This window comes from Triticum aestivum, chromosome 5A (assembly GCF_018294505.1).
Source record: "Triticum aestivum cultivar Chinese Spring chromosome 5A, IWGSC CS RefSeq v2.1, whole genome shotgun sequence".
Lineage (NCBI taxonomy): Eukaryota > Viridiplantae > Streptophyta > Magnoliopsida > Poales > Poaceae > Triticum > Triticum aestivum.
Window position 1 is genome coordinate 576548310 of NC_057806.1, and position 72089 is coordinate 576620398.

General features: G+C 45.2%; 2 protein-coding genes across 6 annotated transcripts; both read right to left on the reverse strand.

The window, feature by feature from the left end:
- Nucleotides 1–21319: 21319 nt before the first annotated feature.
- LOC123104933 (organic cation/carnitine transporter 7) lies at nt 21320–25673 on the reverse strand. Of its 2 annotated transcripts, XM_044526879.1 has the most exons (6): nt 25436–25672; nt 24502–24926; nt 24170–24407; nt 22900–23431; nt 22606–22808; nt 21320–21656 (listed from the first exon to the last, which is right to left on the reverse strand). In XM_044526879.1, the coding sequence occupies exons 2-6, from the start codon at nt 24756–24758 to the stop codon at nt 21447–21449; spliced, it is 1440 nt and encodes a 479-aa protein (XP_044382814.1). In that variant the 5' UTR covers nt 24759–24926; nt 25436–25672; the 3' UTR covers nt 21320–21446. The 2 variants fall into 2 exon arrangements, with proteins under 2 accessions (XP_044382814.1, XP_044382813.1); XM_044526878.1 differs by having other exon boundaries at nt 24502–25673.
- A 1903-nt stretch (nt 25674–27576) lies between these two features.
- On the reverse strand, nt 27577–32263 carry LOC123104934 (organic cation/carnitine transporter 7). 4 transcript variants are annotated; one of them, XR_006450607.1, is made up of 7 exons: nt 31993–32263; nt 30506–30849; nt 30003–30240; nt 29391–29922; nt 29105–29307; nt 28460–28750; nt 27577–28073 (listed from the first exon to the last, which is right to left on the reverse strand). XR_006450607.1 is itself a non-coding variant. In XM_044526880.1 (6 exons), exons 2-6 carry the CDS (start codon nt 30760–30762, stop codon nt 27864–27866), a joined length of 1440 nt encoding a protein of 479 aa, XP_044382815.1. In that variant the 5' UTR covers nt 30763–30849; nt 31993–32263; the 3' UTR covers nt 27577–27863. The 4 variants fall into 4 exon arrangements, 3 of the variants coding, with proteins under 3 accessions (XP_044382815.1, XP_044382816.1, XP_044382817.1); XM_044526880.1 differs by lacking the exon at nt 28460–28750; XM_044526881.1 differs by having other exon boundaries at nt 27577–28750.
- Between the last annotated feature and the right edge of the window lie 39826 nt (nt 32264–72089).

Genomic DNA, 72089 nt, shown 5'->3' on the forward strand with positions numbered 1-72089 from the left:
GAATTATTATAAGGATGTTCTGAAGGGTGCCTGCCTTGTGGCGGATTAATGTTCTAGGGATGTAATTTTTGAATGAAACTTGCTCGTTTTGTCCTGTGTGCTGAAAACTTGTTCATATGCGCTAAGCAATGCTGTTGGAATTTAAAATATTACCTTCTGTGCGGCTGTTTATCAATTCTGTGCCCCCGTGCCGCTAGTGCTGGGGTGTTCGGGGATAAACCTGAGCGCTCTTTTTCCCATGTTTGGGTCCTTCGAGGGAGGCGCTCAGCCCAACGAACAAGGCAATCGGACTATAATGCGTGAACACTCACTTAGCCATAGAATTCTATAATTTTAAATTTCGGCGAAGCCCCTGGTATTCGGAAGACCGAGTTCGGGGCGCTATCCACACCTTGGCCGGACAGAGCCGGCTCCTCGCTCTAAGCGGCATAAGTCTTTAGGGACTCGAAAAACCTCTCGAACAGCGACCAGCTCTCGCTTCATCATGACAGTCAGTTTTAGCTTTCTCCACTGAGGTGCTCGACCCAGCTCAACTGGGGCACAATCGCAGTGGTTCTCCTAGTGCTACCTTAGCCGATATAGCGGAACGTAAGGCACCAAAACATAGGAGCCGGGCAAACCCAACTATTGACCCAAGACATGATTCGGAGCCGATGCATATAATGCTATAAGTTCGGGGTGCCGCACTTGTTAAAGTGTTCGGACTTCTCACACCATATTGAGGGGTACTAAAGCCCCTGGCGTATTTTGGTCGTACCAAAGTGTACGGATGCAACATGTCGTTAAGGAACATATATTAAAAAAGAGTAATGCAAAAATAGACAAAAGCTATGCATTGTTTATTAAAGAGGGCTGCGATCAAAGCAGAACGATACAAATAATGCGATAAGCAAAAGGTTGGACTATTTAACGTGTCCCTTCCAGGGGTGAGCTGCGGAATAGTATGCGAAACAGGTATACTGCTCGTGATAGAGACCACCTGGGAGTTCCGTAATGCGGCGTGGCTTGTCTGCTTCCCTGGTTCTTGCATCGTTTGTGCGGCAAGTGAACTGCCGAACAGGCCTTCCGAAGAGTGGAGTCCTGAAAGTAAGAGAAAATTAAAAAATCGGCAGCCCCTGGTGCGGTTTAAGCCGTGTTTCGGGCGTGCCGTGATGGTGCCCCTCCCCCTGTACCCATGGTATTTCTAGAGCGTAGTTATGTACGCGAAGTACTGGTGTCGCATTTTTGCGAGGGCTGGGGTTGGGGCCACATTGCTATGCCTGCTCGGATCGTGCCAGGCGGTCTTGTTGTAGGTTACTCCGGGCACGCTTGACGGTGTCCGGTCGTTTAATGGCCGGACTGGAGAACTGCCTCGAGAGGCTGCTTTGTACTTCCGCTGCAAGGGCCGCCGTGTGCTCCTCCGTTTGGAGGGAGCGTTCGGTGTTTCCATTGACCGTAATTACTCCTCGAGGGCCTGGCATCTTGAGCTTAAGGTATGCATAGTGCGGTACCGCATTGAACTTGGCGAATGCGGTTCGCCCGAGCAGTGCGTGATAGCCACTGCGGAATGGGACTATGTCGAAGATTAACTCCTCGCTTCGGAAATTATCCGGAGATCCAAAGACCACTTCAAGTGTGACTGAGCCTGTACAGTTGGCCTCTACACCTAGTATTATGCCTTTAAAGGTCGTTTTGGTGGGTTTAATCCTCGAGGGATCTATGCCCATTTTCCGCACTGTATCCTGGTAAAGCAGGTTCAGGCTGCTACCACCGTCCATAAGGACTCTAGTGAGATGAAATCCGTCAATAATTGGGTCTAGAACCAATGCGGTGAATCCGCCATGACGGATGCTAGTGGGATGGTCCCTTCGATCAAAGGTGATCGGGCAGGAGGACCATGGGTTGAACTTTGGGGCGACTGGCTCTACCGCGTATACGTCCCTTAACGCGCGCTTCCGCTCCCTTTTGGGGACGTGGGTTGCGTATATCATGTTCACTGTCCGCACTTGTGGGGGAAACCCTTCTGTCCACTATTGTTCGGCGGCCGAGGCTCCTCGTCGTCATCACTATGCAGCCCTTGCCTGCCTGCTTGAACACCCAACAATCCCTGTTGGTGTGATTGGCCGGCTTTTCGGGGGTGCCATGTATCTGGCACAAGCGGTCGAGTATTCGGTCCAAACTAGACGGGCCCCTAGGATTCCTTTTGAATGGCTTTTTCCGCTGACCGGATTTAGAGCCTCTGAATCCGGCATTAACTACCGTATCCTCAGCATTGTCGCCGTTAATGCGGCGCTTCTGCTTGTTGCGACGTGACCTACCACTACTGTCCCTGGTATCCGAATTACCAGGGTTCTTGGTCATATTGTTGCTACGAGCAAGCCAGCTGTCTTCTCCCGTGCAAAAGCGGGTCATGAGTGTCGTGAGTGCTGCCATAGACTTCGGCTTTTCCTGTCCAAGGTGCCGGGCAAGCCACTTGTCACGGATATTGTGCTTGAAGGCTGCTAGGGCCTCAGCGTCCGGATAGTCAACTATTTGATTTTTCTTTGTTAGGAACCGTGTCCAGAATTGCCTGGCCGATTCCTCTGGCTGCTGAATTACGTGACTTAGGTCATCGGCATCTCGAGGTCGCACATAAGTGCCCTGGAAATTGTCGAGGAATGCGGCTTCCAGGTCCTCCCAACAACTGATTGATCCTGTTGGCAAGCTGTTAAGCCAATGCTGAGCTGGTCCTTTAAGCTTGAGTGGGGGTATTTGATGGCGTGGAAATCATCACCGCGGGCCATGTGGATATGAAGGAGATAATCCTCGATCCATACCGCAGGATCTGTTGTGCCATCATATGATTCGATATTTACGGGTTTGAAACCCTCGGGGATTTGATGATCCATTATTTCGTCTGTGAAGCATAGTGGGTGTGCGGCGCCTCTGTACTGGGCTATATCACGACGTAGCTCCAATGAGCTTTGTCTACTGTGTTCGGCCCTGCCGAATTTGTGGCCGGCGTGACGGTTACCGTCTCGAGCCATGGGGCGCCCACGCGATCCGTAGATCGATCTTGTTTGCCTTGCCTTGTCCTCCAACATATCTCGTAAGTCCGGCGCATATTCCCGTGCCTTGGTACGGGGTGCGGCTTGAGTGGAGGGCCGAGAGGCCTCTCTGTCGCGGCCACGAGGTGGCCGGTCGGCCGCATCAAGTGCTTCCTCCTCTAATCGGGGTAGCAACCTGCACTTTGGGTAGCTCTTGGAGGGGCGTTCGAGTTTATGCTCTTCGGCCGCAAGGACTTCAGTCCATCTGTCGACTAGCAAATCTTGATCAGCTCTAAGCTGTTGTTGTTTTTTCTTGAGGCTTCTTGCCGTGGCCATAAGCCTGCGTTGAAAATGCTCTTGCTCGACGGGATCCTCTGGCACAACGAATTCGTCGTCGTCGAGGCTTGCCTCGTCTTCGGAGGGAGGCATATAATTATCATCCTCGACCTCTCTGTTTGCCGCTCTCTCATGAGGGCTGGTTTCTCCATCCTCCTGTGCTAAATCTTGCTGGAGGGGGTTTTCTTCGGCACTTTCCGGAGTATTTTATCTCCTGTGTTGGAATCACCGTATTTGTTTTGGCGGGATTTTGAGCGGCGCCGCTGACGCCGGCGCTTAGGCTGTTTCTTGGAGGGGTCATCCTCCGCTGTTCCATTGCCATCTCCTTCTTTTGGGGTGTCCACCATGTATATGTCATATGACTAGGTGGCTTTCCAGGGCCTGATAGGCGCTGGTTCTTCATCGTCTCCTTCATCGGCGTCCATACCATCGATGTCTTCGGAGTCGAAGTCGAGCATGTCGGTTAAGTCGTCGACAGTGGCTACAAAGTGGGTGGTGGGTGGGCTTTGAATTTCTTCATCGTCCGAATCCCAACCTTGCTGACCGTAGTCCGGCAAGGGCTCTCCTGATAAAGAGAGAGACTTCAGTGTCTTCAGAATATCGCCGAAAGGCGGGTGCTGAAAGATGTCCGCGGCAGTAAACTCCGTAATCGGCGCCCAATCGGATTCGATCAGCAGGGGCGCGGAGGGTTCGGAGTCCGGAGAGGAGTTCGTCTCCTTGGAGTCACGAGTCTCGCAGAGTGTGGGGCTAGTGATCGGCTCGATCGCCGTTGGGATCACAGCCCCCGAGGCGGCGTCCAACCACCCATCCTCGATCGGCGCAGTTGGCTCCGAATTAAGGGTCGAAGCCGATGCGGGTGCGGCCTCCAAGGCACTGTTCGGCGGTAGAGCTAGATTATGCTCATCGTGCCAGTGCGGCGCCCTCGGCAGTGGCTCGAATCCGTCGAAGATCAAGTCCCCGCGGATGTCAGCCGTGTAGTTCAAACTTCCAAATCTGACCTGACGGCCAGGGGCATAGCTTTCGATCTGCTCCAGATGGCCAAGTGAATTGGCCCGCAGTGCGAAGCCGCCGAAGACGAAGATCTGTCCGGGGAGGAAGGTCTCACCCTGGACTGCATCGCCATTGATGACCGTAGGAGCCATCAAGCCTGACGGCGACGACACAGAGGAACTCTCAATGAAAGCACCAATGTCGGTGTCAAAACCGGCGGATCTCGGGTAGGGGGTCCCGAACTGTGCGTCTAGGCCGGATGGTAACAGGAGGCAAGGGACACGAAGTTTTACCCAGGTTCGGGCCCTCTCGATGGAGGTAAAACCCTACGTCCTGCTTGATTAATATTGATGATATGGGTAGTACAAGAGTAGATCTACCACGAGATCGGAGAGGCTAAACCCTAGAAGCTAGCCTATGGTATGATTGTTGTTGTGTATGTTGTCCTATGGACTAAAACCCTCCGGTTTATATAGACACCGGAGAGGGTTAGGGTTACACAAAGTCAGTTACAATGGTAGGAGATCTGCATATCCGTATCGCCAAGCTTGCCTTCCACGCCAAGGAAAGTCCCTTCCGGACACGGGACGAAGTCTTCAATCTTGTATCTTCATAGTCCAGGAGTCCGGCTGAAGGTATAGTCCGCCCATCCGGGCACCCCCTAATCCAGGACTCCCTCAGCAACCTTGTCCTTCTTCAGACTAGTCACTTCACGGTTAGCTTCATTGAGGCAAGATTTCAGTTTGTTCACCTCCCCTTCTAGCGTTTCGACTGAAGCAAGCTTCTGGTCTACGAGAGCAGTTTTATCCTGGGCTGCTTTTGCGCGGCGGCGAGGCCCGAGTCCTTCTTCTCCAGAGCCAATTTCATTTTCTCTGCAAAAGAAGCAATCGAATCAAACAAGAGATCAAAGGAATATATTGAAAGTCAGTCGACAGCCAGTTACCTTCCATACCAGCAGCTTCATCTTGAGCTTTCTTCAGATTCTGCTGGGCCAATTCCAAGTCGAGGTTGAGTTGCCTCTGCTTCTCCTCAAGTTCAGCAAACTTGGAAATAAGAGTACAAGACTTCTGCAGAAGGCAAAAGACGGGTCAGTCGATAAGATCAAAGGTTGTTTACTTCCGAGTGAATAAAACCTAAAGAAGTTCGCTTAGACCCCAGCCGACTGCACACAGTCGACTGTGGTCTCGGGGACTACACCCAGTGGGTGCACTTGGCGTGCCCCCGCTGATTAAGACCCAACCCGACTGGTCCGCCCGGACCAAGTCAAAAAAAAGTTGTTCAGACCATAGTTGACTGCGGTCTCGGGGACTACACCCAGTGGGTGCACTTGGCGTGCCCCCACCGGTTCAGATCCTACTCGACTGGTCCGCCTGAGTTGAGTGTAAGAAAAGAAAAAGAAAGGAAGGTAGGGCTCAGACCCTAGTCGACTGCCAGCAGTCGATCGCGGTCTCGGCGACAACACCCAGTGGGTGCACTTAGCGTGCCCCCACCGGTTCAGATCCCACTCGCCCAGACTAAGTGGAAGAACGCAACTACCAAAGACAACAAAACACCCAGTGGGTGCTCTGATTCGACACAAACAACAACAGATTGTGTAGAAGAAAAATTTTCGGGTAGCATATCCTCATAGAACAAGAGCAGTCGGAAAGTCTACTCACCTGGACATTGGCCCAAAGAGCAGCGCTGGCATCATAGGCAGCCTGGCTATTCTCATGCACCGTCTTCACCCGCTCCATCATCACGTCAGCCTGTCAGATGGCTTCCGCAGCCGCTTCCGACTTGTTGTCCGAGACGGGGTAGCTGGTGAAAAAGAGAGCAGACGACCCAGGTGTGGCAGCTTGGAGCTCCGTGGCGTGGAGTTGGACAACTGAAGGAATCACATGTGCAGTCGACGGTGCGGGGTGCTCACTTGACAAGGGTGCGGCGAAGGTTACAGAGGCCCTGCCCGCGTCTTCAGGTTGATGGACGGGTGGTGTTGTCGTTGGCCCTTGCCGAGACATCTTGCCAGCTGCTACCTTCTTGCTCTTCCTGGGCTTAAGAGCCACATCTTCATCGTCATCTGGAAGATCGATGACGTTGGGTGGAGCTGCAAGACAGATCATTCGACCCCAAGTGAACCACTAGAATGCAATCGACCAAGGAATCAAGAACAAGATCATAAGAGCTTCTTCCTGGGTTAGAGGTAACCACGTCTTCCATCTCCTCGTCTTGGTACTGGAGAGAAGAGGTTCCTGACGTAGCAGCACTGCAAAGACCCGCATCCAGTCAGTTACGTCCTGTTACTCGAATCGGCGAAAAGAACAATTCAGATGATTACCCGGAGATAGTAGGGACGGTCACCTTGATCATGGGCAAAGCCTTTGTCAGTTTGGAGGAGGTGGCTTTTGGTGCTTTCGGCGCTGGAGGCGGCACAACTTTGGGCTGCTTCGGAGCCTTCTCAATCGGCGTTGGATAAGACGTCCTGGGACGCTTCGAAGACTGCCCAATTGGCGCAGCCACCAGACTCGGAGCGCTCGCCGGGTCGTGAGAGTGTCTGGATCTCCTCTCCCTGCGAGGAGGCGAGTCGACCTCTTCATCATCAGTCGATTCATCGCTCTCCTCGTCCTCCTCGGCATCCGAGTACCCTTCGCCGCTCTCGCCCCCGCTCATTCCTTCCTCGACGTCTTGCTCTTGCACTCCATTGGGCATTGAGTACATGTCGATGAGGGCCTGAAAAGACAGCGATCAAAAGAAATTCAGTCGACCATCAACAAGATGTCACGCAGTGAATCGGAAAGATACTTGATAAAACAGAATCATACCTGCTCTGGCTGACGCGAGTGGTCGAATGGAATCACCCTCCTAGACCCTCGAGGGTTGTCTTTGTTGCTGGTGATCCCCATCAGCCACTTCTCCAAGGTGTCCTCGCTGACGTCCTCCGGGTGGATCTGAGTGGAATCCTCGAGCCCAGAGTACATCCACATCGGATGATCATGTGCCTGAAGCGGTTGGATGCGTTGACCGAGAAAGACCTCCAGCAGATCCATCCCGGTCACCCCGTCGCGGACAAGCTGGACGACCCGCTCGACCAGCACCTTGACCTGCGCCTTCTCTTCTGGAACCACCTTCAGGGAGCGGGCTTCTCCACTCGAGCCAAAGAAAAGGGAGGAAGTCCAGTCGACTGACCCGGGGTCGGCTGGTCCTTGCAGTAAAACCAAGTCGACTGCCAGCCCCGGACCGAGTCGGGAAGGATCATTGCTGGGAAGGTGCTCTTGCTCCTCATCTGGATCCCTAGGCCCCCACACATCTGGATCACTTGCGTCCTCTAATCACTCGGATTGGCCTTTTTGACCGACTGGGAGCGGCAGGTGAAGATGTGTTTGAAAAGACCCCAGTGCGGCCGACAGCCCAAGAAATTTTCACACATCGATACGAAAGCAGTCAGATAGACTATGGTGTTTGGAGTGAAATGGTGGAGCTGAGCCCCAAAGAAGTTCAAAAAGGCCTGGAAGAAAGGATGGGGAGGCAGTGAGAATCCACGATCTATGTGGGTGGCGAGGAGAACGCACTCACCCTCCCCTGGCTACGGCTCGGTCTCGTTCCCCGGAAGCCGTGCCGACTTGTGGGGGATCAGTCCCCCCACCACCAGGTTGTCGAGGTTGTCCTGGCCGATCGTCGAGTGGATCTAGTCGCCCTGGATCCAGTCCGGCGGCAGGCCGGATCTCGACGAGGATCTGCCCTAGCTGGTCCGCTTGCCCTTCGCCTTCGCGATCGCCTTCTTCGCGCGCTCCAGCGCCACCGTCTTCTCCTTCCCCATGGCGAAAGATCGAGTTCGAGCGAGGGTCTGGCGACGAGAGCAGAAGCGAGTGTGGCGGAGAGGTCGAAGGAAGAAGAAAAGAGAATGGGAGCGCACGGGGCAGAGGCCTGGTCCGGTGCCTTTTATAAGGTCGTTCCCCGAGTGACTGACTGGTGGACCCAAACGATCTAAACAAATCCAGCAACAGTCACGCACGCAGTACGTGGCAAAAAAGGTGGCGCAGAGATCGAGGAGACTTGCCTAATCCGTCCCGATTACCACGGTCTCGCCCATCTGGCGTGCTTCCCAAAATTCGAATCCCGCGAAATCCGCAGAGAGCAGAGCAACTTGCCAGACTGAAGACAAACGCCCTCTACATTATCATTCGGAATTCTACCATGAAAGTTCACTTGACAAAAACCAAGAATGGACCAAGGCGACTGAAAAAGGAGTCGACGTTGTTTTCTCAACTCATTGTTCCAGAACAAGATATACTCATAGCACAAAGAATGAGTCGGAAGTGTTCCCAACTCCTTCCTCACTCAAACCCTGATCCATTCGGGGGTTAATGATGAAGCTATGTACCTAGGGTAGGGTCATGGATCTGTCCAACATACCCTCCCCAAGGACATCTCTACAAAGAATCAGAAGCAGCCGAAGAGAAACCATCATCCACTCGACTATGAAGATGTGTTCACTCGACCACGTTGGAGGCACTCGACCACCAGAAGATGAGAAGCCCTTCACTTGACAAGATATTGAAGAAGTTCAATATGGATCGGTCCAAGAAGGGGTTCTTGCCTGTATTGCAAGGTATGAGATTGAGCACGGCTCAATGCCCGACCACGGTAGAAGATAGAGAAAAGATGAGATTCGTCCCCTATGCCTCGGCCATAGGGTCTATTATGTATGCCATGCTGTGTACCAGACCTGATGTAAACCTTGCCGTGAGTTTGGTAGGAAGGTACCAAAGTAATCCCGGCATGGAACACTGGATAGCAGTCAAGAATATCCTGAAGTACCTAAAAAGGACTAAGGATATGTTTCTCGTTTATGGAGGTGACGAAGAGCTCGTCATAAAGGGTTACGTCGATGCTAGCTTCGACACAGATCTGGATGACTCTAAGTCATAAACCAGATATGTGTATATTTTGAATTGTGGGGCAGTCAGCTGGTGTAGTTGCAAGCAAAGCATCATGGCGGGATCTACATGTGAAGCGGAGTACATGGCAGCCTCGGAGGCAGCACAAGAAGCAATCTGGATGAAGCAGTTCATTACCGACCTAGGAGTTATTCCCAAAGCGTTGGGCCCGATGACTCTCTTCTGTGACAACACTGGAGCTATTGCCCTTGCCAAGGAGCCCAGGATTCACAGGAAGACCAGGCATATCAAGCGTCGCTTCAACTCCATTTGTGAAAATGTTCAAAATGGAGACATCGATATTTGTAAAGTGCATACGGACCTGAATGTCGCAGATCCGTTGACTAAACCTCTTCCTCGAGCAAAACATGATCAACACCAGAACTCTATGAGTGTTCGATTCATCACAATGTAACTAGATTATTGACTCTAGTGCAAGTGGGAGACTGTTGGAAATATGCCCTACAGGCAATAATAAAATGGTTATTATTATATTTCCTTGTTCATGATAATTGTCTATTGTTCATGCTATAATTGTGTTATCTGGAAATCGTAATACATATGTGAATACATAGACCATAACATGTCCCTAGTGAGCCTCTAGTTGACTAGCTCGTTGATCAATAGATGGTTACGGTTTCCTGACCATGGACATTGGATGTCATCGATAACGGGATCACATCATTAGGAGAATGATGTGATGGACAAGACCCAATCCTAAGCATAGCTCAAGATCGTGTAGTTCATCTGCTAAAGCTTTTCTAATGTCAAGTATCTTTTCCTTAGACCATGAGATTGTGCAACTCCCGGATACTGTAGGAATACTTTGGGTGTGCCAAACGTCACAACATAACTGGGTGACTTAAAGGTGCACTACGGGTATCTCAGAAAGTGTCTGTTGGGTTGGCACGAATCAAGACTGGGATTTGTCACTCCGTATGACGAAGAGGTATCTCTGGGCCCACTCGGTAAGACATCATCGTAATGAGCTCAATGTGACTAAGGGTTAGTCACGGGATGATGTGTTACGCAACGAGTAAAGTGACTTGCCGGTAACGAGATTGAACGAGGTATTGGGATACCGACGATCAAATCTCGGGCAAGTAACGTACCGATTGACAAAGGGAATTGTATACGGGATTGCTTGAATCCTCGACATCGTGGTTCATCCGATGAGATCATCGTGGAACATGTGGGAGCCAACATGGGTATCCAGATCCTGTTGTTGGTTATTGGCCGGAGAGTTGTCTCGGTCATGTCTGCATGGTTCCCGAACCCGTAGGGTCTATACACTTAAGGTTTGATGACGCTAGGGTTATTAGGAAGATTTGTATGTGATTACTAAATGTTGTTTGGAGTCCCGGATGAGATCCCGGACGTCACGAGGAGTTCCGGAATAGTCCGGAGGTGAATATTTATATATGGGAAGTCATCTTACGGTCACCGGAAATATTTGGGCGTATACCGGTATTGTGCCGGGACCATCGGAGGGGTTCCGGGGGTCCACCGGGAGGGTCCACCTGCCCCGGAGGGCCTTATGGGCTGTAGGTGGAAGGGAATCAGCCCCTAGTGGGCTGGGCGCCATTCCCCCTAGGGCCCATGCGCCTAGGGTTTGGGGGGAACCCTAAAGGGGGGCGCCCCCTTGCTTGGGGGGCAAGCCCCCTCCCCCTTGGCCGCCGCCCCCCTCTAGATCTCATCTAGAGGGGTCGGCCCCCTTCACCCTTCTCCCTATAAATAGAGGGGCGAGGGAAGGGCTGCAGCACCACATCCAAGGCGCAGCCCCTCCCCTCCCCAACACTTCTCCTCCTCCGCGTGAGCTTGGCGAAGCCCTGCCGAAGAACTGCCACTCCATCACCACCACGCCGTCGTGCTGCTGTTGGAGCCTTCTTCCTCAACATCTCCCTCCTCCTTGCTGGATCAAGACGCGAGAGACGTCACCGGGCTGCACATGTGTTGAACACGGAGGCACCGTTGTTCGGTGCTTAGATTGGATTCGGCCGCGATCTGAATCTCTACGTGTACAACTCCTCCAACCACGTTCTTGCAATGCTTCCGACCCGCGATCTTCAAGGGTATGAAGATGCACTCCCCTCTCGTTGCTAGTTACTCCATAGATTGATCTTGGTGATGCGTAGAAATTTTTTAATTTGCAATGATCCCCAACACCGTCCTGGTCTCCGGTCGGCCCAATGGCGGTTGAGGTATGCGTGGGGCCGGGCTATGCCGACGCAGAACGCAAAGCAAATAGGAAGGAAATCGCAAAATCTCAAAGCAAATATTACAAACACATTGTCCTCACACATTGTCTTCACGGTATCAAATGAAAAGTCTAAACGCCTCCCCGAGGCCTAATGCATGTTGCAGGAATGAAACAGGAGGGTAGCTGCAGGTCACCCCCGGACGCCGCCATCACCTGCGGAAGGCGCTACCTCGTGAGCGACGTTGTCTTCACCTTCACCACCAGCTGCAGGATCGGTGACATCTCCAGACAAAGGAGCGGAGACAAAGCCGCGGAATTTTTTCAGCAAGGCCTCCACCTGACCTTGCACGGTTGCGGCGGCAGCCTCGTATTGGTCTTCAGCCACAGGCTCCAGTAGCTCGTCAAGGCAAGCGTTGGGGGCGCAAAGGTGCAGGTGGCTGAAGACGCGAGTCAATATAGCTAAAGACAGGACGCGAGCTTCCGCCTCCGCCATAGGACCAACGCCATCAACGACTTCCTCAAGCGCTTGCACCAAGAGAGGAAGCAGCCGGGCGGGGCCGTCCTCGTCGGCGGCCAGCGACTTCTCCAGGCCATGCTCGTAGAGCGTCTTCAGTGCCTTGCGGGACCTCTTCTCGAGATCGGCAAAGGCCGCACGGTCTTCGGTCAGGACTCGCGCCTTGGCATCGAGATCGGCCTCCCTCGCCTTCGCCTTCCGCTCCAGCTCTTCCAACCGGTTGCGCTCGGCGGCCTGCGTCCGCCCCAACTCCGCCATCTCAGCATCACAGTTCTTGATGGAGTCCTCCCGGGCCTTCATTTCCTCCTCCTTTGCTTGGTGGCAGCGTGCTTCTTCGGCGTGCTTACCGCGCAGGCCCTGCAGCTCATCCTCCAGCACCTGGCAGCGGTCGCGGGTGGCCTTAGCGTCTTTCAATGCCATCTCACGATCGGATGCGCGTTGGTGGCACTCTGCTTCTCCTTCTCAGAAGCCGCAGTGGCCTAGCCCAGCGCCGCGCGAACCGCCAAGTCGGAATGGAACCAGCCTGAGGCCAGCTCCAGGCACCCGGCCACAAGGCATGGGTCTATGCCCAGGAGATTCGCCTGCAGCCGGGTCATCTCCGAGAGAGCATGTTCCAGAGTAGCAGCAGGAGCAGAAGAACCTGGGAGTGGAGGTGCAACAGTGGGAGGAGGCGACATCGTCACCAGGGCCTGGGAAACCACGACTTCTGGAGCAGCTGGAACCTCATCGGCCGCGCCAGGCGCCGGCACTTCCGGAGCTAGCAGGGCCATGGTGGCTGGTTCCACATGGCAATGCTCCTCTTGGCCCCGTGAGGACGACCGGGCTGGGGAGATGCGGGCGCTGCTACCCCCTTTCTTTGAGGAAGGAGGCATGGACGCCACATCCTCCTTCCTTTTCTTCGCAGGAGACGTCGGCCTGATCAACCAAGGGCCAACATCAGGAAATGATGAGTACAAACAGGGACAAGGCGAAACTTGAGACACTTACTGATCCACCGCGACATACTTCCGCTTAGGAAGCCTGAAGCCTGATAGCATCGGGACGGAGGCGGCATCGCGAGGCACCAACGATGACCTACCCCTCGTCGGGATGGGGGGCTGCTTCCTCTCCCTTTGGCGGGTGTCGGCCTCGGCATTGTCAGGAAGGGCGAGGAGAATCTCGGCCTTGCTCAGAGGGGAAGTCTCCCCCACCTCTTTCAGAGTCTTCTCCGGGTCCTCCTCCTCTTCCCCCTCCCCGCGCGGCTCGCCAGAAGACACCTCCATCGGTTTTGGTGCCGCGGGGGCTCCCAGGAGCGCCGACGGCACCAACCCACGAACGTCAAAGGTCGGCCTGGAGGCGACAAATTCCTCCCGATCCCTGCGTTGGAACAGGGGGACGAAGATGCTTGGTGGGTACTCCTAGTTGTCCCCAACTATGAGGCGCAGAACAGCGGCCAATTCATTGTCAGGCAGGGCCCCTAGCCTCAGGCGGGTCTTATTTCCCTCTTTTTCAAGCTCCACAGGGGGCGTGCATGCGCCTGGAGTGGGGTGATGTCTACTACACAACCTTCTTCTTGTAGACGTTGTTGGGCCTCCAAGTGCAGAGGTTTGTAGGACAGTAGCAAATTTCCCTCAAGTGGATGACCTAAGGTTTATCAATCCGTAGGAGGCGTAGGATGAAGATGGTCTCTCTCAAGCAACCCTGCAACCAAATAACAAAAAGTCTCTTGTGTCCCCAACACACCCAATACAATGGTAAATTGTATAGGTGCACTAGTTCGGCAAAGAGATGGTGATACAAGTGGTATATGGATAGTAGATAATAGTTTTTGTAATCTGAAAATATAAAAACAGCAAGGTAACTAATGATAAAAGTGAGCGTAAACGGTATTGCAATGCGTGGAAATAAGGCCTAGGGTTCATACTTTCACTAGTGTAAGTCCTCTCAACAATACTAACGTAATTGGATCATAAAACTATCCCTCAACATGCAACAAAGAGTCACTCCAAAGTCACTAATAGCAGAGAACGAACGAAGAGATTATGGTAGGGTACGAAACCACCTCAAAGTTATTCGTTCCAATCAATCCGTTGGGCTATTCCTATAAGTGTCACAAACAGCCCTAGAGTTCGTACTAGAATAACACCTTAAGACACAAATCAACCAAAACCCTAATGTCACCTAGATACTCCAATGTCACCTCAAGTATCCGTGGGCATGATTATACGATATGCATCACACAATCTCAGATTCTTCTATTCAACCAACACAAAGGACCTCCAAGAGTGCCCCAAAGTTCCTACCGGAGAATCACGACGAAAACGTGTGCCAATCCCTATGCATAGGTTCATGGGTGGAACCCGCAAGTTGATCACCAAAACATACATCAAGTGTATCACGCGATATCACATCGTCACCACAGATATCCACGGCAAGACATACATCAAGTGTTCTCAAATCTTTAAAGACTCAATCCGATATGATAACTTCAAAGGGGGAACTCAATTCATTACAAGAGAGTAGATGGGGGAGAATACATCATAGGATCCAAATATAATAGCAAAGCTCGCGATACATCAAGATCGTATCACCTCAAGAACACGAGGCAGAGAGATCAAACACATAGCTACTGGTACATACCCTCAGCCCCGAGGGAGAACTACTCCCTCCTCATCATGGAGAGCACCGGAATGATGAAGATGGCCACCGGAGAGGGATTGCCCCCTCCGGCAGGGTGCCGGAACTGGTCCAGATTGGTTTTCAGTGGCTACGGAGGCTTCTGGCGGCGAAACTCCCGATCTATTGTGCTCTCGGATGTTTTTAGGGTATATGGAGATATATAGGCGGAAGAAGTACGTCAGGGGGGCCACGAGGGGCTCACGAGGGTGGAGGGCGCGCCCAGGGGGTGGGCGCGCGCCCTGCCTCATGACCTCCTCGCAGATCCCCCGACGTGCACTCCAAGTCTTCTGGGCTTCTTTCCTTCCAAAAATGAGTTCCGTGAAGTTTTAGGTCAATTGGACTCCGTTTGATTTTCCTTTTCTTCGAAACCCTAAAACAGGGTAAAAAAACAGAAACTGGCACTAGGCTCTGGGTTAATAGGTTAGTCCCAAAAATGATATAAAAGTGTATAATAAATCCCATAAACATTCAAAACAATCATCAAGCATCAAACTTCTCTTAGTATTCAACACACTCATAAGAGAATTTTATTATTCTTGAATACCTAGCATATTAGGATTTTAAGCAAATTACCATGCTATTTAAGACTCTCAAAATAATCTAAGTGAAGCATGAGAGTTCATCTATTTCTTCAAAAGAAAACTACCACCATGCTCTAAAAGATATAAGTGAAGCACTAGAGCAAATGACAAACTACTTTGAAAGATATAAGTGAAGATCAATGAGTAGTCGAATAATTGTGCAACTATGTGAAGACTCTCCCATTCAATAATTTTAGACCTTGATACTTTATTCAAACAGCAAGCAAAACTAAATAAAATGACATCTAAGAATAGCAAACATCATGTGAAGAAGCAAAAACTTATGATCAACCGATACTAACCGATAGTTTGTTGAAGAAGAAAGGTGGGATGCCAACCGGGGCATCCCAAGCTTAGATGCTTGATACTTCTTGAAATATTATCTTGGGGTGCCTTGGGCATCCCCAAGCTTGAGATTTTGTGTCTCCTTAGTTCCTCTCATATCACAGTCTCACTAAATCTCAAAAGCTTCATCCACACAAAACTCAACAAGGACTCGTGAGATAAGTTAGTATAAACCATTGCAAAAACCTTATCATAATCTACTGTAGCAAATCACTAAAATTATTATTCAACATTGCATACTAAATGCCTCTGCATATTTAATAGTCCTATCCTCAAATAGAATCATTAAAGAAGCAAACCTACGCAAACAATGCAAACATAACAGCAATCTGCCTAAACTGGATAGTCTGTAAAGAATGCTGCAACATCCATACTTACCTAGCATAAAAAATTATGAAAGAAAATTTCCACTGTAGTAAATTTATCAGAGCTTAACATGCAAAGGGTTTCAATATTTTATCACATTCTGACTTTTCTAGGGAATTATTGCAACAGCGGTAAACTTTCTGTTTTCAAACAGCAACATGTATACTTGTAACATAGGCATAGTAAAGGCTATCAATGCCACTTTTATTGAAATAAAAGATGCGAAACATTGTTCTAAATAACAGAAAGCAAATCCTAACAAAATAAATTGACGCTTCAAGCAAAACACATATCATGTGGCGAATAAAAATATAGCTCCAAGTAAAGTTACCGATGAACGAAGACGGAAGAGGGGATGCCTTCCGGGGCATCCCCAAGCTTAGGCTCTTGGTTGTCCTTGAATATTACCTTGGGGTGCCTTGGGCATCCCCAAGCTTAGGCTCTTGCCACTCCTTATTCCATAGTCCATCGAATCTTTACCCAAAACTTGAAAACTTCACAACACAAAACTTAACAGAAAACTCGTAAGCTCCGTTAGTATAAGAAAATAAATCACCACTTCAATGTACTGTAATGAACTCATTATTTATTTATATTGGTGTTAAACCTACTGTATTCCAACTTCTCTATGGTTTATAAACTATTTTACTAGCCATAGATTCATCAAAATAAGTAAACAACACATGAAAAACAGAATCTGTCAAAAACAGAACAGTCTGTAGTAATCTGGATCAAACGTATACTTCTGGAACTCATAAAATTCTCAAATAAATTTCTGAACCTGAGGAATTTATCTATTAATAATCTGCAAAAATAATTAACTAAATATCACTCTCAAAATAAAAATGGCAGCAATTCTCGTGAGCGCTAAAGTTTCTGTTTTTTACAGCATGATCAACAAGACTTTCCCCAAGTCTTCCCAAAGGTTCTACTTGGCACAAACACTAATTAAAAGCATAAAACCACATCCAAACAGAGGCTAGATGAATTATTTATCACTAAACAGGAACAAGAAGCAAGGAACAAAAATTAAATTGGGTTGCCTCCCAACAAGCGCTATCGTTTAATGCCCCTAGCTAGGCATGATGATTTCAATGATGCTCACATAAAGGATAAGAATTGAAACATAAAGAGGGCATCATGAAGAATATGAATAGCACATTTAAGTCCAACCCACTTCCTATGCGTAGGTATTTTGTGAGCAAACAACTTGTGGGAACAAGAATCAACTTGCATGGGAAGGTAAAACAAGCATAACTTCAAAACTTTAAGCACATAGAGAGGAAACTTGATATTATTGCAATTCCTACAAGCATATATTCCTCCCTCATAATATTTTTCAGTAGCATCATGAATTAATTCAACAATATAACCAGCACCTAAAGCATTCTTTTCATGATCTACAAGCATAGAAAATTTACTACTCTCCACATAAGCAAAATTCTCCTCATGAATGATAATGGGAGCAAACTCAACAAAATAACTATCATGTGATTGAAAATTAAGATCAAGATGACAAGTTTCATGGTTATCATTCTTTAAATCATACGTGTCATCACAATAATCATCATAGATAGGAGGCATGCTTTCATCATAATAAATTTGCTCACCAAAGCTTGGGGGACAAAAAATATCATCTTCATCAAACATAGCTTCCCCAAGCTTGTGGCTTTGCATATCATTAGCATCATGGATATTCAAGGAATTCATACTAACAACATTGCAATCATGCTCATCATTCAAATATTTAGTGCCAAACATTTTATAGATTTCTTCTTCTAGCACTTGAGCATAATTATCCTTTCCATCATACTCACGAAAGATATTAAAAAGGTGATGCGTATGAGACAAACTCAATTCCATTTTTTTGTAATTTCCTTTATAAACTAAACTAGTGATAAAACAAGAAACTAAAAGACTCAATTGCAAGATCTAAAGATATACCTTCAAGTGCTAACCTCCCCGGCAATGGTGCCAGAAAAGAGCTTGATGTCTACTACACAACCTTCTTCTTGTAGACGTTGTTGGGCCTCCAAGTGTAGAGGTTTGTAGGACAGTAGCAAATTTCCCTCAAGTGGATGACCTAAGGTTTATCAATCCGTAGGAGGCGTAGGATGAAGATGGTCTCTCTCAAGCAACCCTGCAACCAAATAACAAAAAGTCTCTTGTGTCCCCAACACACCCAATACAATGGTAAATTGTATAGGTGCACTAGTTCGGCGAAGAGATGGTGATACAAGTGGTATATGGATAGTAGATAATAGTTTTTGTAATCTGAAAATATAAAAACAGCAAGGTAACTAATGATAAAAGTGAGCGTAAATGGTATTGCAATGCGTGGAAATAAGGCCTAGGGTTCATACTTTCACTAGTGTAAGTCCTCTCAACAATACTAACATAATTGGATCATAAAACTATCCCTCAACATGCAACAAAGAGTCACTCCAAAGTCACTAATAGCGGAGAATGAACGAAGATATTATGGTAGGGTACGAAACCACCTCAAAGTTATTCTTTCCAATCAATCCGTTGGGTTATTCCTATAAGTGTCACAAACAGCCCTAGAGTTCGTACTAGAATAACACCTTAAGACACAAATCAACCAAAACCCTAATGTCACCTAGATACTCCAATGTCACCTCAAGTATCCGTGGGCATGATTATACGATATGCATCACACAATCTCAGATTCTTCTATTCAACCAACACAAAGGACCTCAAAGAGTGCCCCAAAGTTCCTACCGGAGAATCACGACAAAAACTTGCGCCAACCCCTATGCATAGGTTCATGGGCGGAACCCACAAGTTGATCACCAAAACATACATCAAGTGTATCACGTGATATCCCATTGTCACCACAGATATCCACGGCAAGACATACATCAAGTGTTCTCAAATCTTTAAAGACTCAATCCGATAAGATAACTTCAAAGGGGGAACTCAATTCATTACAAGAGAGTAGAGGGGGGAGAAAACATCATAGGATCCAAATATAATAGCAAAGCTCGCGATACATCAAGATCATATCACCTCAAGAACACGAGGGAGAGAGATCAAACACATAGCTACTGGTACATACCCTCAGCCCCGAGGGAGAACTACTCCCTCCTCGTCATGGAGAGCACCGGGATGATGAAGATGGCCATCGGAGAGGGATTGTCCCCTCCGGCAGGGTGCCGAAACGGGTCTAGATTGGTTTTCGGTGGCTACAGAGGCTTTTGGCAGCGGAACTCCCGATCTATTGTGCTCTCGGATGTTTTTAGGGTATATGGAGATATATAGGCGGAAGAAGTACGTCAGGGAGGTCACGAGGGTGGAGGGCGCGCCCAGGGGGTGGGCGCGCCCCCCCTGCCTCGTGACCTCCATGCAGATCCCCCGACGTGCACTCCAAGTCTTTTGGGCTCTGGGTTAATAGGTTAGTCCCAAAAATGATATAAAAGTGTATAATAAAGCCCATAAACATTCAAAACAGTAGATGATATAGCATGGAGCAATCAAAAATTATAGATACGTTGGAGACGTATCATGGGGCTACACGTAGTGTCAAGAACTCCCTCAGAAGCATGACCCCCATAACCTTCGCTGCCCTCGCGTTGCCCGGCTTCAGGTCGGTCACCATCTACCCCAACACAGACGATGCCCGCTCATCAGCAAGCTCCGCCCTGGGCCACCCCCCCCCCCCCGTGGAGAGAGGGCGCCACCGTAGGCAGCGCCAGACGCGGATCGACGCACTTGGCGTCCATCATGACCCATTTGGATCGAATGTTGTCGGCCCTCTTCCCGGTGCTCGAGATCGAGTTGGCCTTGCCAGATGCGACGAAGTTAGCGCATCCGGAGATGTAACCCTCGTTGACACAGAGGAAGAAGAAATGGCGTAGGAGCGCCACGGACGGCATCACGCCCAGGTACGCCTCACAGTAGTAGGCGAAGATGGATAGGAGGAGGATAGAGTTGGGATGGATATGCAACGCCTGCAGCCCGTAGTGGTCGAGGACTTCGTAAAAGAAATCATAGAAGGGAGGAACCAACCCGACGGCGACGCTGCTCGAGAAGAAGGGGAAGAAGGTGCTTTCCTCGGGCTCCGGCACGTCGGAGGCAAGCCGGAGCTCGGTCTCCCCCCACTCATTGATTTCACCCGCTGTCGGCAGGCGCACGGAGGTGAGGCTCTTCTCCGTGACGGTGGGCGCCTCAAGGGCCGGCTCATACCAAGCCGGTACTGAGGAAGCCTTGGCCTTGCGCGGCGCCATGGATCGCAGCTACGGGATGAGATTGGAGCGGACCTGGAGATAGCGGTGGCGGAGAGCAAGGAAGGGGATCTGGAGCAAGGCGAGGAGGAAGCAACGAAGGCAAGTGCTGTCTGCGTCAGCCTTTTGTCAGGTCGATCAGTTGCCGAGGCAGCATGGGGAAGCGGAGACACCCACGTCCAATCAACCGCCACATGTCAACCGAGGCCGCAGGCTTTTGGGGGCCCCGGTGCTCCGTACTTGACCCTTGGCTTCGCCGGAAAGCCAAGCCCGAGCGCACCTTGGGCCCGGGGGCTACTGTCGGCGTTCTGGGAACGGGGGTCCCCAGACTTGCCTACATGCGGCCCGCGGCGTGGCTAAGCCAGCAGGCCGTACGACCCATCTTCATCAACAAGGCATCCAAGACCCTCGCGAGGGGCCAAGCCTCGTGAGGCGGATGACACGAGACCTCCTCTGGAGTGGCCTAGTCGGGCAGGCTCACGAGGAGCGGAGATATCAAGGTGAGGCAAACCTCACGAGGCTCTCATGACGTGAGCCGTGACGATCGACACTAGGCGGGCGCCAGGCGGGCGCCAGCGCGCGCAGCGTTCTTGTTTCCTCTTTGGTGCTAAGGAGGCCAGTGCAGGCGAGGAGTACTGAGGCATCAGGCAAAGGCTATCATATCGGTGCAATAAGACCAAGACCAGAAGGACGGCAAGACGGAGGTCATCGTGGATCCCAAGACGACGTCACCACCAGAGCCTTTCGCGGGCGGAGACCACCTTTGTCAGGATGGCTTGTACTAGCTGTCCCCCTTCAAATTTGCCCGTCGTTGTTGGCTCACTTCCCGCTCAATATTTGGGGAGAGGACCAGGGCATATATAAGTAGAGCTAGCCACCGCAGTAGGGCATCGGGCAGTTCATCCAGCACTCACCCACACAAGTTAGCCAAGCACAAGAACACTTCAAAACGAGGAGGTTGTTCTTCTCCTTGTATTGTTCATCATCAGCCCAAGAGGCAATCCACTACCACCACACTGGAGTAGGGTATTACACCACAACGGTGGCCCGGACCAGTATAAATCTTGTGTCTTTCGGTGTTGCGAGTTCGTCGAGTTCGTCCGCGAGATCTTAGCGAGCTAGGGCGTAGATCGGTGAAAGGAAAAGACTTCGCGCGCACCCTAGTGTTCGAACCTTAAGGGTTTGCCGGAACCCCACATCCACATGTACCTCCAAAAATGTAAGAAATCCAGCCAAACTTGACATCTTCATGTCAATGAATTACTAGCTATATACACTAATATATTTAACATCAGTCAATTTCACGGCCCTTGGTTTCTACAGGGAAGAGAATGCAGGCCACTCCAGCGAGGCATAACACCAGCTCAAACACAAAAACAGCTTCCATTTGATGGCAGGTGCGTAGCATGCCGACAGCGACAAGAGGGCATATAACCCCACCAATTTTACCAATGGAGGTTGCAATTCCAACGCCGGTCGAGCGGACTGATGTTGGATATACCTAGAATACAAGGAAATGAATTAGTGCGCAAGAAACTCTGCTCCAAAGAAATAATATTATCCAAAACTTGTACAAAAAATGCTTCAGATAATGCCTGGTCAGAGAAACAAATTGGACAGGTGTTATACAGACAAACAAATCGAGTTTGGAAGGATAAGTGTTGCAGCAATGAAGAGCAGAACACCTAGTAATATGATCAGATTTGAGATATTTTCTCCCTTCCCATTTTAGCTGCAATTAGGATGTTGAATTCTTATTATGATTGTTACAATCTTTTTTATGTTAGTGTGTTCAGGGGTCTTTAAAGTTAGCACAGCATGTATATCTGGCAAGATAAGCAAGAGAATCTGCAAATCCATGAAACTAAAAATGGATGCTCTAGCTAGGAAATATTACTGCCCTCATGCATATATAGCGTATGCAAGTCTTTTGGCATCGACGCAACAAGAAACAAATCCTCCTAGCATGAGTTTCATAGCGCTGGGCCTAGCAGCAAGTTTTATTTGTATTAGGGGTGTGTTGGATTTAGCTCAAGCTAGCCTTGCCAGATAGGAGTATTTGGCTAGCCGAAATTTTGGTGAAGGTTCTGCTAGTCCATGATCTGGCCAATATTGGCAAGAAAAATGAACTAGAAGGTTCTTTGACCACAGGGCAGTTCACCTATCTTCAGTATGCAATACAGGGAAGATCTACTAGGAGATGATTAATTTCAACCCGTCCTAGCGTGATGAATGGAAAACTTTAAACCCTGAATATTAAAAATCAAAACTACCTTGTCACAGCAAAAAGAATAATGAAAACCACCATTTGTATAAATTGGTTAAATGGATGAATGTAACATTCAAATTTATTAACTAAAATGGCTAGGTGGTATTTACAGGACACTGTAAAAACCAAGACAATGGAAAAGAAGTGCACTTGCTATATTTAACAAAGAATTGACACAAACCTCTGGAGCATATAAACATAGAACTGTGGAGCTACCCATGGCACATGCGCGAGCACCAAATAAGAGGGCCGTTGTAAATAGCTCATCCTGATGAAGTACTAGTGGCCCAAGGAAAGCAGCACAAGTGAAGAGCATGGACCACATTGTAGCTTTTCGGCCAATCCATTCAACAAGAACGGCAGATACAATTAGACCAGGAATCTCTGGAACATCAGTACATATATTTGTTAGCCAGTGGCATATTGTAAAAAAGAGGCAGTCATCAGGCAACAAAGTAGACTTACTGTAAGCTACCTGCTAAACTGGTAACAAATGTATCCCTGTAAAGGTTAGCATCTTCTTGACGCTGTAAGTTTGTCAGCCCAGATGGGCAGTTTGTATTGGCATCGCTCAGCTGAGATGTCAGCAAGACTACCCCATAATAAGCAAAGGAATTTGCAAAGTAAACAAACCAAAGAAGAAGAGTTGATCTGCGCAATGCTGGTGACAATAGTCTTCGCAGTGCCGCAGCGGCGCCAGATTTGAAGCTCAAGGCATTGTTAGCTTTGCATTCTGTCTCTCTGACTGGAAGAAGATGATCTATTTCGGTCTCAGATGTAAGAGTGCCAACTTTACTTTCACGGTGGTATGTGAGAACTCCAGGAGGAAGAGCTTCTTGGTTTATCATAGAGACACTCTCCAGGACAAGTGTAGCGTCTGACATTCTATTTTGTGCACAAAGATAGCGTGGTGATTCAGGTATTATTCGAAAGAATGGAAGCAAGAGGAAGCATGGAATGGAGGTCAATACTAGCAACCACCGCCAATTCAATGCCGATATGACAACCTGCGACCAAACCACAGTCGAATAGCATTTCTCAGAACTGTATAAAATTCTATAAACATAAGTCACAAATAAAATGTCGTAAATGCATCAGTCCAAAGTTTAACTGAGCATCAGTTATTTTAAACTTCATGCAGAAAATCAAAGTTTTTTCTGAGAAAATCAAAGTTGAGCTGTGAAGGTAAAAGTTTGATACGAGATAGCACAAGATGAAATCACAAGTATTCCGGCGGAATATTTGCCATTCCCATTCATTTTTACTTGTCAATTCAGATAATAGAGATGGTCTGTAATACATACTATTAACCATAATTTTTATTATTACACGTTATAGGAATATTTAATTATCTAAAAGTACTTCTGATGACAAATATATCAATATCATTTCTTGACATAATAATAATTCCATACACTTGGGAAGGAATGGATTTCAAGACTATGAAGAAACCAACACAAATTCACTTCTACATACAATTGTAAGCACCCGACCTGAACAAACAGAGATGTTTCTTTCAGTTGACACACTACTTAGTATTTGTGGCGTCTCTTTATCTATAGTTGTAGTTTCAGAGTTCATGTTCTTATATCCTTGCTTATATCTCTACATACTTAATATTTGTTGTGACGCTATATTTTTTTTCTATTTCTACCTATAAAATGCATCAGGGAAAAAAATTTAGAATGAAAATGTGACATGTATAATTCACAACACTAAAGGGCCACAAAAGAAAGCTGCCATACCCATGCAAGTGAAGCCTCCAAGATAGTACCGATAGTCCAAAAAAGCGAAAAAAGAACTACGCAAGTGCCGCGATTTTGCGCAGGAACAAACTCCAAAAACCAAGATGAGAACACATGCCCGCCTCCCACTCCTACGCCGACGAGAAACCGAAGAGCCATCAAGCACAAATAGTTGGGAGACCAGGCACTTAAGAAGCCCATTCCGCTAGTAAACAGAGCTGAAAACAGCAAAACGGTCCTGAAACAAGAAAAATCACAGGCTTTGCCTTTACAAAAAATCATATTCAGAAATGCCTGTACTGAAAAAATTGAAACAGGGAAGTGCTTCATACCTTCTACCATATCTGTCAGAAACAAAGCCCCAAGCAAGTGAGCCGGTTAGCATGCCGGCAAAGACCACACTTGAGAGTAGGCTCTCATCTTGGGCAGAGACTTGCCACTCCTCCCGAACCAACGGTCCGACAAATGACAGTAGGTTGAGCTCCATGGCTTCTACGACCCAACCCATGCCTGCATAAGCAAGAACAAGCGCCTGGAATTTGCCAAACCCCATGGCCGAAAGCGCGTCATCCGTGGTGTATGTTTCCATGCTGTCAGACAGTCGGAGTCTTTTGCTTGAACACCAGTATCACAGGCAAGTCTCGAACAAACTTTTGGTCAAATAAGTATCTTCAGTATGCCCCATGCAGAATAAAATCATTCGTAGAGGCCAAAAGTATAGCCAATATGACTTGCTGTATACATTAAGAGTTCAGACCTGAAAGGCAAAAAAGCATGTTTGTGCAAGATGAAGCGTACAGTGATGAATCTAGAATGCCAAGAGCATCATGGTCTTCCTCCATCGCAGGACAGATTGCAAAGCGAATGAAATGATAAACTCATTCTTGTCAGACTCAGAGTGTGCAGGCACGTAAACTAAACTGAAGCCTAAACTGAATGTAGTTGTTACTAGTATGCTGTATGCATAAAGGCTAGCTGTTTCTTGTGCTGAAGCCTGAAGGCCAACGAGAGGGTTCGACTCCGAAGTAGGTACTCCCTCCGACCCAAATTAATTGCTGCAGCTCTAGTACAACTTTGGTCGAAGGGAGTACCATATATTCAGCTGTGAGCTGATCCGGCCTGCTGTAAGAACAAACCCACCACCGTACAAAAAGTATGTGACTGAAAGTCTGAAACTCTCACACACTTATAAAGATTAGCATAGAGATGGAGGAGTTGGGAGCCAATCAAAAATTTAACAGCAAGGGGTCGTCAGAGGGAGCGAACCGTGGATGGGGGTTCCCGGGAGAGGAAAGCATAGGCGGCGGCCGGCGGCCGGCGGCGGTGGAGGAGGACCGGGAACGACCTTGTGGCTGTGATTGATTGGTTTGCTTCGTTCCATGGCACCATAATAAGCGGCAGGCGGCGGCAACAGATTTCTGGTGTTTGGTGGAGTGAAGGAACAAACAAGCCTGACTGACGACGACGTCTGCGACCGTGCTTTGGTCCGGGACCCATGCTCGCTCGCTCGCTCTCTGCATACGCCACTCTCAACTACCGGCCGGGCAGGAGGCATCTATCTAGCACGCCTCACATTGATGTAAGCGGTATGGACAGCAGAGAGAGAGAGAGATAGAGTGGCGTTTTGTAGGACAACATGCCTGCCAAGGATATGCTTAATTACATAATTATGGACCGCCGATCGCTTGGAGCGTCGAGGTTGGCCAAATTGTGGCCTTTGCAAGCTCTGCAATAGGGAGCAAGAATCATGAGCCCACCTTTTCTTCAAGTGCCGCTACACGATTCGGCTATGGAAGTCTCTTATTGAGAAACTAGGTCTTGCGCACATGGATACTTCCGATTGGCTCATGGACGACTCCGTCTACCAGTGGTGGGACAAGAGAATCGACAACCGCAACCCTAACCGGCAAGCTATGGCCTCCCTCACCATGCTCGTCTCTTGGACCATCTGGAATGAAAGAAATGCACGTGTGTTCCGCCACAAAAGTGCACCACCGACCGTCCTACTCACCGCCATCGTCGACGAGGCCAAGCTTTGGATGGCCGCGGGCGCAAAGAAATTAGGGAATTTTTTTCTGGGCGAGTAATTGTCATGTCGAAAGTGTGGGTGTGTTGTAATTCTCTAAACTCTATTCTCTCCTTATTTAATAGATGAGGCAAATCTTATGCCTCCGTTTCGAAAAAAAAAATGTGAGGCGTGCTACATGTTGCCTCACTGAAAACATCGAGCATATTCTCTTTTGCTTTTCGTCCTCTGTCCTGTGCCTTGGTTCTCCCGCCCTCTCTCCAGGTACCATTTGACACTTAACTAGTGGTTGGGGCGTCACCCTGTGGCCCCGCTAGAGAGGAAGTTATGCACATATTTTCATTTAAAAAAATACATAGAGTCCTTATCTCCGTCTAAGAAAACATCTCAGAAAAAAAATCATTACCTTCATCTACAAAAAGAAGTAAAATAGAAAAAGAAAAAAATCACCACCGCAGCATACCAGCGAGTTCTAAAAATACCAAAGGTCCTCCCTTCATCTAAAAAGGAAATAATATATTCAAAAAATAATCCACACCTTCATCTAGAAAATATTCCAAAAGATTACTCATCACGGCCAACCAGTTTGCGCCACGTGGCATAGCTGGTTGGCCGCCCTTTATGTGTAGCTTAATGTGTTTAATTAGTACTCCCGCCCTTCATTATTATAAGATGTTCTAAATGTTTCTAAATCTAATGTATGTAGATAAGTTTTAGTGTATTTGTTCATGGAATTACACAGCAGCTCCTGGGTTTTCCATATCCATAAGCAAATATTAACTTCAAAACACAGTCCAAACTAAAATCCGCAACGAAAAAATACAGTCAAACTAAAATCCATCCAAACAATTTTTTTATACATATGATTTTTTGTCTTCTTTGCCACAGATACGTTTCATGGTATTTTTCACCAAATTTCACATAAAAGTAGATCAGACCCAAGTTTGGTATCTCCAAATTCCAGTTTTTCTTTTTCAAAATTCTCGGTATTTTTTTAACTTGATGTTCATATAGGGGGGTGGATCACCCTGATGCTACAAATCCTCTTCAATTTGTTCACTTATTACAGTCCGTATGTAGTCTATATTGAAATACCCAAAAACAACTTAAAATAGTGAACGGAGGGAGTAGTTTAAACAAAACCCCAATCGTTTCTAGGATCAGGAGCGTCGACTATAGCACTGAGATGAATAGACCGCTAGTAAGAGATTTTATTTCAATCTAGCTTTTTAGCAAAAATATGTAATTATAAGGTTCACTAAAATGCAAGTCTAGTTTAACAACCATGTATGATGCAAGCAACCTAACAATTCCATAACCACACACAAGGGGTTACAACTTGCAACTCTAACTTCGACTGGGGACCAAATCAACATGAGAATTCAGCAAAAGTTACTGGTAGAAATGCCTGTTGCAGACACTTAATCACGTTCAAAGAATTTATACATACATACCATACCATACTCCTACTTACAGTCTCAAGGAGTGAGGACTTTACAAAATGATGTCCAATAACATCCGAAACCCCGAAATGAATTTCGAGGAATCTTCATCGTCATGTCCACTAAAATACTAGACATATAACAGTTTGTATATAAACATTCACGCATAGCAGCATGACGAATTTTATGGTCCAAGTGTTTTTGCTTGTTTACACCATGACCATCATCAGTTCATTGCGCGGCCCTTGGTCTCAAAAGGGAAGAGCATGCAGGCAATTGCAGCAAGGAATAACACCACCTCAAACACAATGATGGCTTCCATCTGATGGCAGCTTCTCAGCATTCCAACGGCTACAAGGGGGCAAATAATTCCACCAACTCTGCCCATGGCAGTCGCGATTCCAACCCCGGTCGAGCGCACCGACGTCGGGTATACCTAGAAGGACAAGAGAATAAGTTAGTTCGTAGGAAAACAAAACTCCTTCAGCGAAATATCTATTGACAACTGCTCTACAAGACTGTTTTGGGTAAAATGCTGCAATAACTATGTATCATTCTAAGTGTTCCCAGCTAAGAGTATAAACAAGACCCTAAGACGGGGAATACCACATGCCACAACTAAGTTGGTTTTTCATCAGGAAAATGGATCAGAATCGGTAGACTTCATTTAGCCAAGTTATCTATGAAGCAGGATGTCCGTTTGTTTACATCCTGGGTACACTCTGACTGGACAGTAGTTAACAGATTTAATTTATGATTTAAATAAGCAGGACAAGTACAACAATGATGAAAGGAGAATCCTTTATCACTGCATTGGATTACCTATAAACCAATGTAAACCTACACGATGCTAGGGTCCTCAAGAAATTTCGAAGCACAAAATTATGTGGTGAACACCTTGTAAACCCAATAACAAACACAAAATTAACAAATGCAAATCAATGACACTAATAAGTGGATGCTCTAGCAAGTAAAATATTCTTGTGACCGTGCTTATATCAGTCGGTTGCTTGCTTCTCTTCTGTCTTAGAGAAGTCCATCGCTTTGCAAGAGCTTGATGTGGAGATCATAGATACAAAAAGGCCTTGCATAGGTCCTGTCTAAAGATACCCCCTTCATGTAATTCAATACATAAAAAAGTCACAATGGTCATAATATGACAGTGTGACAAGAAAACATTACTGAATAAAATTAATAAGAAGGATGCAGTAGTATGTTTTATTCGTTTAGGTCATACTCGCACCAGTTTACTTACATATATCTTCATCATGAAATGTAATGCAGACATAATTTTTTTAAAATATTCAGGAAACAAAATACCATTTTAAGTACCTAGCCAAATCGATGGATATAATGTTGAAATTGCAACTTATAGGCCTACCAGGCAGTACTTTCAACACATTAAACTCACTATGCTGTGACACGAAGAAACACATTTACTGCATGCCATGAGAAAAAGATACGAACCTCTGGGGCATATAAACATACAACTGTGTAGCTACCCATGGCACAAGCACGAGCACCAAATAGAAGGCCAGTTGTCCATAGCTCACTCTGATAAAACACAAGTGGGCCAAGGAAACCACAGCATGTGAAGAGCAAGCACCACATTGTAGCTTTTCGGCCAAACCATTCAACAAGAAGAGCAGATGCAATTAGACCCGGAATCTCTGGTAGAGCAGTAGAATGATGAGTTAGTGACATATTCTACAGCCAGTCAGACTGGGTGAAGAAACGGGCTACTGAATGCTACCTGCAAGACTAGTGACAAATGTATCTTTGTAAAGGCTGGCATCTGTTTCACTCTTCACATATTTCAGCCCAGATGCGCAGCTTCTATTTGCATTGCTCAGTTGCGCGGTCAGCAAGACTAGTCCATAATAAGCAAAGGAATTTGCGTAGAAAACAAACCAAAGTAGAAGAGTTGATCTACGCAATTTCCGTGACAGTAGACTGCGCAATGCAGCAGCACTACCAGATTTGGGGCTTATGACATCATCATCTGTGCAGTCCTTCTCTCTGAGTGGAAGAAGATGATCTGCCTCAGAGGTAAGAGTACTATGATCAACTTCACCGTCTCGAGGGTATACGAGAACTCCAGGAGGAAGAGTTGCTTGGTTTGTCTCGGCGATTCTCTCCAGGACAAGTGTTGCATCAGATATTCTATTTTGCGCACACAGATAGCGTGGCGATTCAGGTGTAATTCCAAAGAAAGGGAGCAAGAGAAAGCAAGGGATGGCAGTCAATGCTAGCAACCACCTCCAAGTCAATGTTGATACGACAATCTGCAATAGGAACAAAATTTTGTAAGACTTCATTACTTGGTCAAAATATAAATATAAATCAGAAAGTATCAGTCCGATACCCATGCAAGTGAAGCTTCCAAGACTGTGCCAATAGTCCAAAAAAAGGAAAAAATAATCATCCAAAAGCCACGATTTTGCGCAGGAACAAACTCCAAAAACCAAGATGAATACACATGGCTGCCACCCAATCCTACGCCAACGAGAAAGCGAAGAGCCATCAAACATAAATAGTTTGGAGACAAAGCACTTAGGAAACCCATTCCAGTAGTAAACAGAGTTGAAAGCAGTAAACCAGTCCTGAAACAAGAAAAATACAAGTTTTGTTCAGGGATTATATTTGGTACATTGTATGTTTGCAACTATAAACCTGTCCGCAATGTATAGTATTGAAATTATGTTTACAATTCCAAAACACACCGGACGTGCCAAAGTTGCATAATCGTACATCAGGAATATGAGATTCAAATTCATAACAGAGACGGTCATAACTTTGTCAAAAATAAAAATAAAAATTCTTCTAGAAAAGCGAAACACATCAGTGCATGTACAAGTAAATCCTTACCTTCGCCCATATTTGTCAGACACGTATCCCCAACCACATGCTCCAATTAACATGCCCAAAAACACTACACTTGAGAGTAAACTCTCATCTTGGGCAGAGATTTTCCATTCCTCCCGAATCAATGGTCCAACAAAGGACAGTAGCATGACCTCCATGGCTTCTGCAACCCAACCCATGCCTGCATAAACAAGAACAAGTCCTTGCAATTTTCCAAATCCCATGGCTGTAAGCGCATCATCTGTGGTGTATGTTTCCATGTTGGTAGTGTGTGCCGATTCAGCCAAGGAAAGGCCAGTCTGTAGCAAACTTGACGTCAGGAAAATATTTGCTTATTTCACCTCCAGCTGCAAATAGTACGCACAAACAATAAAAACATACTTAGAGATGCCAAAATCATAAGAGGTACGATTTAATGCATATATTAAGAAATTATTAAAGGTAAATTTGCCCCTAGTGTTTGTTCGTTAATGGTGGATAAACATACATCAATGACTCTACACAATCCAATGCAACAACGCAGTTCAGTGCTATCAGGATAAGAGCAATGTCATGCTAGACCTCGTTTACTGACGCTGCTCCCACCCACATTCAGTTTGGCGAGCAATGACATGCCGGACTAGCCTAAACACAACACACCGGATGCTATATCGATGAGAAAGTGCAAAGGACAGATGGTCAACCAGGTCAAGAAGGCGGTGAATAGTTCCATTGAGATGATAGCGTGCGCATTTTTTATCGGCAAATAAAAAACAGAGCAATTATAGTTTCTGAATTCTGAATTGAAGGAGGAGGTGAGAATCTGAAGTGGCCTAGAAAGATTCTGAGATCTTGACTGGTGCTAAGTCTGCTTAAGGACTGTCTAGTTCCCTGATTTGACTTGGTTCTCCCTTTATATTTTTCTTGGTTTTTCTCCTAGCCTCTTTTGTAGATCTGAACAGTTTCCTGCTCAATACTCCACAGCAGCAACTCTTCTGCTGCGTTATTTATGTAAAATAAACATGGTTTCCTTGAATGATGCTGTATACAAAAAGAAGATAAGAAGTGAAGAGAATGGTACACGGTAGACATTCCTCTAGGATTAAAGCTTTACCAAATTCTCTATCTTAAACTCAGTCATCTGAAAATTCAGTGTAAAACTAATCCGACAGAAAACTTCTCCTGGATCTTCTGCTACATACAGACACAGATCAATACCCAACCCAGCCACCATCCAGGACCCCTAATCAACGCAGCACCTGAAACGAATCCAACTAAGCTCAGGGGGAATGCTATGAAGGCACAAGACCTGAACACCAAGAACTTGATACCTACTAGGCCATGCCAAGAACAGGGGGCGTGGCCATGTCCGAGCACGAATCCTGCATCCCAACTACCACCAGAAACCAAAAAAAGGAAGGCGCAAACAGCACGCAAAGCGGCCCAAGCGCCCAACGGAACGCGGGAGCAGCAAGCAATCGGCGATTGAGGCGAGGGGGGCGGGCACGTACGCAGGGAGGAGGCGGGGAGCGAGCCCCGTTGGGATCAGGGATGATCCTCGCCCGCAGGAAGGAAAGCCAGCAGCGGCGGCAGAGGGCGGGGTTAGAAGATGCGTGCCTGCCTGCGCTCTGCGGGTTGTTGGGAGGGGAACGAGTTTAATAGCGGGATTGGAAAATGGCGACGACCAATGGCGGACGGGGGAGGGAGGGGGGAGGGGCAGGCAAGCAACTGGTCCAGGGGCGACGATGGCGACCTGTCTGCGCGGGCCGGGCTGTTGCGGGACGCGTGGCGATCCTGATTGATTTTCATGTGGTCGCCAGGGATTCGGGATCGTTTTCGGTCCGTGAATGAATGGGATCAATCATGTGGTTTGCGGGGAACCGCGGGCGACGTGCCGCCGCGACGCTTGGCCGCCACCTGGACGTGCGACGCCCCACCAAGAGGCCCACAGGAGACGTGTTATTGGCCGACAAAGATAAATAGGAGTAGCCTTAACCTCGTGACAATTTTCTTTTCTTTTTTCTTTCTTGAATGAAAATAATAAAGTTTCTCTTTTCTTTTGTCGCGCGTGATGGGTGGCGACCGGTGAAGGAGACCGTTCTGGCCTATTATCCGTGATGAGCTGCAGTTGTCAAATTCGGTTTTCTTTTTTGAGAGAGAGTTGTCAATTTCGTTTTGAAGACCGTGTTGCGTTTTTTATTTAATTATTATTATCGGTGCTCAGCTACGCTATCCTGTTTTGTGGCGTGATAAGAGAAACCTTGATGTGCTGTGTCAACCTCATACGGTCGTTCAAAGCACTTGCGTCTCCTCTGCCTTCTGCTGACGGTTTCTGGCGCCTGACTCACTCGCGACCCAAGAGAGTGACGAAGAGGTTGTGACGGGATATGTAAAAAATAATGGCTTCTTTGAATCAAAAGATTCTCACAGTACATCTAAAAAAAAAGATTCTCACAGTAATTTTGGAGGATTTTAATTCTTAGGAATTTTTTCTATGTAGGTTGTTTGATTCATAGGATCGTAAACTATAGGAATTTTTCCATGGGATTCATTTACATTAGATTTCATAGGAAAATTTCCATCCACTCAAACCTCTTTAAAAGAATCCTACGTTTCTCTTATGCACAATCAAACACTCATACAATCTTGTAGGATTCAAGATGGCATGCCACTCTAATCTCATGTTTTTTCTATTCCTGCGTTTTGAAAATCCTATGAATCAAAGAGGCCATAATATTTTAGTATGTTACACAAGATTTACCTGTCCATATAAATGTGATTGTGTATATAAATATTTGTTAAATTCTGACCGTGATTTATCTGCTCATATTAATGCGATTGTATAAATAAGTGTTTACCAAATACTGCATATCTTTAAAAAAAATAGAGAGTAGTATTAATTAAAAGAGCAAACAAAATTCTTACAATCTTGCAAGGCGACACTCAACACGTAGGTTGGCACTGTCCCTTGCATAACACTACCACACAACTTGTCAACTCTTTACGCTCAAGCTGGGCAAGAATATGACCTAACTATTGCGATAACCCAATTCGGTGCCCGGGCTCATCTACACCCTGTCAGAAAAAATAAATCAAAACATGTACTAAAAATATTAGAAAAGTCCATTTTCTTTGTGTGATAGAAAATTTTATGCGTGAGGTACGCTCCAAATTTCAACTTATTCAGACATCTGAGCAGCTCTCAGCAAAAAAAATCATGTCACAACAGTGTGTGAACATTAAACCTTTTTACAGGCCCTGAATTTGTCTTTTTTGCTGAGAGTTGCTCAGATGTCCAAATGAGTTGAACTTGGAGCATACCTCACGCATAAACTTATCTACCACGCAAAAATTGGAATTTTTTGAATTTTATTAGTATTTGTTTTGATTTTTTCAGGGGGGGGGGGGGTGTAGATGAGCTCGAGAGCAGAAACCGCACTCCTAACTATTGACCCTTTTATCTACTTTTTAGACTTTAACTTCTCTATTTCCTTGCTTGATCACTTGAAATTCCTTCGTAGTCACTCCAATTTCCGATCAATCCACACATGAGGGGGCGAGTGCCTTTGCCACTGAGCTGTTGTTCATCTCAATAACTAAAGGCAGCTCCGTACCCAGCATCTGAAGGAAAATATGCCCTAGAGGCAATAATAAAGTTGTTATTTATATTTCCATATATCATGATAAATGTTTATTATTCATGCTAGAATTGTATTAACCAGAAACTTGATACATCTGTGGATACATAGACAAAACACCGTGTCCCTAGTAAGCCTCTACTTGACTAGCTCGTTAATCAAAGATGGTTAAGTTTCCTGACTATAGACATGTGTTGTCATTTAATGAACGGGATCACATCATTAGGAGAATGATGTGATGGAAAAGACCCATCCGTTAACTTAGCATAATGATCGTTAAGTTTTATTGCTATTGCTTTCTTCATGACTTATACATGTTCCTTTGACTATGAGATTATGCAACTCCCGAATACCGGAGGAACACCTTGTGTGCTATCAAACGTCACAACATAACTGGATGATTATAAAGATGCTCTACAGGTGTCTCTGAAGGTGTTTGTTGGGTTGGCATAGATCGAGATTAGGATTTGTCACTCCGAGTATCGGAGAGGTATCTCTGGGCCCTCCCGGTAATGCACATCACAATAAGCCTTGCAAGCAATGTGATTAATGAGTTAGTTACGGGATGATGCATTACGGAACGAGTAAAGAGACTTGCCGATAACGAGATTGAACCAGGTATAAAGATACCGACGGTCAAATCTCGGGCAAGTAACATACCGTTGACAAAGGGAATAACGTATGTTGTCATTGTGGTTTAACCGATAAAGATCTCCGTAGAATATGTAGGAACCAATATGAGCATCCAGGTTCCGCTGTTGGTTATTGATCGAAGATATGTCTCGGTCATGTCTACATAGTTCTCGAACCCGTAGGGTCCGCACGCTTAACGTTCGATGACGATTTGTATTATGAGTTATGTGTTTTAGTGACTGAAGATTGTTCGGAGTCCCGGATGAGATCACGGACATGAAGAGGAGTCTCAAAATGGTCGAGAGGTAAAGATTGATCTATTGGACGATAGTATTCGGACACCGCAATGGTTCCGGATCGTTTCGAGTATTTTTCGGAGTACCAAGAGGTTATCGGAACCCCCGGGGAAAGTAATGGGCCACTATGGGCCATGGGGGAGAGAGGAGGCAGCCCACAAGGGGTGGCCGCGCCCTCCTCCCATGGGAGTCCGAATTGGACTAGGGGAGGGGGCGGCGCCCCCTTTCCTTCTCATCTTCCCTCTCCTTCCCTCTTTCCCTCTCCATGAGAAGGAATAATAGGGGGGTGAATACTACTTGGACTCGGAGTCCTAGTAGGACCCCCCCTATGGTGCGCCCCTTGGCCGGCCTCCTCCCTCTCCCTCTTTTATATATGTGGGCAGGGCACCCCTTGGAGACACACCAATTGTTCCAAGCCGTGTGCGGTGTCTCCCTCCACGGTTTAGTCCTCCGATCGTATTCACGTAGTGCTTAGGCGAAGCCCTGCGTAGATCACATCACCATCACCGTCATCACGCCGTCGTGCTGACGAAACTCTCCCTCGACAATTTGCTGGATCAAGAGTTCGAGGGACGTCATCGAGTTGAACGTATGCTGAAATCGGAGGTGCCGTACGTTCGGTACTTGATCGGTTGGATCGTGAAGACGTTCGACTACATCAACCGTGTTAACCTAACGCTTCTGCTTTCGGTCTACGAGGGTACATGGACACACTCTCCCCCTCTCGTTGATATGCATCTCCTAGATAGATCTTGCGTGATCGTAGGAATTTTTTGAAATTGCATGCTACGTACCCCAACAGTGGCATCCGAGCCAGGTCTATGCGTAGATGATATGCACGAGTAAAACACAAAGAGTTGTTGGTGATCGTAGTCATACTGCTTACCACCAACGTCTTATTTTGATTCGACGGTATTGTTGGATGAAGCGGCCTGGACCAACCTTACATGACCACGTTCATGAGACCGGTTCCACTGACAGACATGCAACTTGTTTTGCATAAAGGTGGCTGGCGGGTATCTGTTTCTCCAACTTTGGTTGAATCGAATTTGACTACGGCCGGTCCTTGTTGAAGGTTAAAACAGCACACTTGACGAAAAATCGTTGTGGTTTTTATGCATAGGTAAGAACGGTTCTTGCTAGAAGCCCGTAGCAGCCACGTAAAACTTGCAACAACAAAGTAGAGGACGTCTAACTTATTTTTGCAGGGCATGTTGTGATGTGATATGGTCAAGACATGATGTGATATACGTTGTTATAAGATGATCATGTTTTGTAAAAGTTATCGGCAACTAGCAGGAGCCTTATGGTTGTCGCTTTATTGTATGAAATGCAATCGTCATGTAATTGCTTTACTTTATCACTATGCGTTAGCGATAATCGTAGAAGCAATAGTTGGCGACACGATAACAACACTACGATGGAGATCAAGGTGTCAATCTGGTGACGATGGAGATCATGACGTTGCTTTGGAGATGGAGATCAAAGGCACAAGATGATGATGGCCATATCAAGTCACATATTTTGATTGCATGTGATGTTTATCTTTTATGCATCTTATTTTTACGGCGGTAGCATTATAAGATGATCCCTTACTAAAATTTCAAGGTATAAGTGTTCTCCCTGAGTATGCACTGTTGCAACAGTTCATCGTGCCGAGACACCACGTGATGATCGGGTGTGATAAGCTCTACGTTCACATACAACGGGTGCAAGACAGTTCTGTTGGGGAACGCAGTATTTAAAAAAAATTCCTACAATCACGCAAGATCTATCTAGGAGATGCATAGCAACGAGAGGGGAGAGTGTGTCTATGTACCCTCGTAGACCGAAAACGGAAGCGTTTAGTAACGTGGTTGATGTAGTCGAACGTCTTCGCGGTCCAACCGATCAAGTACGAACGCACGGCACCTTCGCGATCTACACGCGTTCAGCTCGGTGACGTCCCTCATACTCTTCATCTAGTTGAGGCCGAGGGTGAGTTGCATCAGCACGACGGCGTGTTGACGGTGATGATGAAGTTATTGACGCAGGGCTTCGCCTAAGCACTATGACAATATGATCGAGGTGGAAAACTCTGGAGGGGGGCACCGCACACGGCTGAAGATCAACTTGTGTGTCTATGGGGTGCCCCCTCCCTTGTATATAATGGAGGGGAGGAGGGGGCTGGCTGGCCACAAGGGGCGCGCCCAAGGGGGGGGAATCCTACTCCTAGTAGGAGTAGGCCCCCCTTTCCTAGTCCAACTAGGAGAAGAAGGAAGGAGAGGGAGAGGGAGAGGGAAAGAGGGGCCACGCCCCCTCCCTTTGTCCTATTCGGACTCCCCTTGGGGGGGGCGCCACCTCTTGGCTGCGGCCCTCTCTCTCCCCTAAGGCCCAATAAGGCCCATAACTTCCGGGGGGAGGGTTCCGGTAACACTCTAGCACTCCAGTTTTATCCAAAACTATCTGGAACACCTTTGGTGTCTGAATAACATGGTCCAATATATCAATATTTATGTCTCGACCATTTCGAGACTCCTCGTCATGTCCGTGATCACATAAGGGACTCTGAACAACCTTTGGTACATCAAATCACACAACTCACAATACATATCGTCATCGAACGTTAAGCATGCGGACCCTACGGGTTCGAGAACTATGTAGACATGACCGAGACACATTTCCGGTCAATAACCAGTAGCGGAACCTGGATGCTCATATTGGTTCCTACATATTCTACGAAGATCTTTATCAGTCAAACCGCACAACAACATACATTGTTCCCTTTGTCATCGGTATGTTACTTGCTCGAGATTCGATCGTCGGTATCATCATACCTAGTTCAATCTCGTTACCGGCAAGTCTCTTTACTCGTTCCGTAATGCATCATCCCGTGACTAACTCATAGTGATGTGCATTACCGAGAGGGCCCAAAGATACCTCTCTAATACACGGAGTGACAAATCCTAATCTCGATCTATGCCAACTCAACAAACACCATCGGAGACACCTGTAGAGCATCTTTATAATCACCCAGTTACATTGTGACGTTTGATAGCACACAAGGTGTTCCTCCGGTATTCGGGAGTTGCATAATCTCATAGTCATATGAACATGTATAAGTCATGAAGAGAGCAATAGCAATAAACTAAACGATCATAGTGCTAAGCTAACGGATGGGTCTTGTCCATCACACCATTCTCTAATGATGTGATCCCATTCATCAAATGACAACACATGTCTATGGCTAGGAAACTTAACCATCTTTGATTAACGAGCTAGTCAAGTAGAGGCATACTAGGGACACTTAGTTTTGTCTATGTATTCACACATGTACTAAGTTTCTGGTTAATACAATTCTAACAAGAATAATAAACATTTATCATGATAAAAGGAAATATAAATAACAACTTTATTATTGCCTCTAGGGCATATTTCCTTTAGTCTCCCACTTGCACTAGAGTCAATAATATAGTTCACATCGTCATGTGAGTTAACACCAATAATGAAGGAAATATGCCATAAGGCAATAATAAAGTTGTTATTTATATTTCCTTATATCATGATAAATGTTTATTATTCATGCTAGAACTGTATTAACCGGAAACTTTCTACATGTGTGAATACATAGACAAATATAGTGTCACTAGTATGCCTCCACTTGACTAGCTCGTTGAATCAAAGATGGTCAAGTTTCCTAACCATAGACATGAGTTGTCATTTGATTAACAGGATCACATCATTAGAGAATGATGTGATTGACTTGACCCATTGTTAGCTTAGCATTGATCGTTTAGTATATTGCTATTGCTTTCTTCATGACTTATACAAGTTCCTATGACTATGAGATTATGCAACTCCCGAATACCGGAGGAACACTTTGTGTGCTAACAAACGTCATAATGTAACTGGGTGATTATAAAGGTGCTCTACAGGTGTCTCCGATGGTACTTGTTGAGTTGGCATAGATCGAGATTAGGATTTGTCACTCCGATTGTCGGAGAGGTATCTCTGGGCCCTCTCGGTAATGCACATCACTATAAGCCTTGCAACCAATGCAACTAATGAGTTAGTTGTGGGATGGTGTATTACTGAACGAGTAAAGAGACTTGTCGGTAATGAGATTGAACTAGGTATTGAGATACCGACGATCGAATCTCGGGCAAGTAACACACCGATGACAAAGGGAACAACGTATGTTGTTATGCGGTTTGACCGATAAAGATCTTCATAGAATATGTAGGAACCAATATGAGCATCCAGGTTCCGCTATTGGTTATTGACCGGATATGAGTCTCAGTCATGTCTACATAGTTCTCGAACCCGTAGGGTCCGCATGCTTAACGTTAGGTGACGATCATTATTATGAGTTTATGTGTTTTGATGTACTAAGGTAGTTCATAGTCCTGAATGTGATCACGGACATGATGAGGAGTCTTGAAATGGTCGAGACATAAAGATTGATATATTGGACGGCTATATTCGGACATCGGAAGGGTTTCGGATGATCTCGGAGAAAACCGAAGTGCCTGAGGGGTTACCGGAACCCCCCGAGGACTAATGCGCCTTAATGGGCCCTAGTGGAGAGAGAGAGGGGCCGGCCACGGTAGACCGCGTGCCCCTCCCCTTGAGTCCGAATAGGACAAGGAAGGGGGGCGCCCCCTTGCCTTTCCCCTCTCCCACTCCTTCCTTCCCCCTCCTAGTGGGACTAGGAAAGGGGAGTCCTACTCCCACTAGGAGGAGGACTCCTCCTCTTGGTGCGCCCTCCTAGGACCGGCCAGCCTCCCCCCTTGCTCCTTTATATATGGGGGCAGGGGCGCCCCATGGACACACAAGTCGATCATTGATCTTTTAGCCGTGTGCGGTGCCCCCCTCCACCATGATCCACCTCGGTCATATCGTAGCAGTGCTTAGGTGAAGCCCTGTGTCGGTAGCTTCATCAACACCGACATCACGCCGTCGTGCTGGTGGAACTCTCCCTCGAAGCTCTACTGGATCGTGAGTTCGTGGGACGTCACCCAGCTGAACGTGTGCAGATCGCGGAGGTGTCATATGTTCGGTACTAGGATCGGTCGATCGTGAAGACGTACGACTACATCAACCGCGTTGTCATAACGCTTCCGCTTATGGTCTACGAGGGTACGTGGACGACACTCTCCCCTCTCATTGCTATGCATCACCATGATCTTGCATGTGCGTAGGAATTTTTTTGAAATTACTGCATTCCCCAAAAGTGGCATCCGAGCCAGGTTTATGCATAGATGTTATATGCACGAGTAGAACACAAAGGAGTGGTGGGTGTGGGTATATATACTGTTGGGGAACGTAGTAATTTCAAAAAAATTCCTACGCACACGCAAGATCATGGTGATGCATAGCAACGAGAGGGGAGAGTATTGTCCACGTACCCTCGTAGACCGAAAGCGGAAGCGTTAGCACAACGCGGTTGATGTAGTCATACGTCTTCACGATCCGACCGATCAAGTACCGAACGTACGACACCTCCAAGTTCAGCACACGTTCAGCCCGATGACGTCCCTCGAACTCCGATCCAGCTGAGTGTTGAGAGAGAGAGTTTCGTCAGCACGATGGCGTGGTGACGATGATGATGTTCTACCGACGCAGGGCTTCGCCTAAGCACCGCTATAGTATTATCGAGGTGGACTATGGTGGAGGGGGGTACCGCACACGGCTAAAAGATCAAACGATCAATTGTTGTGTCTCTAGGGTGCCCCCTGCCCCTGTATATAAAGGAGCAAGGGGGGAGGTGCGCCGGCCAGGAGGAGTCCTACTCCCACCGGGAGTAGGACTCCCTCCCTTTTGCTTGTTGGATTAGGAGAAGAGGGGGAAAGAGGTGGAGGAAAAGAAGGAAGGGGGGGGGGGCGCCCCCCTCTCCTTGTCCTATTCGGACTAGGGGGAGGGGGGGCGGCCCTTGCCCTGGCGGCCTCTCCTCTTCTCCACTAAGGCCCACTATGGCCCATTAACCCCCCCCCCCCCCCCGGGGGGGGGGGTTCCGGTAACCCCTCCAGTACTCCGGTAAAATCCCGATTTCACACGGAACATTTCCGATATCCAAATATAGGCTTCCAATATATCAATCTTCTTGTCTCGACCATTTCGAGACTCCTCGTCATGTCCGTGATCATATCCGAGACTCCGAACAACCTTCGGTACATCAAAACATATAAACTCATAATATATCTGTCATCGAAATGTTAAGCGTGCGGACCCTACGGGTTCGAGAACTATGTAGACATGACTGAGACACCTCTCCGGTCAATAACCAATAGCGGAACCTGGATGCTCATATTGGCTCCCACATATTCTACGAAGATCTTTATCGGTCAGACCGCATAACAACATACGTTGTTCCCTTTGTCATCGGTATGTTACTTGCCCGAGATTCGATCGTCGGTATCTCAATACCTAGTTCAATCTCGTTACCGGCAAGTTTCTTTACTCGTTCTATAATACATCATCCCGCAACTAACTCATTAGTTGCAATGCTTGCAAGGCTTAAGTGATGTGTATTACCGAGAGGGCCCAGAGATACCTCTCCGATAATAGGAGTGACAAATCCTAATCTCAAAATACGCCAACCCAACAAGTACCTTCAGAGACACCTGTAGAGCACCTTTATAATCACCCAGTTATGTTGTGATGTTTGGTAGCACACAAAGTGTTCCTCCGGTAAACGGGAGTTGCATAATCTCATAGTCATAGGAACATGTATAAGTCATGAAGAAAGCAATAGCAACATACTAAACGATCGAGTGCTAAGCTAACGGAATGGGTCAAGTCAATCACATCATTCTCCTAATGATGTGATCCCGTTAATCAAATGACAACTCATGTTAATGGCTAGGAAACATAACCATCTTTGATCAACGAGCTCGTCAAGTAGAGGCATACTAGTGACACTCTGTTTGTCTATGTATTCACACAAGTATTATGTTTCCGGTTAATACAATTCTAGCATGAATAATAAACATTTATCATGATATAAGGAAATAAATAATAACTTTATTATTGCCTCTAGGGCATATTTCCTTCAGTCTCCCACTTGCACTAGAGTCAATAATCTAGATTACACAGTAATGATTCTAACACCCATGGAGCCTTGGTGCTGATCATGTTTTGCTCGTGGAAGAGGCTTAGTCAACGGGTCTGCAACATTCAGATCCATATGTATCTTGCAAATTTCTATGTCTCCCACCTGGACTAGATCCCGGATGGAATTGAAGCGTCTCTTGATGTGCTTGGTTCTCTTGTGAAATGTGGATTCCTTCGCCAACGCAATTGCACCAGTATTGTCACAAAAGATTTTTATTGGACCCGATGCACTAGGTATGACACCTAGATCGGATATTAACTACTTCATCCAGACTCCTTCATTTGCTCCTTCCGAAGCAGCTATGTACTCCGCTTCACACGTAGATCCCGCCACAATGCTTTGTTTAGAACCGCACCAACTGACAGCTCCATCGTTCAATGTAAACATGTATCCAGTTTGTGATTTAGAATCGTCCGGATTAGTGTCAAAGCTTGCATCGATGTAACCATTTACGACTAGCTCTTTGTCACCTCCATAAACGAGAAACATATCCTTAGTCCTTTTCAGGTATTTCAGGATGTTCTTGACCGCTGTCCAGTGATCCACTCCTGGATTACTTTGGTACCTCCCTCCTAGACTTATAGCAAAGCACACATCAGGTCTAGTACACAGCATTGCATACATGATAGAGCCTATGGCTGAAGCATAGGGAACATCTTTCATCTTCTCTCTATCTTCTGCAGTGGTCGGGCATCGAGTCTTACTCAACTTCACACCTTGTAACATAGGCAAGAACCCTTTCTTTGCTTGATCCATTTTGAACTTTTTTAAAACTTTGTCAAGGTATGTGCTTTGTGAAAGTCCAATTAAGTGTCTTGATCTATCTCTATAGATCTTGATGCCCAATATATAAGCAGCTTCACCGAGGTCTTTCATTGAAAAACTCTTATTCAAGTATCCCTTTATGCTATCCAGAAATTCTACATCATTTCCAATCAATAATATGTCATCCACATATAATATCAGAAATGCTACAGAGCTCCCACTCACTTTCTTGTAAATACAGGCTTCTCCAAAAGTATGTACAAAACCAAATGCTTTGATCACACTATCAAAGCGTTTATTCCAACTCCGAGAGGCTTGCACCAATCCATAAATGGATCGCTGGAGCTTGCACACTTTGTTAGCTCCCTTTGGATTGACAAAACCTTCCGGTTGCATCATATACAACTCTTCTTCCAGAAATCCATTCAGGAATGCAATTTTGACATCCATTTGCCAAATTTCATAATCATAAAATGCAGCAATTGCTAACATGATTTGGAATGACTTAAGCATCGCTACGGGTGAGAAAGTCTCATCGTAGTCAATCCCTTGAACTTGTCGAAAACCTTTTGCAATAAGTCGAGCTTTATAGACAGTAACATTACCGTCAGCGTCAGTCTTCTTCTTGAAGATCCATTTATTCTCAATGGCTTGCCGATCATCGGGCAAGTCAACCAAAGTCCACACTTTGTTCTCATACATGGATCCCATCTCAGATTTCATGGCCTCAAGCCATTTCGCGGAATCTGGGCTCACCATCGCTTCTTCATAGTTCATAGGTTCGTCATGGTCTAGTAACATAACCTCCAGAACATGATTACCGTACCACTCTGGTGCGGATCTTACTCTGGTTGACCTACGAGGTTCAGTAACAACTTGATCTGAAGTTCCATGATCATCATCATTAACTTCCTCACTAATTGGTGTAGGCGTCACAGGAACCGGTTTCTGTGATGAACTACTTTCCAATATGGGAGCAGGTACAGTTACCTCATCAAGTTCTACTTTCCTCCCACTCACTTCTTTCGAGTGAAACTCCTTCTCTAGAAAGGATCCATTCTTAGCAACGAATGTCTTGCCTTCGGACCTGTGATAGAAGGTGTACCCAACAGTCTCCTTTGGGTATCCTATGAAGACACATTTCCCCGATTTGGGTTCGAGCTTATCAGGTTGAAGCTTTTTCACATAAGCATCGCAGCCCCAAACTTTAAGAAACGACAACTTTGGTTTCTTGCCAAACCACAGTTCATAAGGTGTCGTCTCAATGGATTTCGATGGTGCCCTATTTAACATGAATGCAGCCGTCTCTAAAGCATAACCCCAAAATGATAGCGGTAAATTAGTAAGAGACATCATAGATCACACCATATCTAGTAAAGTACGATTACGACGTTCGGACACACCATTACGCTGTGGTGTTCCGGGTGGCGTGAGTTGCGAAACTATTCCGCATTGTTTCAAATGTAGACCAAACTCGTAACTCAAATATTCTCCTCCACGATCAGATCGTAGAAACTTTATTTTCTTGTTACGATGATTTTCAACTTCACTCTGAAATTCTTTGAACTTTTCAAATGTTTCAGACTTATGTTTCATTAAGTAGATATACCCATATCTGCTCAAATCATCTGTGAAGGTGAGAAAATAACGACATCCGCCGCGAGCCTCAACATTCATCGGACCACATACATCTGTATGTATGATTTCTAACAAATCTGTTGCTCTCTCCATAGTACCGGAGAACGGTGTTTTAGTCATCTTTCCCATGAGGCACGGCTCGCAAGTACCAAGTGATTCATAATCAAGTGGTTCCAAAAGTCCATCAGTATGGAGTTTCCTCATGCGCTTTACACCGATATGACCTAAACGACAGTGCCACAAATAAGTTGCACTGTCATTATCAACTCTGCATCTTTTGGCTTCAATATTATGAATATGTGTATCACTACTATCGAGATTCATAAAAAATAGACCACTCTTCAAGGGTGCATGACCATAAAAGATATTACTCATATAAATAGAACAACCATTATTCTCCGATGAATAACCGTCTAGGATCAAACAAGATCCAGATATAATGTTCATGCTCAATGCTGGCACCAAATAACAATTATTTAGGTCTAATACTAATCCCGAAGGTAGATGTAGAGGTAGCGTGCCGACGACGATCACATCGACTTTGGAACCGTTTCCCACATGCATCGTCACCTCGTCCTTGGCCAGTGTTCGCTTAATCCGTAGTCCCTGTTTTGAGTTGCAAATATTAGCAACAGAACCAGTATCAAATACCCAGGTGCTACTACGAGCTCTGGTAAGGTACACATCAATAACATGTATATCACATATACCTTTGTTCTCCTTGCCATCCTTCTTATCCGCCAAATACTTGGGGCAGTTCCGCTTCCAGTGACCAGTCTGCTTGCAGTAGAAGCACTTAGTCTTAGGCTTAGGTCCAGACTTGGGTTTCTTCTCTTGAGCAGCAACTTGCTTGCTGTTCTTCTTGAAGTTCCCCTTCTTCTTCCCTTTGCCTTTTTTCTTGAAACTGGTGGTCTTATTGACCATCAACACTTGATGCTCCTTTTTGATTTCTACCTCCGCAGCCTTTAGCATTGCGAAGAGCTCGGGAATCGTCTTATCCATCCCTTGCATGTTATAGTTCATCACGAAGCTGTTGTAGCTTGGTGGAAGTGATTGAAGAATTCTGTCAATGACGCTATCATCCGGAAGATTAACTCCCAGTTGAATCAAGTGATTGCTATACCCAGACATTTTGAGTATATGCTCACTGACAGAACTATTCTCCTCCATCTTGCGGCTGTAAAACTTATTGGAGACTTCATATCTCTCAATCCGGGCATTTGCTTGAAATATTAACTTCAACTCCCGAAACATCTCATATGCTCCATGACGTTCAAAGCGTCGTTGAAGTCCCAGTTCTAAGCTGACGGTAATGGATCTTCAAGAAGAAGACTGACGCTGACGGTAATGTTACTGTCTACAAAGCTCGACTTGTTGCGAAAGGTTTTCGACAAGTTCAAGGAGTTGACTACGATGAGACTTTCTCACCCGTAGCGATGCTTAAGTCCATCCGAATCATGTTAGCAATTGCTGCATTTTATGATTATGAAATTTGGCAAATGGATGTAAAGACTGCATTCCTGAATGGATTTCTGGAAGAGGAGTTGTATATGATGCAACCTGAAGGTTTTATCGATCCAAAGGATGCTAACAAAGTGTGTAAGCTCCAGCAATCCATCTATGGACTAGTGCAAGCATCTCGGAGTTGGAATAAACATTTTGATAGTGTGAGCAAAGCATATGGTTTATACAGACTTTTGGAGAAGCATGTATTTACAAGAAAGTGAGTGGGAGCTATGTAGCATTTCTAATATTATATGTGGATGACATATTATTGATTGGAAATGATATAGAATTTCTGGATAGCATAAAAGGATATTTGCATAAGAGCTTTTCAATGAAAGACCTCGGTGAAGCTGCTTATATATTGGGCATCAAGATCTATAGAGATAGATCAAGCCGCTTAATTGGACTTTCACAAAGCACATACCTTGATAAAGTTTTGAAAAATTTCAAAATGGATCAAGCAAAGAAAGGGTTCTTGCCTATGTTACAAGGTGTGAAGTTGAGTCAGACTCAATGCCCGACCACTGTAGAAGATAGAGAGAAAATTAAAGGTGTTCCCTATGCTTCAGCCATAGGCTCTATCATGTATGCAATGCTGTGTACCAGACCTGATGTGTGCCTTGATATTAGTTTAGCAGGGAGGTGCCAAAGTAATCCAGGAGTGGATCACTTGACGGCGGTCAAGAACATCCTGAAATATCTAAAAAAGGACTAAGGATATGTTTCTAGTTTATGGAGGTGACAAAGAGCTCATCATAAATGGTTACGTCTATGCAAGCTTTGACACTGATCCGGAAGACTCCAAGTCACAAACCGGATACGTGTTTATATTGAACGGTGGAGCTGTCAGTTGGTGCAGTTCTAAGCAAAGCGTCGTGGCGGGATCTACATGCGAAGTGGAGTACATAGTTGCTTCGGAAGCAGCAAATGAAGGAGTCTGTATGAAGGAGTTCATATCCGATCTAGGTGTCATACCTAGTGCATCAGGTCCAATGAAAATATTTTGTGACAATACTGGTGGAATTGCCTTGGCAAAGGAATCCAGATTCCACAAGAGAACCAAGCACATCAAGAGCCGCTTCTATTCCATCCGTGATCAAGTCAAGGAGGGAGACATAGAGATTTGCAAGATACATACGGATCTAAATGTTGCAGACCCATTGACTAAGCCTCTCTCACGAGCAAAACATGTTCATCACCAAGGCTCCATGAGTGTTAGAATCATTACTGTGTAATCTAGATTATTCACTCTAGTGCAAGTGGGAGACTGAAGGAAATATGCCCTAGAGGCAATATTAAAGTTGTTATTTATATTTCCTTATATCATGATAAATGTTTATTATTCATGCTAGAATTGTATTAACCGAAAACTTTGTACATGTGTGAATACATAGACAAACATAGTGTCACTAGTATGCCTCTACTTGACTAGCTCACTGAATCAAAGATGGTTAAGTTTCCTAACCATAGACATGACTTGTCATTTGATTAACGGGATCACATCATTAGATAATGATGTGATTGACTTGACCCATTCCGTTAGACATGTGTAAATACATAGACAAACAGAGTGTCACTAGTATGCCTCTACTTGACTAGCTCGTTAATCAAAGATGGTTATGTTTCCTAACCATAGACAAAGAGTTGTTATTTGATTAACGGGATCACATCATTAGGAGAATGATGTGATTGACTTGACCCATTCCGTTAGCTTAGCAATCAATCATTTAGTATGATGCTATTGCTTTCTTCATGACTTATACATGTTCCTATGACTATGAGATTATGCAACTCCCGAATACCGGAGGAACACTTTGTGTGCTACCAAACGTCACAACGTAACTGGGTGATTATAAAGGTGCTCTACAGGTGTCTCCGATGGTACTTGTTGAGTTGGCATAGATCGAGATTAGGATTTGTCACTCTGATTGTCGAAGAGGTATCTCTGGGCCCTCTCGCTAATGCACATCACTATAAGCCTTGCAAGCAATGCAACTAATGAGTTAGTTATGGGATGGTGTATTACGGAACGAGTAAAGAGACTTGTCGGTAACGAGATTGAACTAGGTATTGAGATACCGACGATCAAATCTCGGGCAAGTAACATACCGATGACAAAGGGAACAACGTATGTTGTTATGCGGTTTGACCGATAAAGATCTTCGTGGAATATGTAGGAACCAATTGAGCATCTAGGTTCCGCTATTGGTTATTGATCGGAGTGAGTCTCGGTCATGTCTACATAGTTCTCGAACCCGTAGGGTCCGCACGCTTAACGTTAGGTGACGATCAGTATTATTAGTTTATGTATTTTGATGTACCAAAGGTAGTTCGGAGTCCCGTATGTGATCACGGACATGACGAGGAGTCTTGAAATGGTCGAGACATAAAGATCGATATATTGGACGACTATATTCTGACACCAGAAGGGTTTCAGATGATCTCGGAGAAAACTAGAGTGCCGGAGGTGTTACCGGAACCCCCCCGGGGACTAATGGGCCTTAATGGGCCCTAGTGGAGAGAGAGAGGGGCCGGCCAGGGCAGGTCGCGCGCCCCCTCCCCTTGAGTCCGAATAGGACAAGGAAGGGGGGGGGGCCCCTTGCCTTTGCCCTCTGCCACTCCTTCCTTCCCCCTCCTAGTGGGACTAGGAAAGGGGAGTCCTACTCCCACTAGGAGGAGGACTCCTCCTCTTGGCGCATCCTCCTAGGGCCGGCCGGCCTCCCCCTTGCTCCTTTATATACGGGGGCAGGGGGCACACCATGGACACACAAGTTGATCATTGATCTTTTAGTTGTGTGCGGTGCCCCCCTCCACCATAATCCACCTCGGTCATATAGTAGCGGTGCTTAGGCGAAGCCCTGCGTCGGTAGCTTCATCAACATCGTCATCACGCCGTCGTGCTGACGGAACTCTCCTTCCAAGCTCTACTGGATCGTGAGTTCGTGGGACGTCACCGAGCTGAACATGTGCAGATCGCGGAGGTGCCATACGTTCGGTACTAGGATCGGTCGATCGTGAACACGTACGACTAAATCAACCGCATTGTCATAATGCTTCCGCTTATGGTCTACGAGGGTACGTGGAATACACTCTCCCCTCTCGTTGCTATGCATTGATACGTCTCCAACGTATCTATAATTTTTGATTGTTACATGCTATTATATTATCTGTTTTGGATGTTAATGGGCTTATTTATACACTTTTATATTATTTTTGGGACTAACCTACTAACCCAAGGCCAGTGCAAATTGCTGTTTTTTTTGCGTATTTCAGTGTTTCGCAGAAAAGGAATACCAAACGGAATCCAAACGGAATGAAACCTTCGGGAGAGTTATTTTTGGAACAAACATGATCCACAAGACTTGGAGTGGATGTCAAGCAACCAACGAGGAGGCCACAAGGCAGGGGGGCGCCTACCCCCTGGGTGCGCCCTTCACCCTCGTGGGCCCCTCGTGGCTCCACCGACCTACTTCTTCCTCCTATATATGTCCACATACCCCGAAAACATCCAAGAGCACCACAAAACCCTATTTCCACCGCAGCAACCTTCTGTACCCAAGAGATCCCATCTTGCGGCCTTTTTCAAAGCTTTGCCGGAGGGGGCATCGATCACGGAGGGCTTCTACATCAACACCATAGCCTCTCCGACGATGTGTGAGTAGTTTACCTCAGACCTTCGGGTCCATAGTTATTATCTAGATGGCTTCTTCTCTCTTTGGATCTCAATACAATGTTCTCCTCAATCTTCTTGGAGATCTATTTGATGTAACTCTTTTTGCGGTGTGTTTGTTGAGATCCGATGAATTGTGGGTTTATGATCAAGTTTATCTATGAACAGTATTTGATTCTTCTCTGAAATCTTTTATGTATGATTGGTTATCTTTGCAAGTCTCTTCGAATTATCAGTTTGGTTTGGCCTACTAGATTGATCTTTCTTGCAATGGGAGAAGTGCTTAGCTTTGGGTTCAATCTTGCGGTGTCCTTTCCCAATGACAGCAGGGGCAGCAAGGCACGTATTGTATTGTTGCCATCAAGGATAAAAGATGGGGTTTATATCATATTGCTTGAGTTTATCCCTCTACATCATGTCATCTTGTCTAATGCGTTACTCTGTTCTTATGAACTTAATACTCTAGATGCATGCTGGATAGCGGTTGATGTGTGGAGTAATAGTAGTAGATGCAGAATCGTTTCGGTCTACTTGTCGTGGACGTGATGCCTATATACATGATCATGCCTAGATATTCTCATAATTATTCACTATTCTATCAATTGCTCGACAGTAATTCGTTCACCCACCGTAATACTTATGCTATCTTGAGAGAAGCCACTAGTGAAACCTATGGCCCCAGGGTCTATCTTTTATCATATAAGTTTCCAATCTATTTTATTTTGCAATCTTTACTTTCAATCTATATCATAAAATACCAAAAATATTTATCTTATTATTATTATCTCTATCAGATCTCACTCTCGTAAGTGATCGTGAAGGGATTGACAAGCCCTTTATCACATTGGTTGCGAGGTTCTTATTTGTTTGTGTAGGTACGAGGGACTTGTGCGTAGTCTCCTACTGGATTGATACCTTGGTTCTCAAAAACTGAGGGAAATACTTACGCTACTTTGCTGCATCACCCTTTCCTCTTCAAGGGAAAACCAACGCAGTGCTCAAGAGGTAGCAAGAAGGATTTCTGGCGCCGTTGCTGGGGAGATCTACCACAAGTCAAGACATACCAAGTACCCATCACAAACTCTTATCCCTCGCATTACATTATTTGCCATTTGCCTCTCATTTTCCTCTCCCCCACTGCACCCTTGATGTTTTATTCGCCCTCTTTTTCCGTCCCCCTTCTATTTTCTAGTTCGTCTCTTTTCGCTTGCTTCTTGTGTGCTTGTGTGTTGGATTGCTTGTCATGATGGCTCAAGATAATACTAAATCGTGTGACTTTTCTAATACCAACAATAATGATTTTTTTAGCACTCCGATTGCTCCTCTTACCGATGTTGAATCTTGTGAAATTAATGCTACTTTACTGAATCTTGTCATGAAAGATCCATTTCCCGGCCTTCCTAGTGAAGATGCCGCTACCCATCTGAACAACTTTGTTGATTTGTGTGATATGCAAAAGAAGAAAGATGTGGATAATGATATTGTTAAATTGAAGCTATTCCTGTTTTCGCTTAGAGATCGTGCTAAAACTTGGTTTTCCTCTTTGCCTAAAAATAGCATTGATTCATGGAATAAGTGCAAAGATGATTTTATCTCTAAGTATTTTCCTCCCGCTAAGATCATCTCTCTTAGGAACAATATTATGAATTTTAAGCAACTTGATCATGAACATGTTGCACAAGCTTGGGAGAGGATGAAATTAATGATCCGTAATTGCCCTACACATGGTTTGAATTTATGGATGATCATACAAAAATTTTATGTTGGATTGAATTTTTCTTCTAGAAATCTTTTAGATTCGACTGTGGGAGGCACTTTTATGGAAATCACCTTAGGAGAAGCTACTAAACTCCTAGATAATATTATGGTTAATTATTCTCAATGGCACACTGAAAGATCTACTACTAAAAAGGTGCATGCAATAGAAGAAATTAATGTTTTGAGTGGAAAGATGGATGAACTTATGAAATTGTTTGCTAGTAAGAGTGTTTCTTCTCATCCTAATGATATGCCTTTGTCTACTTTGATTGAGAATAATAATGAATCTATGGATGTGAATTTTGTTGTTAGGAACAATTTTGGTAATTGTTCTTTGATAGATTGTATTTCCTTGTTGCAATCCATGCTAAATTCCCCGCATGCTTATAATCAAAATAAAGCTTTTACTAAACATATCATTGATGCTTTAATGCAATCTTATGAAGAAAAGCTTGGATTGGAAGTTTCTATCCCTAGAAAACTTTATGATGAGTGGGAACCAACTACTAAAATTAAAATTAAAGATCATGAATGCTATGCTTTATGTGATTTGGGTGCTAGTGTTTCCACGATTCCAAAAACTTTGTGTGATGTGTTAGGTTTCCGTGAATTCGATGATTGTTCTTTAAATTTGCATCTTGCGGATTCCACTATTAAGAACCCTATGGGAAGAATTAATGATGTTCTTATTGTTGCAAATAGGAATTATGTGCCCATAGATTTCATTGTTCTTGATATTGATTGCAATCCTACATGTCCCATTATTCTTGGTAGACCTTTCCTTAGAACGATTGGTGCAATTAATAATATGAAAGAAGGAAATGTTAGATTCCAATTTCCGTTAAGGAAAGGCATGGAACACTTTCCTAGAAATAGAAATAAAATTACCTTATGAATCTATTATGAGAGCCACTTATGGATTGCATACCAAAGATGATAATACATAGATCTGTTCTTGCTTTTATGCCTAGCTAGGGGCGTTAAACGATAACGCTTGTTGGGAGGCAACCCAATTTTATTTTTGTTCCTTGCTTTTTGGTTCTATTTAGTAATAAATAATTTATCTAGCCTCTGATTAGATGTGGTTTTATGCTTTTAAGGTACCAAACCCGCTCCAGGAGCAACGCTAGATGTTATGAATGTCTGGCAAGAGCAAAGCTAATGACTACTCGATATTCAGTGTGCCATGCTTTATGGCTTAGAACGGGGACTTCAACGACGCTTTGAACGTCATGGAGCATATGAGATGTTCTAGGAGTTGAAGTTAATATTTCAAGCAAATGCCCGGATTGAGAGATATGAAGTCTCCAATAAGTTCTACAGCTGCAAGATGGAGGAGAATAGTTCTGTCAGTGAACATATACTCTAAATGTCTGGGTATTATAATCACTTGATTCAACTGGGAGTTAATCTTCCGGATGATAGTGTCATTGACAGAATTCTTCAATCACTGCCACCAAGCTACAAGAGCTTCGTGATGAACTATAATATGCAAGGGATGGATAAGACTATTCCCGAGCTCTTCGCGATGCTAAAGGCTGCGGAGGTAGAAATCAAGAAGGAGCATCAAGTGTTGATGGTCAACAAGACCACCAGTTTCAAGAAAAAAGGTAAAGGGAAGAAGAGGAACTTCAAGAAGAACGGCAAGAAAGTTGCTGCTCAAGTGAAGAAGCCTAAGTCTGGACCTAAGCCTGAGACTGAGTGCTTCTACTGCAAAGGGACTGGTCACTGGAAGCGGAACTACCCCAAGTATTTGGCGGATAAGAAGGATGGCAAGGTGAACAAAGGTATATGTGATATACATGTTATTGACGTGTACCTTACTAATGCTCGCAGTAGCACCTGGGTATTAGATGTCGGTTCTGTTGCTAATATCTACAACTCGAAACAGGGACTACGGATTAAGCGAAGATTAGCTAAGGACGAGGTGACGATGCGCGTGGGAAATGGTTCCAAAGTCGATGTGATCGCGGTCAGCACGCTACCTCTACATCTACCTTCGGGATTAGTTTTAGACCTGAATAATTGTTATTTGGTGCCAGCATTGAGCATGAACATTATATCTGGATCTTGTTTGATGCGAGACGGTTATTCATTTAAATCTGAGAATAATGGTTGTTCTATTTATATGAGTAATATCTTTTATGGTCATGCACCCTTGAAGAGTGGTCTATTTTTGATGAATCTCGGTAGTAGTGATACACATATTCATAATATTGAAGCCAAAAGATACAGAGTTGATAATGATAGTGCAACTTATTTGTGGCACCGCCGTTTAGGTCATATTGGTGTAAAGCGCATGAAGAAACTCCATTCCGATGGACTTTTGGAATCACTTGATTATGAATCACTTGGTACTTGCGAACCATGCCTCATGGGCAATATGACTAAAACGCCGTTCTCCGGAACAATGGAGCGAGCAACAGATTTGTTGGAAATCATACATACTGATGTATGTGGTCCGATGAATATAGAGGCTCGTGGCGGGTATCGTTATTTTCTCACCTTCACAAATGATTTGAACAGATATGGGTATATCTACTTAATGAAACATAAGTCTAAAACATTTGAAAAGTTCAAAGAATTTCAGAGTGAAGTGGAAAATCATCGTAACAAGAAAATCAAGTTTCTACGATCTGATCATGGAGGAGAATCTTTGAGTTATGAGTTTGGTCTTCATTTGAAACAATGCGGAATAGTTTTGCAACTCATGCCACCCGGGTCACCACAGCGTAATGGTGTGTCCAAACGTCGTAATCGTACTTTACTAGATATGGTGCGATCTATGATGTCTCTTACTGCTTTACCGCTATTGTTTTGGGGTTATCCTTTAGAGACGGCTGCATTCACGTTAAATAGGGCACCATCTAAATCCGTCGAAATGACGCCTTATGAACTGTGGTTTGGCAAGAAACCAAAGTTGTCGTTTCTTAAAGTTTGGGGCTGCGATGCTTATGTGAAAAAGCTTCAACCTGATAAGCTCGATGCCAAATCAGAGAAATGTGTCTTCATAGGATACCCAAAGGAGACTGTTGGGTACACCTTCTATCACAGATTCGAAGGCAAGACATTCGTTGCTAGGAATGGATCCTTTCTAGAGAAGGAGTTTCTCTCGAAAGAAGTGAGTGGGAGGAAAGTAGAACTTGATGAGGTTAATGTACCTGCTCCCTTATTAGAAAGTAGTTCATCACAGAAATCCGTTCCTGTGACTCCTACACCAATTAGTGGGGAAGCTGACGATGATGATCATGTAACTTCAGATCAAGTTACTACCGAACCTCATAGGTCAAGCAGAGTAAGATCCGCACCAGAGTGGTACGGTAATCCTGTTCTGGAGGTCATGTTACTTGACCATGACGAGCCTACGAACTTTGAGGAAGCGATGATGAGCCTAGATTCTGCAAAATGGCTTGAGGCCATGAAATCTGAGATGGGATCCATGTATGAGAACAAAGTGTGGACTTTGGTTGACTTTCCCGATGATCGGCAAGCCATCGAGAATAAATGGATCTTCAAGAAGAAGACTAAAGCTGACGGTAATGTTACTGTCTACAAAGCTCGACTTGTTGCAAAAGGTTTTCGACAAGTTCAAGGAGTTGACTATGATGAGACTTTCTCACCCGTAGCGATGCTTAAGTTCGTCCGAATCATGTTAGCAATTGCCGCATTTTATGATTATGAAATTTGGCAAATGGATGTAAAGACTACATTCCTGAATGGATTTCTAGAAGAGGAGTTGTATATGATGCAACCTGAAGGTTTTATCGATCCAAAGGATGCTAACAAAGTGTGTAAGCTCCAGCGATCCATCTATGGACTGGTGCAAGCATCTCGGAGTTGGAATAAACATTTTTATAGTGTGATCAAAGCATATGGTTTATACATACTTTTGGAGAAGCATGTATTTACAAGAAAGTGAGTGGGAGCTCTGTAGCATTTCTAATATTAGCAGTTGTTTCGTATGCTTCCCGACAGTTTAAGGCCCATGAGTTGAATTATGCTACGCATGATTTGGAGTTAGCAGCTGTAGTGCACACATTGAAGACTTGGAGACATTTTCTCATTGGAAACCATTGTGAGGTGTACACGGATCACAAGAGTTTGAAGTACATCTTCACGCAGAAGGAGTTGAATCTCAGGCAAAGAAGATGGTTGGAGCTCATCAAGGATTATGACATGAGATTGCATTATCACCTCGGAAAGGCTAACGTAGTAGCCGATGCATTGAGCCGCAAGAGCCATGTCAACACCCTAATGACCAGAGAGTTACCAAAGGAGTTAGCCAAGGATCTTCGTGAGCTATGATTGGAGATACTTCCGAGAGGCTATGTAGCAGCATTGGAGATTCAGTCTACTCTGATAGATAAGATTAGAGAAGCTCAGAAGACCAACAAGGAGATTGCCTCTATTGAGAAAATGAGCAAGGGAAAAGCTAAAGGATTTCGTGAGGATGAACATGATACCTTATGGTTTGAGGACCGCGTTTATGTGCCCAATGACCCGGAGATCAGGAAGTTAATTTTGCAAGAGGCCCATGATTCGTCATACTCGATTCACCCAGGAAATACCAAGATGTATTTGGATTTGAAAGACACTTTTTGGTGGACCAAAATGAAGAAGGATATTGCAGAGTATGTAGCCGTTTGTGATGTATGTCAGAGAGTAAAGGCAGCGCATCAGAAGCCAGCAGGATTGCTACAGCCATTGCCGATACCCGAATGGAAGTGGGATAAGCTAGGCATGGATTTTATCACGGGATTACCCAGGACCCGCTCAGGCTATGACTCGATATGGGTTGTAATCGATCGCTTGACAAAGGTAGCCCATTTCATCCCAGTAAAGACCACTTACACCAGTGCTAAGTAGGCAAAGATATACATGACCAGGATTGTATGTCGGCATGGAGTTCCAAGGAGCATTGTATCAGATAGAGGAACCCAGTTTACCTCAAAGTTCTGGAATCAGTTGCACGAAACTTTGGGTACCAGGCTAGAGTTCAGTACAGCTTTTCATCCGCAGACCGATAGACAGACCGAGAGAGTCAATCAGATTTTGGAGGATATGCTGAGAGCTTGTGCGCCAGATTATGGATCTAGTTGGGATGACAACTTGCCATATGCTGAGTTCTCTTACAACAATAGTTATCAATCCAGTTTGAAGATGGCCCCTTTTGAAGCCTTGTACGGAAGACGGTGCAGAACACCATTGTTGTGGGATGAAATTGGAGACCGCCAATTGTTTGGACCAGATTTGATTAAGGAGTCTGAACAGAAAGTGAAGTTGATTCGCGATAGGCTCAAGGTAGCCTAGTCCAGGCAGAAGAGCTATGCAGATTCTAAACGCAAGGAGACAGTTTATGAAGTCGGAGACAGAGTTTATCTTCCTGTATCCCCGTTTCGAGGAGTTAAGCACTTTGGAGTTAAGGGAAAATTAGCGCCACATTTTGTGGGACTATACAAAGTTTTGGAACGCATGGGAGAAGTTGCTTATAAATTGGAATTGCCTGAGGGATTGTCAGGAGTTCACGATGTGTTCCACGTTTCCAAGTTGAAGAAGTGCCACGCAGAGATGGCTGATACACCACTAAGAGATACAGTGCCGTTGGAAGCGATTCAGTTGGATAGTGATTTGACCAACGAGGAGAAACCAGTCTAGATTCTCGAATATGCCAGCCGAGTCACCAGCGGCAAGGTTATCAGGTTTTGTAAAGTTCAGTGGAGTCACCACACCAAGGATGAAGCCACCTAGGAGCGAGAGGAAGATCTGCTGAAGGACCACCCTCACCTATTTTCTAGCCAACCCGAATCTCGAGGGCGAGATTCATCTTAAGGGGGGGTAGGTTTGTAACATCCCAAATTTTCAATTTGGAATGTTATACATAGATCATCATTGCATATCATATTTTATTTGCATTTTGGCTTGATCCTAGAAATCCTACGCAACTCAAGGACCCATGGAGAGAGTTGGGGATTTCGTTATTTTCATATTTGGGGTTTTCTCAAATTTTGAAAATAGGATCATTTGATTTAATTATTTTATCTTCAATAATTCCAATTATAAAAATAAGTGAGAGGGAATAAAATGACTTTCCCAAATTAAAGGAATATTGAGGATTTAATAAAAAAATCAAATAAGATTTTTATTTTGGAGTTTTTCGCTGTTTTATTTAAATTTAGGAAAAATACGCGTTTTTCAAAATTGTATTTAGGCCCCAAATAAATGTTCACCTTGTCCGACTTGATTTTAGAAGTCAGGGAAAATTTATATCAGGATTTTTGGAGTCCATTTGGTATTTCTTTTATTTGTTTTTCTGCGTGAAACTATTTTAAAAAAAAGAACCGACCTAGCCGGGCCGTACCCGACCCGGACTCTAGCCCGGCCGGCCTTTATAAGCCGGGGGAGCCCAGCCCCGCCCTAACCCTAGCCGCTGCCGCCTCGCTACCGCCGCCTCGCGCCGCGTGCCGCCGCCGCCGACGGCCGCCGCCCCGCCGGAGTTCGCCGCCGACGGAGGTAGCCGCCGCCGCCGTCGGTCTTCACCGGTTAACCGCCCCGGTTTTTTTAAAACCGCGGTCGTTTTCTTTTTTAGATCGGTTTATTTTTTCCCGGTTTAGTTTAATTAGCGGACGTTCGTCCGTACGTTCATTTTAATGAACGGTTTTCGTCGTTTAGCCGCAGACAGCGAACGCTCGTTCGTTAGCCTGTTCGTCGTTTTTTCTTTTTCTCGGATTTTCCGCAATTATTTCTGATCGCGATTTCTGATCCGATTTTCGTTTTAGTTTAGCTTTTCGCTCGTTTATCGGAATCAGGCGATTCAAGCGCCTAGAGTTTCATCTTGAAACCCTCTTTCCGTTTAACCAACTCAAACAAGTTTTTGCTTCTGTAAAATTTGACTTAGATCCAGATTAGTAAACGAAGCTTGTTTCTTTAGCCGTTTGACTTTCGTTGTTTCGTTTGATTTGATTCTTTTTGCAAACCAGAGTTCTTAAGTTGAACTTTCTAGTTAGATCTCTTATTTTGAGTTTTACCTGTGCATTAGATGAGTACTTATTGTTTGCTTCTTTGTTTGTTTGCGTTAGAGTACCCGGAGTGCACCGCTTGCTACTTCGAATCTCTAGGTTTCGCGGATTATCAGCAAGGCAAGTAACACTTTGATCATACCTCTTACTACCCAGTTTTATTGCATTAGATCAATCCTCAAACATTGCATGAATAGGATCTAATTAAATTGTGGGTTGGGAAGTAGATGAGGTAGTACCTATTACCTGTTATATTATCAAACCCTTGGGAGTTACTTCTACATTTGCTTATATTGCCATGCTATGCTAGTAGACGTGGATTGGGTGAGTGTATCCATGACAGATGTGAGATTGTTAATTAATGGTTTATTTAAGGTGGCAACTTTAATACACATCTGGGTGGATTGTGGCACCTGGGTATTCCAGGGATTGCCTGTTTTTCTTTATGGACCACCACCCAGGCTCAAAGGGATCATGAGATTATTCATACTAGAAACTTTCGTGTGCAGCCACAAGCTACTATGGGCTCTAGCATAGTTGATTAAGTCATGCGAACTCTTAGAGTGGTAGACGAGCAGATGTAGGGGAAAGTAGGTGTAACAGTCTACCCGATCGTAAGGTGCTAGCACTTCTGAAAGACTATGTCTCGGTCATCCGTTTCTCAAACACCATGTAGTGCAAGAATCCCAACGGAGGAGATCGAGTCTTGTGGGGAAAAGTGCGCAAACCTCTGCAGAGTGTATAAACTAATCATGATTAGCCGTGTCCCCGGTTATGGACGTCTTGAGTATCTAGTACTTGGATTATCATGTGAATCTCATCATGTGACTTTAATTAATTTTGTTGGGTTTTAATGATGATGTTTAATTGGGATTGAGAGGGTGTCTACGCTCTCAATGTTTAACAACTACCATGATAGTTAAATAAAATTTATTCCTTTGCAGTAGGGAAAAATTGGCTTTATGCAAAACTGTAACCATAGAGCTTTCCACCAGCCATATAAGCATGTAGTATAGCCTATTTCTGTTCTTTACTCTCTATGTGTTACATTACCAGCATATTCCATGTGCTGACCAGTTTTTGGGATGCAACGTTCATGTTGTAGACTTTTCAGACGACGAGTAAGGTGCCTTTAGGTCGTGGTTCTATACTCAGTGATGCCGTTGGAGTTGATGAACTCACTTATCTTCCAAGCGTTCCGCTATTATCGTTATTAGATGGCCTTAAGCCATACTATTTGTAATAAGTTCTCTTTTGAGACACTCGTTGTAATAAGTGTATGATTGCTACTCTGTTATAAATCCTTCAAGTACTGTGTGTGTCAGTATTACTGATCCAGGGATGACACTGAAGCACAGAGATCAGATTGTTTGAGGTCTGGTCGCTACAGTAAACTACTCACACTTCATCGTAAGGGCTATGGTGTTGATGTAGAAGCCCTCGGTGATCGATGCCCCCTCCGGCGGAGCTCCGGAATAGGCCCCAAGATGGGATCTCGTGGATACAGAAAGTTGCGGCGGTGGAATTTGGTTTTTGGCTCCGTATCTGATCGTTTGGGGGTACGTGGGTATATATAGGAGGAAGAAGTACGTTGGTGGAGCAACAGGGGGCCCACGAGGGTGGAGGGCGCGCCTGGGGGGGGGGGGGTAGGCACGCCCCTACCTCGTAGCCTCCTGTTACGTCTCTTGACGTAGTGTCCAAGTCTCCTGAGTTGTATTCGATGAGAAAATCACGTTCCCGAAGGTTTCATTCCGTTTGGACTCCGTTTGATATTCCTTTACTTCGAAACCCTAAAACAGGCAAAAACAGCAATTCTGGGCTAGGCCTCCGATTAATAGGTTAGTCCCAAAAATAATATAAAAGTGGATAATAAAGCCCAATAATGTCCAAAACAGTAGATAATATAGCATGGAGAAATCAAAAATTATAGATACGTTGGAGACGTATCAACCCCATAGACACACAAGTTGATCTTTAGCCGTGTGTGGTGCCCGTGTCCACAGTTTTCCACCTCGGTCATATTGTCATAGTGCTTAGGCGAAGCCCTGCGTCGGTAACTTTATCGTCACCGTCAACACGCCGTCGTGCTGACGCAACTCACCCTCGGCCTCGGCTGGATCAAGAGTACAAGGGACGTCCCCGAGATGAACGTGTGTAGATCGCGGAGGTGTCGTGCATTCGGTACTTGATAGGTTGGATCGCGAGACGTTTGACTACATTAACCGCATTAGCAAAAGCTTCCGCTTTTAGTCTACGAGGGTACGTAGACACACTCTCCCCTCTCGTTGCTATGCATCTCCTAGATAGATCTTGCGTGATCGTGGGATTTTTTTTTGAAATACCGCGTTCCCCGATAGTGGCATCCGAGCCAGGTCTATGCGTAGATGTTATATGCATGAGTAGAACACAAAGAGTTGTGGGCGATAATAGTCATACTGCTTACCAGCATGTCATACTTTGATTCAGCGGTATTGTTGGATGAAGCGGCCCAGACCGACATTACATGACCGCGTTCATGAGACTGGTTCTACCGACGTGCTTCACACATAGGTGGCTAGTGGGTGTCTGTTTCTCCAGCTTTAGTTGAATCGAGTGTGACTATGCCCAGTCCTTGTTGAAGGTTAAAACAACACACTTGACGAAAAATCGTTGTGGTTTTGATGCGTAGGTAAGAATGGTTCTTGCTAGAAGCCCGTAGCAGCCACGTAAAACTTGCAACAACAAAGTAGAGGACGTCTAACTTGTTTTTGCAGGGCTTGCTGTGATGTGATATGGTCAAGACGTGATGATATATAATTGTTGTATGAGATGATCATGTTTTGTAATAGTTATCGACAACTGGCATGAGCCATATGGTTGTCGCTTTATTGTATGAAATGCAATCGCCATGTAATTGCTTTACTTTATCACTAAGCGGTAGCAATAGTCGTAGAAGCAATAGTTGGCGAGATGACAACGATGCTTCGATGGAGATCAAGGTGTCAAGCCGGTGAGATGGTGATCATGACGGTGCTTTGGAGATGGAGACCAAAGGCACAAGATGATGATGGCCATATCATATCACTTATTTTGATTGCATGTGATGTTTATCCTTTATGCATCTTATTTTTCTTAGTACGGTGGTAGCATTATAAGATGATCTCTCACTAAATTTCAAGGTATAAGTGTTCTCCCTGAGTATGCACCGTTGCTATAGTTCATCGTGCCGAGACACCACGTGATGATCGGGTGTGATAAGCTCTACGTTCACATACAACGGGTGCAAGCCCGTTTTTGCACACGTAGAATACTCGGGTTAAACTTGACGAGCCTAGCATATGAAGATATGGCCTCGGAACACTAAGACCGAAAGGTCGAGCGTGAATCATATAGTAGATATGATCAACATAGTGATGTTCACCATTGAAACCTACTCCATCTCACGTGATGATTGAACATGGTTTAGTTGATATGGATCACGTGATCACTTAGATGATTAGAGGGATGTCTATCTAAGTGGGAGTTCTTAAGTAATATGATTAATTGAACTTTAATTTATCATGAACTTAGTCCTGATAGTTTTTGCATATATATGTTATAGATCAATAGCTCGCGTATAGCTTCCTCGTTTATTTTTTATATGTTCCTTGAGAAAAATAAGTTGAAAGATGATAGTAGCAATGATGCGGACATGGTCCGTGATCGGAGGATTATCCTCATTGCAGCACAGAAGAATTATGTCCTTGATGCACCGCTAGGTGACAGACCCAATGCAGGAGCAAATGTAGATGTTATGAACATTTGGCTTGCTCGGTATGACGACTACTTGATAGTTTAGTGCACCATGCTTTATGGCTTAGAACCGGGACTTCAAAAATGTTTCAACACCATGGAGCATATAAGATGTTCCAAGAGCTGAAATTGGTATTTCAGACTCATGCCCAAGTCAAGAGGTATGAAACCTCTGACAAGTATTTTTGCCTACAAGATGGAGGAGAATAGCTCAACCAGTGAGCATGTGCTCAGAATGTTTGAGTACTACTATTGCTTGAATCAAGTGGGTGTTAATCTTCCAGATAAGATAGTGATTGACACAATTCTCTAGTCACTATCACCAAGTTACTGGAACTTCGTGATGAACTATAATATGCAAGGGATGATGAAAATGATTCCCGAGCTCTTCGTGATGCTGAAATCGGCGAAGGTAGAAATCAAGAAAAGCATCAAATGTTGATGGTTGACAAGACCGTTAGTTTCAAGTAAAAGGGCTAGGGAAAGAAAGGGAACTTCAATAATGACAAGCAAGTTGCCTCTCCCATGAAGAAGCCCAAAGCTAGACCCAAGCCTGAAACTGAGTGCTTCTACTGCAAAGGAAATGGTCACTGGAAGCGAAACTACCCCAAATACTTGGCGGATAAGAAGGATGGCAAAGTGAATAAAAGTATATATGATATACATGTTATTGATGTGTACCTTACTAGTGTTCTTAGTAGCCCCTAGGTATTTGATACTAGTTCAGTTGCTATGATTAGTAACTTGAAACAGAAGTTACAAAATGAACAGAGACTAGTTGAGGGCGACGTGACGATGAGTGTTGGAAGTGATTCCAAGGTGGATAAGATCACCATCGCACACTCCCTTTACCTTCGGGATTAGTGTTGAACCTAAAATAAATGTTATTTGGTGTTTGCATTGAGCATAATATGATTGGATCATGTTTATTGCAATACAATTATTCATTTAAATCAAAGAATAATTGTTATTCTGTTTACATGAATAAAACCTTCTGTGGTCATACACCCAAGGTGAATGGTTTATTGAATCTCGATCGTAGTGATACACACATTCATAATATTGAAGCCAAAAGATGCAAAGTTAATAATGATAGTGCAACTTATTTGTGGCACTGCCATTTAGGTCATATTGGTGTAAAGAGCATGAAGAAACTCCATGCTGATGGGCTTTTGGAATCACTTGATTATGAATCATTTGATTCTTGCGAACCATGCCTCATGGGCAAGATGACTAAGACTCTGTTCTCCGGAACAATGGAGCGAGCAACTGACTTATTGGAAATAATACATATTGATGTATGTGGTCCAATGAGTGTTGAGGCTCGCGGCGGGTATCGTTATTTTTTGACCTTCATAGATGATTTAAGCAGATATGGGTATATCTACACAATGAAACATAAGTCCAAAACATTTGAAAAGTTCAAAGAATTTCAGAATGAAGTGGAAAATCATCATAACAAGAAAATAAAGTTTCTACGATCTGATCGCGGGGGTGAATATTTGAGTTATGAGTTTGGTCTTCATTTTTAACAATGTGGAATAGTTTCGCAACACACACCACCTGGAACACCACAGCGTAATGGAGTGTCCGAACCTCGTAACCGTACTTTATTGGATATGGTGCGATCTATGATGTCTATTACCGATTTACTAGTATCGTTTTGGGGGTTATGCATTAGAGACAACTGCATTCACGTTAAATAGGGCACCATCTAAATCCGTTGAGATCATACCGTATGAACTATGGTTTAGCAAGAAACCAAAGTTGCCATTTCTTAAAGTTTGGGGTTGCGATGCTTATGTGAAAAAGTTTCAAACTGATAAGCTCAAACTCAAATCGGAGAAGTGCGTCTTTGATATCTACTGCACAACCTTCTACTTGTAGACGTTGTTGGGCCTCCAAGTGCAGAGCTTTGTAGGACAGTAGTAAATTTCCCTCAAGTGGATGACCTAAGATTTATCAATTTGTGGGAGGCATAGGATGAATATGGTCTCTCTCAAACAACCCTGCAACCAAATAGCAAAGAGTCTCTTGTGTCCCCAACACACCCAATACAATGGTAAATAGTATAGGTGCACTAGTTCGGTGAAGAGATGGTGATACAAGTGCAATATGGATGGTAGATATAGGTTTTTGTAATCTGAAAATATACAAACAGCAAGGCAACTAATGATAAAAGTGAGCAAAAACGGTATTGCAATGTGTTGAAACAATGCCTAGGGTTCATACTTTCACTAGTGCACGTTCTCTCAACAATAATAACATAATTGGATCATATAACTATCCCTCAACATGCAACAAAGAGTCACTCCTAAGTCACTTATAGTGGAGAACAAACGAAGAGATTATTGTAGGGTACGAAACCACCTCAAAGTTATTCTTTCTGATCAATCTATTCAAGAGTCCGTAGTAAAATAACACGAAGCTATTCTTTCCGTTCAAACTATCCCAGAGTTCGTACTAGAATAACACCTTAAGACACAAATCAACTAAAACCCTAATGTCACCTAGATACTCCAATGTCACCTCAAGTATCCGTGGGTATGATTATACGATGTGCATAACACAATCTCAGATTCATCTATTCAACCAACACAGAGAACTTCAAAGAGTACGCCAAACTTTCTACCGGAGAGTCAGGACGAAAACATGTGCCAACCCCTATGCATAAGTTCACGAGGTCACGGAACTCGCAAGTTGATCACCAAAACATACATCAAGTGGATCACGTGATATCCCATTGTCACCACAGATAATCACATGCAAGACATACATGAAGTGTTCTCAAATCCTTAAAGACTCCATCCAATAAGGTAACTTCAAAGGGAAAACTCAATTCATCACAAGAGAGTAGAGGGGGGGGGGGGAAACATCATAAGATCCAACTATAATAGCAAAGCTCGCGATACATCAAGATCGTTCTGAATTAAGAGCACGAGAGAGAGAGAGAGAGATCAAACACATAGCTACTGGTACATACCCTCAGCCACGAGAGTGAACTACTCCCTCCTCATCATGGAGAGCACCGGGATGATGAAGATAGCCACCTAAGAGGGATTCCCCCCTCTGGCAGGGTGCCGGAATGGGTCTAGATTGATTTTCGGTGGCTACAGAGGCTTGCAGCGGCAGAACTCCCGATCTAGGTTTCTTTCTGGAAGTTTGAGTATATATAAGAGGTGTTGGAGTCGGGAATAAGTCAGGGGTCCTCAAGGCGGCCACGAGGTAGGGGGCCGTGCCCAGGGGGTAGGGCGCGCCCCCACCCTCGTGGTGGCCTCGGGACTCTTCTGGCCCATCTCAGGTACTCAGTGGGCTTCTTCTGGTCCAAAAATGATGTCCGTGAAATTTCAGATCAATTGGACTCCGTTTGGTTTTCCTTTTTTGCGATACTCAATAACAAGGAAAAAACAGAAACTAGCACTGGCTCTAGGTTAATAGGTTAGTCCCAAAAATCATATAAAATAGCATATAAATGCATATAAAACATCCAAGGTTGATAATATAATGGAACAATAAAAAATTATAGATACGTTGGAGACGTATCAGTCTTCATAGGATACCCAAAAAGGAAACTGTTGGGTACACCTTCTATCACAGATCCGAAGGCAAGATTGTTGTTTCTAAGAATGGATCCTTTCTAGAGAAGGAGTTTCTCTCGAAAGAAGTGACTGGGAGGAAAGTAGAACTTGATGAGGTGATTGTACCTTCTCCTGAATTGGAAAGTAGTTCATCACAGAAATTAGTTCCAGTGATTCCTACACTAATTAGTGAGGAAGCTAATGATAATGATAATGCAACTTCAGATCAAGTTACTACCGAACCTCATAGGTCAACCAGAGTATGCTCCGCACCAGAGTGGTACGGTAATCCTGTTCTGGAAGTCATGTTACTGGACCAAAACGAACCTACGAACTATGAGGAAGCGATGATGAGCCCAAATTCCGCAAAATGGCTTGAGGCCATGAAATTTGAGATGGGATCCATATATGAAAACAAAGTATGGACTTTGATTGACTTGCCCGATGATCGGTGAGCCATTGAGAATAAATGGATCTTCAAGAGGAAGACGGACACTAATAGTAGTGTTACTATATACAAAGCTCGAATTGTCGCAATAGGTTTTTGACAAGTTCAAGGTGTTAACTACGATGAGATTTTCTCACTCGTATCGATGCTTAAAGTCTGTCCAAATCATGTTAGCAATTGCCGCACTTTATGAAATCTGGCAAGTGGATGTCAAAACTGTATTCCTTAATGGTTTTATTAAAGAAGAGTTGTATATGATGTAACCAGAAGGTTTTCTCAATCCCAAAGGTGCTAACAAAGTGTGCAAGCTCCAGCGATCCATCTATGGACTGGTGCAAGCATCTCGGAGTTGAAATATACTCTTTGATGAGTTGATCAAAGCATATAGTTTTATACAGACTTGCGGTGAAGCATGTATTTACAAGAAAGTGAGTGGGAGCACTACAACCTTTCTGATAAGTATATGTGAATGACATATTGTTGATCGAAAATGATGTAGAATTTTCTGGAAAGCATAAAGGAGTGTTTGAAAGGAGTTTTTCAAAGAAAGACCTCGGTGAAGGTGCTTACATATTGAGCATCAAGATCTATAGAGATAGATCACGATGCTTGATAAGATTTTTCAATAAGTACATACCTTGACAAGATTTTGAAGTAGTTCAAAATGGAATAGTCAAAGAAGGAGTTCTTGCCTGTGTTGCAAGGTGTCAAGTTGAGTAAGACTCAAAACCCGACCGCCGCAGAAAAATAGAAAGAGAATGAAAGTGATTCCCTATGCCTCAGTCATAGGTTCTATAAAGTATGCTATGCTGTGTACCAGACCTATTGTGTACCTCACCATGAGTTTGGCAAGAGGGTACAATAGTGATCCAGGAGTGGATCACTGGACAGTGGTCAAAATTATCCTTAGTGGAATAAGGACATGTTTCTCGGTTATGGAGGTGACAAAATGTTCGTCATAAAGGGTTACGTCGATGCAAGCTTTGACACTGATCCGGATGACTCTAAGTCTCAATCTGGATACATATTGAAAGTGGGAGCGATTAGCTAGAGTAGCTCTGTGCAGAGCATTGTAGACATAGAAAATTTGCAAAATAGATACGGCTCTGAATGTGGCAGACCCGTTGACTAAACTTCTCACACAAGCAAAACATGATCACTATTTGGGTATTAATCACATAGCGATGTGAACTAGATTATTGACTCTAGTAAACCTTTTGGGTATTAGTCACATAAAGATGCGAACTATTTGTTGGGGAACGCAGTAATTTAAAAAAAAATCCTATGCACACGCAAGATCATGGTGATGCATAGGAACGAGAGGAGAGAGTGTCGTCCATGTACCCTCTTAGACCGTAAGCAGAAGCGTTATGACAACGCGGTTGATGTAGTCGTACGTCTTCATGATCGAATGATGCTAATACCAAACGTACGGCACCCCCGCGATCTAGACACGTTCAGCTCGGTGACGTCCCACGAACTCATGATCCAGTAGAGCTTCGAGGGAGAGTTCCATCAGCACGACGGCATGATGACGGTGTTGATGAAGCTACCGACGCAGGGCTTCGCCTAAGCACTGCTACGATATGACCGAAGTGGATTATGGTGGAGGGGGCACCGCACACGGCTAAAAGATCAATGATCAACTTGTGTGTCCATGGGGTGCCCCCATGCCCCGTATATAAAGGAGCAAGGGGGGAGGCCGGCCAGCCCTAGGAGGGCTCGCCAAGAGGAGTCCTCCTCCTAGTGGGAGTAGGACTGCCCTTTCCTAGTCCCACTACGAGGGGGAAGGAAGGAGTGGGAGAGGGGAAAGGCAAGCCCCCCTTCCTTGTCCTATTCGGACTCAAGGGGAGGGGCATGCGGCCTGCCTTGGGCGGCCCCTCTCTCTCCACTAGGGCCCATTAGTCCCCGGGGGGTTCCGATAACCCCTCCGGCACTCCGGTTTTCTCCGAGATTATCCAAAACCCTTTCGGTGTCCGAATATAGCTTAGAACTTCTAACACTCATGGAGTCTTGGTGCTGAACATGTTTTTCTCGTGAGAGAGGCTTAGTCAACGAGTCTGCAACATTCAGATCCGTATGTATCTTGCAAATCTCTATATCTCCTTCCTTGACTTGATCACGGATGGAATTGAAGTGTCTCTTGATGTGCTTGGTTCTCTTGTGGAATCTGGATTCCTTTGCCAAGGCAATTGCACCAGTATTGTCACAAAAGATTTTCATTGGACCCGATGCACTAGGTATGGCACCTAGATCGGATATGAACTCCTTCATCCAGACCCCTTCATTTGCTGCTTCCGAAGCAGCTATGTACTCCGCTTCGCATGTAGATCCCGCCATGATGCTTTGCTTAGAATTGCACTAACTGACAGCTCCACCATTCAATATAAACACATATCCGGTTTGTGACTTGGAGTCTTCCGGATCAGTGTCAAAGCTTGCATCGACGTAATCATTTATGACGAGCTCTTTGTCACCTCCATAAACGAGAAACATATCCTTAGTCCTTTTTCACGTATTTCAGGATGTTCTTGACCGCTGTCCAGTGATCCACTCCTGGATTACTTTGGTACCTCCCTGCTAAACTAATAGCAAGGCACACGTCAGGTCTGGTACACAACATTGCATACATGATAGAGCCTATGGCTGAAGCATAGGGAACACCTTTAATTTTCTCTCTATCTTCTGAAGTGGTCGGGCATTGAGTCTGACTCAACTTCACACCTTGTAACACAGACAAGAACCCTTTCTTTGCTTGATCCATTTTGAACTTTTTCAAAACTTTATCAAGGTATGTGCTTTGTGAAAGTCCAATTAAGCGTCTTGATCTATCTCTATAGATCTTGATGCCCAATATATAAGCAGCTTCACAGAGGTCTTTCATTGAAAAACTCTTATTCAAATATCCTTTTATGCTATCCAAAAATTCTATATCATTTCCAATGAATAATCCTCGACGTGAAGCATCGCAATACACCTCATAATCCTTGCGCCGATTTGGCAGAATCCACACTAGTGAGGTAACCAAACGTTTCTTCAACTCCTGGAAACTGGCCTCACATTCCTCAGTCCATTTGAACTTGGTATCTATCGGTGTCAAAACCGGGGGATCTTGGGTAGGGGGTCCCTAATTGTACGTCTAGGCCGGATGGTAACAGGAGGCAGGGGACACGAAGTTTTACCCAGGTTCGGGCCCTCTTGATGGAGGTAAAACCCTATGTCCTGCTTGATTAATATTGATGGTATGGGTAGTACAAGAGTTGATCTACCATGAGATCGGAGAGGCTAAACCCTAGAAGCTAGCCTATGGTATGATTGTTGATGTGTATGTTGTCCTACGGACTAAAACCCTCTGGTTTATATAGACACCGGATAGGGTTAGGGTTACATAGAGTCGGTTACAATGGTAGGAGATCTGAACATCCGTATCGCCCAGCTTGCCTTCCACGCCAAGGAAAGTCCCTTCCGGACACGGGATGGAGTCTTCAATCTTGTATCTTCATAGTCCAGGAGTCCGGCTTGAAGGTATAGTTCGGCTATCCGAACACCCCCTAATCCAGGACTCCCTCAGTAGCCCTCGAACCAGGCTTCAATGACGATGAGTCCGGCGTGCAGATTGTCTTCAGCATTGCAAGGCGGGTTCTCCTCCATATTCTGTGTACCTGTTTGAATAAAGTCTGGTTTCTTGTAGATGTTGCACTCCTCGGCTTCTACACCCAATAATGGCCGCTTTCCACGTGCCAAACGAATATGAAAAGTCTGAGTGTTTTTATGTTCACACCCCTCGCCGTGTAAATGAGTTGCCTTTTTAAGGGGATGAGGATTTAGATCCAATCCACACCTTCTCCCCTCCACGAGTGTTCATCAGAGCGCATCCGTCAAAGGTCCATTCCACCATGGCCAGCCGCCGCAACTCCTCCTCTTGTCCTTCTAGCCCTAAGCCTGGATATTGGGAGAGATGTTCTACTCCGCATAGCGAGCTAGTGACGCTTCAGACCAAGGGATTTCTCCCCCCGGCCGATATGGTCCCGGTCCGAGCCGGTCTTGCCGTCTACAACGGCGGAGAGCAAGCAGAGAATGCCCCTAATCCACCCAAAGGAGAGTGGGTGTGCCTCGTTCCTTACTTAATAAGGGGCTCGGATTTCCCATCTACCCGTTTCTCCGGGGGTTGCTGGAGTTCTACGGCCTCCAGCTACATCATCTCACGCCTGCCTCAGTATTGCACATCGCGGGCTTTGTAGCCCTCTGCGAGCTGTTCTTGGGTATTAAAGCTCATTTCGGACTGTGGAAGGAGCTATTTCGCCTCGTGCCCCGTTCCAAGAAAGGGTCAATGTATCAAGTGGGCGGAGCCGAAGTATGGCGCATTGCCGGGACTGGATATCTGTCCGAAACCCCAAAGAAGGCGTTCGAAGATTGGCCCTCGAAATGGTTCTATATAGAAGACGTCCCACTGCCGGATCCTATCCGGATCGGCCTCCCAGAGTTCGACAGTGCCCCTTTAAAGAAGCGCCTAAGCTGGCGTCCACGGAGCCCTCAAAGGGAAAGTGATAGGGACATCGTTTATCTCATGGGCCGAATAAGATTGTTGGCCCATTCCAGACTAATCATGATCGGAGTTATGGCCGAATGCATCATGAGGGGGGTGCAACCGCTTTAGTACAAAAGCCACCCCATGTGGGATTTCAACGGGGTGGATGACGCCACCCGCTATGGCCGCAAAGGGCCAGATTCAGTTGCCGCTCTATTAAAGAGCTTGTCCACTTTGTACAAGGGAGAAGAGGAGGAATTTCTCCGCGTCAACCCACAGGGCGGATTCTCTATGCACAATCCCCCAAGCTGGGTAAGTGGTCGCATTTACTTGCTCATCAGTTTAGTGTTCCCATTGTTAAATACTTAGTCTGATGACTTCAACGCAGGAACTGCGCCGGGCCGTTAAGGACATAAGCAGCCTGCCTCCACAACCCGAGGACTCAGGACGGTCTCTCGACCCGGCCTCTCAAGAGGATCCGGACATATCTGTGGAGCTGATCGATGGAGTGTTCCATCAATTGAGCGAGGACAACGCCGTGGTGGCCATTACAGCTGATTATCCAGGGCTAATCCGAACACCCCAGGTACCTGAGACCGAAGTCCCTGTACCCCGGATAGGGGTTCGTCCACGCGTGTTTAATTTCCTGATTGCAACCGAACTTTGCAGGGGAGGTTTTTACGGCAGAAGGCCGAACCTGCGGCGACAAACCAACCAGGGGCCGCAGGGCCCCATGGGCAGAAAAGAGGTGCAGTCCAGACCGAGACATCAGCGCGAAGGTATGGCGCGCCCCTTTATCCCAGTTGTTATACCTTCGAGGCACACTTGACACTCGTGCCCTTTTCAGGACAAAGAGACCTCGCCGGACTATATCCGGAGAGGTTGTTAATCGTGCCTCCACCAGCCAGGCTCCAAAGCCTGGTCCGGGGGCGGAGGTGAACGCAAGGCGTGTGCCAAACGTTCCTCCGATGGAGGATGCGGACGGGTTATCTGCCACCAACTCAGAGGTGGAAAGTGACATGAACCACAGGCGTCGCCGGACCATTCTTCGCGATGCTTGCTTCTCCCAAGAGGCATTAGATGCCTTCAATTCGGGAGATGCGCACCTCCGTGCCGCTCAAAATGGTCTAGCCAGAGCCACGGAGCAATATGTAAAAGACATACGAGTAAGAAAATTTTGGTAAATATATATGTAGCAGTAGCCCCCGAGACTGAAAACAGTTAGAATAACTGGTTTAAGGATCATTTGAAATGCAGGTTCTTACAGAAA

What these genes read in the sequence shown, in the direction of transcription:
- LOC123104933 (XM_044526878.1), bottom strand. Translation starts at nt 24,758, where the DNA reads ATGGAAACATACACCACGGATGACGCGCTTTCGGCCATGGGGTTTGGC. An exon ending in TCTGACAGATATGGTAGAAG is followed by an intron (nt 24,408 to 24,501) that starts GTATGAAGCACT and finishes TTCTTGTTTCAG; the next exon opens with GACCGTTTTGCTGTTTTCAG. An exon ending in TATGTTTATATGCTCCAGAG is followed by an intron (nt 21,657 to 22,605) that starts GTTTGTGTCAAT and finishes CTTGTATTCTAG; the next exon opens with GTATATCCAACATCAGTCCG.
- LOC123104934 (XM_044526880.1), bottom strand. Translation starts at nt 30,762, where the DNA reads ATGGAAACATACACCACAGATGATGCGCTTACAGCCATGGGATTTGGA. An exon ending in ATTTGTCACTAGTCTTGCAG is followed by an intron (nt 29,308 to 29,390) that starts GTAGCATTCAGT and finishes CTGCTCTACCAG; the next exon opens with AGATTCCGGGTCTAATTGCA. An exon ending in TATGTTTATATGCCCCAGAG is followed by an intron (nt 28,074 to 29,104) that starts GTTCGTATCTTT and finishes TTGTCCTTCTAG; the next exon opens with GTATACCCGACGTCGGTGCG.